This window comes from Podarcis bocagei (assembly GCF_964188305.1).
Source record: "Podarcis bocagei genome assembly, chromosome: 3".
In the NCBI taxonomy this organism is placed as follows: domain Eukaryota; kingdom Metazoa; phylum Chordata; class Lepidosauria; order Squamata; family Lacertidae; genus Podarcis; species Podarcis bocagei.
This window is the reverse complement of record NC_138127.1, coordinates 46,314,900-46,373,738: the sequence shown is the minus strand read 5'-3', so window position 1 is coordinate 46,373,738 and position 58,839 is coordinate 46,314,900. Positions and strand designations below refer to the sequence as shown.

The 58,839-nt window shown below is 44.4% G+C and overlaps 3 protein-coding genes and 1 long non-coding RNA gene across 7 annotated transcripts; 2 read left to right on the top strand and 2 right to left on the bottom strand.

Moving 5' to 3' along the window:
- Positions 1-11,710: 11,710 nt before the first annotated feature.
- Positions 11,711-26,091, top strand: SLC2A12 (solute carrier family 2 member 12). 2 transcript variants are annotated; one of them, XM_081187718.1, is made up of 5 exons: positions 11,711-12,075; positions 15,767-17,095; positions 20,942-21,064; positions 22,250-22,382; positions 24,033-26,091. In XM_081187718.1, the coding sequence occupies exons 1-5, from the start codon at positions 11,976-11,978 to the stop codon at positions 24,130-24,132; spliced, it is 1,785 nt and encodes a 594-aa protein (XP_081043844.1). In that variant the 5' UTR covers positions 11,711-11,975; the 3' UTR covers positions 24,133-26,091. The 2 variants fall into 2 exon arrangements, with proteins under 2 accessions (XP_081043844.1, XP_081043843.1); XM_081187717.1 differs by having other exon boundaries at positions 11,844-12,075; positions 24,037-26,091.
- A 1,169-nt stretch (positions 26,092-27,260) lies between these two features.
- Positions 27,261-36,222, bottom strand: TBPL1 (TATA-box binding protein like 1). Of its 3 annotated transcripts, none has more exons than XM_081187826.1 (7): positions 36,080-36,222; positions 32,776-32,967; positions 31,090-31,172; positions 30,911-30,974; positions 29,617-29,720; positions 29,385-29,527; positions 27,261-28,466 (listed from the first exon to the last, which is right to left on the bottom strand). In XM_081187826.1, exons 2-6 carry the CDS (start codon positions 32,908-32,910, stop codon positions 29,407-29,409), a joined length of 507 nt encoding a protein of 168 aa, XP_081043952.1. In that variant the 5' UTR covers positions 32,911-32,967; positions 36,080-36,222; the 3' UTR covers positions 27,261-28,466; positions 29,385-29,406. The 3 variants fall into 3 exon arrangements, with proteins under 3 accessions (XP_081043952.1, XP_081043950.1, XP_081043951.1); XM_081187824.1 differs by having other exon boundaries at positions 29,433-29,527; positions 36,080-36,221; XM_081187825.1 differs by lacking the exon at positions 36,080-36,222 and adding an exon at positions 35,699-35,982 and having other exon boundaries at positions 29,433-29,527.
- A 175-nt stretch (positions 36,223-36,397) lies between these two features.
- LOC308583650 lies at positions 36,398-41,329 on the top strand. Its single transcript, XR_014006311.1, has 3 exons — positions 36,398-36,783; positions 38,253-38,848; positions 40,047-41,329. It is a non-coding gene; the product is annotated as an uncharacterized lncRNA (long non-coding RNA).
- Positions 41,330-51,134: 9,805 nt separating this feature from the next.
- TCF21 (transcription factor 21) lies at positions 51,135-55,863 on the bottom strand. Its single transcript, XM_081187814.1, has 2 exons — positions 54,776-55,863; positions 51,135-51,659 (listed from the first exon to the last, which is right to left on the bottom strand). The coding sequence occupies exons 1-2, from the start codon at positions 55,283-55,285 to the stop codon at positions 51,570-51,572; spliced, it is 600 nt and encodes a 199-aa protein (XP_081043940.1). The 5' UTR covers positions 55,286-55,863; the 3' UTR covers positions 51,135-51,569.
- Positions 55,864-58,839: the final 2,976 nt, after the last annotated feature.

Sequence of the window (58,839 nt, the reverse complement as noted above, 5' to 3'; positions counted from 1 at the left end):
GGGCTGAAGCTGGGTTTGGGGGGGCGGGGGGGCGGGGACAGTATTTCATTTTTAAAAATGACACAATACCTATGAACCGTAGTGAACTTTGTGTGTATGCTGCTTCCCAAACAAGCAGTGGGAGCGTATCGGATGCAGAGCAAATGGGAGTGTGTTTGCAGCCTAGATATGACACCAGAAAACCTTTGACTGGTTGCCCTACTTGTTTTTTTGTAATCTCAGTAGCCATCGCATGGGCCCCTGAATGTGATCAGGACTGCAATGCTGAGATAAGGGGGAGGGCTAACCCTTTTCTTCCATGCTGTTTGCCAGTGATAACCACCTGTCTACCGAAGTGGATGCTGGTATTTGCCACATATGGGAAGACTAAGGGGATGGAAAGAATAATGTTATGTACGCAAAGTCCTTTGGACACCTGACATGTGATATAACAGGTGAGCCTGCGTCCCTCAAGAGGATGTTTGGGTTGGAGAGTTGGAACTCTCATCCAGCAACCTCTTGGAGGGCCACAGGTCCTCTGGCCCTGCTATATGATGTTATTTTTGTGGGGATCTACAACTGGGAATGACCACATCCTGTAAACATAGCATAAGCCTTAGATAGACTAGGTGCTGAGGTAGTCACTTTTACAACCACCACCACCCTGAGATTATATATATATATATATATATATATATATATATTATATACACACACACACACACACATACACATACAGAGAGAGAGAGAGAGAGAGAGAGAGAGAGAGAGAGAGAGAGAGAGAGAGAGCTATAGATAGAGAGAGAGCTATAGATAGAGATAGATGATTGATACATACATACATACATACATACATACATACATGCTATGGCTCCCTAATTTCAGGTAGGAAATTTGTTTTAGAAGTCATTGTCAGGACCAGAAATGGTACTGAGGGTATTTTATCAGGCTGAGTGGAATTGAGCACCCAGCATACATGCACAGAGTAATTCATTTTGTAACCACAAAAGCCAATCTTCACATGTCTGGCATCGAAATACAGGATTACTAGGTCAATTTGTATTTCAGAGTTCTGCCAAATATATTTATATTTATTTATGGAAAGCATATTTATCGCACTCTGCAGCTGACAAAAGGCTCGCAGAGCATCTCCCAAAGCATCTTAAGGGCTGTCACATGGAAGAGGGAACAAGCTTGTTTTCTCCTGCTCTGGAGGGTAGGACTCGAACCAATGGGTTCAAGTTACAAGAAAGGAGATTCTGACTAAACATCAGGAAGAACTTTCTGACAGTAAGAGCTGTTCAACAGCGGAATGGACTCCCTTGGAAGGTGGTGGACTCTCCTTCATGGGAGGTTTTTAAGCAGAGATTGGATGGCCATCTGTCATGGATGCTCTAGTTGAAATTTATGCATTGCAGGGAATTGAACTAGATGACTCTTGGGGTCCTTTCAACTCTATGATTCTATATCATTGACAACAGTTCCTGCCTTAGGCTTACAAGGCATGGCACAAAAGGGAAAGAAATTGGGAGGGAGGGAGGGAAAGAAAACAAACCTAGATGCTGCAGGTGTCCAGCTTAGCCAGTCCTTCAGCACTTGGCATCTGTTACAATCCTGTTGGAGTGCAGAGCCATGCAGCCTATGGCATAATTTGCATGGCTGCTTAGCATGAGGTGATAAATAAGTTGCTGTTTTGTTTATTTTTACACTTCAATTTCAGACGGAAGCTGCAACCGTGCAGCTAAATCCAAGAGTGAAGTACCCATGAAGGGACTGTGCTGGTGGCCAATGGCAGGATAACTGCAGGGCCCCGCCTCCTCCTTGTAGGTGCCTGTGGGAGCCAGTTGGTGCTGTTCTGTTGCTTGTCAATTCGGTACCATATATAGTTATGAAGAAGGGGAGAGATTTGCATTGCAAAGTCTGTTTTATTGCTGTAACAACCTCAGGGTTTATGAGACATATTCAGAAGTGCCTTAAGCAGGCATATGTGAAATAGCAAATAGGCCAGTGGTATTTTGAAGACCAATAAATGCGTTGTTGTGTGAGCTATCATGGGCAAGAGAGTCCTTCATCTGCAGACAGAGAACGTGTTAGATGTTTATGAACACAGATTTGAGGAAGCAGAGAGCCCACCGCTACACAAGAAGAGAAAAAGAAAATATCCCCAAAGCTTGGGTACATTAATTATCTAACTCAATCACTAGGCATCAATAAAAATTGTCTCAGGCATGCATCTTCTTTGCAGGCTGGTGCTGATAGGTTTAACCTATTTGAATGGTCTGCATCTTTGCTGTTTTCACTACACAGCTACCCTTCTGGACTGTTAAATTCAAAGGTCAAAGGTGTACACTTAATTTACTAAAGTCAGCTCTGCACCTTATGATTGTAGAGACACTAGTGTTGTGCACCGGCAGTTTCTTCAGCAAAACCTGAAGTGTGGCTAATGCATGCTTGCACTTCTTTAAACTTCCTAATTGGGTTCAGGCTTCTAGGCATATTTATGTCAGTGTTTAAAGAGACAGGTTTCCTCTCAAAATACCAGAATAAAAGCAGTGGGTTTTCTGCAGTAACTGTAACTTGTAGAGATGATGTACATAGCCTGCTGCTTTATAGACGTCAGTTCTGGGATATTGGACGGTACTAATGTTTGTTAACAAGACATTTTGCTCTGTGGGGAGTGCATTGCTCATATGTCTGTTGAATTCTGAACATAGCTAATTGTACTTACGATTCCCTCCCACAGAGAAAAAATCTGAAGCGATGTGACCTGCCTTTTGTTGACTGAGTGCATGTACAGTGTGCATTCTGGGTTTATGATACATTCTCTCCAAAGGATTTTCTTTACTGAACAGTGTGGACTTGCCTGTGCTTCCTCTCTTTGTTTGTATGCATTCACTGCAGCCAGAGCCCTTTCCAGTTCCTTCCTACAGTAGATCGACAACTGCGCATGAATAATATTGATGTCTCAGCTTTTCACCCAACATGGCATGAATGGCTTCCCTCTGAGTTACAGATTATCTGCTGTTGTGTGCAATACTAGTAATAAGGTCACAAACACAATTCTTTTCTTTTGGTGAGCATGAATTCATCAATTTTAAGACAAATGAGCAGTTCCAGTTGCAGCGTAGTAGATAGAAATCCATTCAATGTGACTTGTCCCCAATTTATACAAAGAACACATCCTAATAGCTGTGAAAATTCATTTGAGTCAGACTTTGAGAAGCCATAAAAAACAACAAGACCAGAAAGAAGCAGAATTAAGTTCTTCTTCAACAGCTGCTCCTGATTTATTTTGGGGCCTGTTGACTTGACTGGTAATTTCATCACTCTCCTCATCCACTGCTTAATTTTACCAGGAGAGTGCTGCTGTCAACTCCCACATTCACTTCAGCAGCTGATGCTGGATAGCTGATGGAACCAGAATCTACTGTGTTTAAGTGCAACTTTGGGAAAATCCTAACCCTTGATGATTCCCAGCTGCTTTGACCTGTTCCTAGCTAGCATTGTGTGCATGCAGCGCCGCATTCTGAACTTGGTCATTACTAACTCAGATTGAAGGTAGCGGTAATAGCATATCATAATCAATATTCAGCAGATGACAGGCATGCACAGGACCTGCTCAGCTTTCCTCACAAGTGAAATTTTCTTTTTTCTTTTTTCTTTTTTTAATAACTTTTTATTCAAAATTAAAACAGAACACATTATCCAGAAACATATCATCCTTATTTTCCCCCCCATTTTTTCTCCCTCCCCCTCCTATCCCCCACAGAACCCACCCCCTACCCCCCGACTTCCCTCAGTTCCAGTCTTTGATTTCTCTAAAAATGCTGTTTTCTGCATGTTACACAGTTGTATAGATCCTCAAACTATTTAGCTGATTATTATCAATAACAAGTTTGTGAATGTTTATTCAAAACTAGCCAAGGAGTCCAGTTCACTTTGTTGTGTCTTCAAATACTTTGTAAAGGGTTCCCATTCATCTTTAAAGTCACAGTTATCCTTGTCCCGTAGCTTGTATGTCAGTTTTGCCAGTTCTGCATAATCCATCAATTTTTCTTGCCATGATTCTTTAGCTGGGGTTTCTTCAGTCTTCCATCCTTGTGTTATTAAAACTCTTGCGGCCGTTGTCATTTACATTTTCTTGAATGGTTGTGGGAATAGACCTCTAGTACCCCATTACTGTTGTTTGATGTGAGTATGGCTTCATGCTTTTTGTTGTATTTGCAAGCGAGCTGGTAGAAAAGCATATCCCCATTTCTTTCAATGCAAAAGAGATGGTGCTATTTTATACTGGATGGCAGAATGCTCATCATTATGATTGGCAGATGAGTGTGGAGAGAGGACCTGTATATTGCAGCACCCCTGGTATAGGAGGGGTAGGAAATGAATTTCTGTGTGTGGTGTTATGCATAATGTTTTGCATAAAACCCAACCTCAAGGAAATAGGGAGACACTTTTTGGGGGGGCAGGGACATAAGAATGCCACATTCTATTTCAGCAAACTAAGGAAGAGGAAGGAGCAGAGCTGTTGCATCAGATACTTTGGGATGTTCCAAGTGGGTGCAGAATTCTTGTCCATCTTGCGAAAATGTGCCATCTTTGGTCCAAACTCTTAGATCTTCATTGCTTCACTATCTGGGGATTAGTTGCTCGAGCCTCCTTCCTTCACACACTGTCAGTCAACACATGGTCAGAGAGACTTTAGTTCTGCAGTACTGGTGATCAGATATGTGCTGATCTTGAGCTGCTCTTCGGCAGCGGCAGGGAGCGTGGGCTGGCTGCATGTTATTCCTTTTAGTTCCAAGGAAGTGAAGCACCTTGGTTTTTGATGTGCGTCTTTGTCCAGTTTTGTTTTGAAGTGTTGAAATACCAAGCTTCTTGGATAAGTTTAATATTGCCTCTTTTTGCTGCTTCCCCCGTAGCAGTGTTCTTTCTCTAAAGCCAAACATTTGTTTCTCACTCGCACTGTTTACAATGGATTCTTACTGCACAGAGGTCATTAAAGACTAATATACTTAGAGGACACAATATTGTAGAAATGATGTAAAGGCTGTTTTTAAAGTAAGTACATACATGGAGTACATTACATTAACTGACATTACTGTGAACTGCCCTGAGACCTCTGGGTATAGAGTGGTATATAAATTCAATAAATAAATTGACACATGCATCATGTGAACATACCTAAGATCCCTGTCGATAAGGTCTGGGGCATTGGCATTCAGTGTAAGGGACACTGAGCATGTTCTGTGTTCCCATGTTTCTGTGACTGTAAGTGAAAGGCATCAGTCACAACTGTGGAGGAGTGATGGAAATTTGAACCTGGATCTGTGTGTGTGTGTGCACATACTAGGGGCTGTGCTATTGGTCACCCCAACACCCCCTACCACCCCCTGTTAACTCCCTAGAGCTTCTCCACCCCACCCCATGTAACTACTAAGCTTGCTTTTTACCTTCCCAGGCCCTTTTCTGGGAGCCACGTCTGGTCTTCTCTTCTGCAGCCCTCTTTGAACCCGTCTACACCTTCATGCCTAGCTCCCCACCTCCTTGCCCTCCTTCCATGCAACCCTCCTTGCACACAAACCACCCACATGATAACCTTGGGCAGCTGCCTTCTCTTACACACTGCAACTACCAAGTACCCTTTTCACCTTCCGCCCAATTATGAAGCCACCATCCCCGGCTTTCGGGGTCAACCCCATTCCCACACCTCCCCTTCTTGCTCCCATGCTGTCAGGGAACTGCCATCGGAGGAACAGGTGGTGGAGGGGCTCAGGGAGGTAGACAGAGACTCAACAGCTGAAGCAGGAACCAGCAGGGGGAGGAGTGGCTCTCTGAGGGAATGCGAGCAGGTATCAGTGGGGAGGTATCTGAAGCTCCCATAGGGAGACCCACGCCTCGCCGGAAACTGTCACGCCGTGAGTCCAGAAGGCGGGTTTCCGTTAAGGAGCTCTTATGCTGGAAACGATTCCGAAAACAACCACTGTCGGAATCTACGAGTGACTAGGGCAGACATGTTTGAGGAGCTCTGTCACACACAGAGGTTTGTGGAGTTGCACAAACTCTGAGGGACCACGATTTTACGCACAAGCAGCTAATCATCCCATCACAGCATTCCGACAGTCTCTGTACGCTGCCTGTGCAGGAGAAGGCATCATGAGCGACCCAGCCGGAACCGAAGGAGCAGGGGTTGGAGCTGGTCCAAGCTTGGAAGAAAGGTACCGAGCGTTGGAAATCCAATTGGCGCTGCAGACGGCTAGGCTTGAGGAGAGAAGGGCTCAGGATGCAGACAAGAAGGGGAGAGCCACCCAGTTCACCAGAAAGGTACCAGGATTGGTGCAGAAATTTGGGGGGGACCCCAAGGACTACCATGCCTTTAGAACAGAGATGCAATATGCCCTCAATGTGCAGTTTGATGAATTCCCTGACGAGGAATCGCGAGTGGCTTTTGTGATTGGGCATCTTGAAAAAGGGGCGAGGGACTGGGTTAGACCCCTGATGGCAACGCATAATGACATCCTAAAGGACACCATGAAGTTCTTTCGTGCAATGGATCTCATGTTTTCCAGCGATATTGAGGAGGGAGTGGTGCGCAGACAGTTAATGGCTTGCAAGCAGGGAAGCCGATCTGTCCGTGAGTACTGGACTGAGTTCACCATGCTGGTTCACAGATTGGGGTGGGATTTATCAGCGGCACCCATTCAGATGCTATTTGAAGAAGGTCTTTCTTCGGCTGTGAAAGACGAACTGTCCCGGAGCCCCAGAGCGGTTTCTATGGATCAGCTGACCAAATCTGCGCTGACCATAGGCGCGCGCCAGGAGGCGAGAGCCTTGGAGAGGCGGGAAGGTAAGGGGGAACGTTGGAAGGAGTTCCGCATTCCAGACATTCCTGAGCCAGCTTTCCCGCCGGCAGAGCCGATGGAAATCGGAACAGCGCGCGCGCGCGCAGTTTCAAAGCCCAGTGAAGGGGGTAGGAAGGAGGGAAAAGGCGCCCGGAAATGCTATCTCTGCCAACAGCCAGGTCACTTTGCCAGAGTCTGCCCCCAGAGGAAGGAATGGCAAGGGATGGTGGGAGCTGTTGAGGGAGGAGTGGAAGAGATATCGGAGCAAGTAAAAGCCAACGCCTGGCTGCCACCGTCGGGGCACAGCAGCCAGGCCAAAGAGCAGTGAAAGTGCCCACGCCAGAACCTCCCAAACCTGCCCTAGTGATAGAAGTGTCACTAGAGTTGCAAAACGGATACCCTCTGAAGATTAAGGCGCTGTTGGACTCAGGCAGCTCCTGCAATTTCATGAGCAAAGAGTTTGCAGCTGAACACCAGATACAGACGATCCCTTTAAGCAACCCCCTACAGGTGACCACGATCGATGGCAGGGAGCTGTTGGGAGGGGAAGTCAGCTTGCAGACCGTCCCAATGATAATGAAGGTGGCAAGGCACACAGAACTGATAGCGTTTAATGTGGCCACCTTGGGAGGGGCTCCCATTATTTTGGGGATGAGCTGGCTGGCGTTACATGATCCACTGGTGGGCTGGCATCAGAGAGTGGTTTCCTTTGGTTCCGCACATTGCTTAGAACACTGCAGGGAGGGAAAGGGTTCAGCAGGAGCCCAAGCTACCCTAGCAGGGACAGAAGTAACGGAGAAGGTGAAGGTACCACGACAATACGCAGATCTCAGTGATGTGTTCAGCGAAAGGGAAGCTGACCAACTACCCCCGCATAGACCCTTCGATTGTCAAATCAATTTACTGCCTGGGGCGCAGCTCCCCGCAGGCAAGTTGTATGCCATGTCAGACAGAGAAATGCAGGAGTTACGAGAGCTCATTGACAAGAACCTGAAGAGGGGTTTCATCAGAGAGTCAAGAGCGGTGGGAGGTAGTCCAGTGTTTTTTGTGGATAAGAAAAACACGGACAAGCCGAGACTTGTGTGTGACTTTCGGGCCTTAAACGCAGTGTCAGAACCATTGGCCTTTCCCATGCCTAGAATAGATGACATTTTGAACAGGGTGCGGAAGGGAAAGATTTTTACCAAGCTGGACCTAAGGAGGGCGTACAATCTGATACGTATAAGGAAAGGGGATGAATGGAAAACCACCATGTTCACCCCTTTGGGGGCATTTGAATATCTCGTTATGCCATTTGGATTACAAGCAGGCTCAGCGTGCTTTCAATCGCTGATGAACCACGTACTAGGGCCTTTGCTTTACAAGAATTGTGTGGCCTTCCTGGATGACGTGTTGGTGTATTCTGAGAATGAGGAGCAGCATGTGAGAGACGTCAGAGAAGTGTTGCGCAGGCTGCTAGCCAACCGGCTGTGGGTGAAACTGGAGAAGTGTCAGTTTCGTACCAAGGAGGTGGAGTTCCTGGGGTACCGCCTGTCAGACAAGGGATTGGCTATGGATCCCGGCAAGGTCCAGGCAGTGCTGGAATGGAAAACACCCAAAACAAAGAAGGATGTGCAGAGGTTCCTAGGGTTTGGGAACTTTTACCGTAAGTTCATCCGAAACTTTGCCCACCTGACGGCGCCCATAACGGACTGTCTCAGCAGTAAGAAGAAATTTGTTTGGACTGAGGAGGCGGAGCGAGCTTTTGAGGAGCTAAAAAGGGCCTTCGCCTCTGAAGAACAACTTCTGCATGTGGATTTACAAAAAAAGATGAGAGTCGAAACAGACGCATCAGACAGAGCCATAGGGGCGGTGCTTCTTCTGCAGCCAGGGAAGGAGGAGTCAGAGTGGAGACCGTGTGCTTTTTTTCGCGAAAGCTGAACAAATCCGAGAGGAACTACACGGTGTACGATCGAGAACTTCTTGCTATTCATGAGGCTTTTTGGAGATGGAGGCACCTGCTAATTGGCGCACAACATAAGGTGCAAGTGTGCACTGACCACAAGAACCTAGAGTATTGGAGAACGGCACGAGTGCTCAACCAACGGCAGTTGAGATGGGCCCAGGAGTTCTCCAGATTTAACTTTGAGATTTGTTATGTGCCAGGCCCAGAGAACGTTAGGGCGGACGCTCTCTCACGTAAACCTGAATATTTGGAGGGGGAGGGAGCACCCGAAGAGAGACATGTCATTCCAGAGGACCGCTGGGTGTGTGGGGCAGCATTGGTGGGGCAAAGAGAACTGGTAGAGGGAACGGAGAACGATGAATACGCACAGGACAAACTCAGGGGACTCAGGAGGGAGGGAGATAAACCCGGAGGTTTTGAGGAGAGAAACGGGGCGTTGTACTACAAGGGAGCGTTATATATACCTGAAGGAGAGTTGAGGGGGAAGGTACTCAAGCAGCTGCACGATAGCCCCACAGCGGGGCATTTTGGGCAACACAGAACCATGTGGCTGGTGACCAGGGAATTTTGGTGGCCTAAGGTCAGGGAAGACGTGCGGGAGTATGTGAGGAGTTGTGACCAATGCCAGCGCGCCAAAGGGGAAAGGCGGGCGCCGGCAGGGTTGTTAGAACCGCTACCCACACCAGAAAGACCATGGGAAGCAGTGGCCATAGATTTCATGACTGATCTGCCAAGGTCCAGAGGGAAAACAGCCATCATGGTTGTGGTAGACCTGTTAACCAAAATGGCACACTTTATAGCCTGCTCACATGCGGTCACGGCAGAAGAAACAGCTAAATTGTTTGTAGAAAATGTGTTTAGGTTGCATGGCGCCCCCTTGAGGGTGGTTTCAGACCGAGGGAAACAATTTACTTCCAGGTTCTGGAGGAAGCTCATGAGCTTACTGCATGTAGAGGTTAATTTCTCGACTGCCCGGCATCCTGAAACCAATGGGCAGGCGGAAAGAGCCAATGGCATCCTCCAGCAATATTTGAGGTGTTATGTTAATGACAGAGAGAATGATTGGGTGGAGAAGTTGGCATTGGCGGAATTTGCCTACAACAATGCGGAGAACGTGTCCACGGGGATGAGCCCCTTTTTGGCTAATTACGGGTGCCATCCCAGGGCTTTCCCAGGGGGGGAAGGGGAGAGATGGAGCGTTCCAGCTGCCGAACAGTTCGTAGAAGAAATGGAAGCGATCCATCGCCAGCTCCAACTTAACTTAGACAGGGCCAAGGAGGAATATAAGAGGCAGGCAGACAAACACAGGAGAGAAGGTGAAACCATTAGGGTGGGGGACCAAGTGTGGCTGTCAACCCAAGGGTTACCCTTCAAAGGGGGTTGTAAGAAGTTAAGACCCAAAAGATTGGGTCCATTTGAAATCACACAACAGGTCAATCCAGTGGCTTTCAGACTCCGGTTACCGAACCACATGAAGCTGCACCCAGTTTTCCACAGGTCATTGCTGTCACTGTATAAAGGGGACAGAGAAGGGAGGGTCACTCGGGGACCAGCAATGGAGGAAAGGGAACAAAGCTACCATGTAGCGGAGATCCTCGATTCCAGGTGGAAGGGAGATCAAGTAGAGTATTTGGTAATGTGGGAAGGGGAACCGGAGTCGGAAAACACCTGGGTCAGGGCAGAGGATGTCAATGACGAGGTTTTAATAGAAACTTTTCATCAGAGGTTCCCACGTAAACCTCAGCCTGTAGCGAGGTTCCGGAGGGAATACTTTGCCACCACCGACGAAGAAGAGGAGTTGGAGGGGTTCACAGATTCCGAGGAGGAGGAGGATTCAGCGAGCCAGGACGGCGATCGATGGAGGGAATTGTTCGAGACGTCTGAAGATGAAGAAGATTCTTTTCGGGGTTTTACCTCCTCACCTCCCAGAGGAGAGGAAACGGGAGGGGGTGAGGGGGGCCCTGGAGGGGAGGTGGATGTCAGGGAACTGCCATCGGAGGAACAGGTGGTGGAGGGGCTCAGGGAGGTAGACAGAGACTCAACAGCTGAAGCAGGAACCAGCAGGGGGAGGAGTGGCTCTCTGAGGGAATGCGAGCAGGTGGGAGGGCTCAGAGACACTTCCAGCGAGAACAGTGGGGAGGTATCTGAAGCTCCCATAGGGAGACCCACGCCTCGCCGGAAACTGTCACGCCGTGAGTCCAGAAGGCGGGTTTCCGTTAAGGAGCTCTTATGCTGGAAACGATTCCGAAAACAACCACTGTCGGAATCTACGAGTGACTAGGGCAGACATGTTTGAGGAGCTCTGTCACACACAGAGGTTTGTGGAGTTGCACAAACTCTGAGGGACCACGATTTTACGCACAAGCAGCTAATCATCCCATCACACATGCCATGGCCACTGCTGTTGTGAGGTGATGAGCAGCCACATTAGGGCTTTCCACACATGGATCTCCTTCCACAGAAAGGCTTGCCTGGCTACAACTTGGCCATCTTTTTGCGGCAGACATTTATTTTTTTGAAGCTTTTGAGCTTCTCCAGTCTATGAGTATACCTATTTTCCTCTCTCAGGTGGCGGTTCTGTTTTCTCTTTATTGTGGCACAGATGATGATTATTGTTATTGTTATTGTTGTTATTAAAACCTAATTCGTATGCTGAAAGTGATCATTTTTCTTACTTTATTTCTTAATTGCTCATAATGGCACAGTAATGAATACCATCTGTTGTGTGCTTGCTCAGTGCACCACTTCTTGCTGACACAGCAGCCTCTTTTAACTCTTTCTTTTTCTTTTTCACAGATTCAAAAAAAAGGAGAAGGGAGAATATGCAGCTTGGAGGAGCGGAAAGCTGTAAGCAAAACCTCTGAAACTCCTGTTGAGCTCTCTGCGCAACCCTCTAAGGTCTCCAGCTATTTGTTCAAAGGCAAAAACAATACCTCTGAGCAAAAGCCCTCCCACTTGCTCATGATAGGCTTACCCAAAATAGCAACAGCCTGTGTCACCAAAAAGGGCAAAACCTGCTGGAAGAGAAAGAAAAAGTTGCTCCCAGATCCCTCAGTAACTTCCAGATTTCACTTTGCTCCTGTCCCACACTGCCATGGACAGAAGAGCCAGAGGCACCAGATTTGACAGCAAGGGTGAAACGCTCTCGCTGTAGAGCCTCTCGTCATCGCTGGGAAGTAACCAAGTTGGCGAGCTGTTTTTCTACAGCCATGGTACCTGCGCAGGACACAGAGGACCTCAGCCAGCAATGTCAGAATATAGGAGAGGAATGCAGCAAATGCAGCCTGCACAAGCTTCCTGCTCAAACAGGTACAGCCACATAGTCTGAGTGACAATTGTGCCTACAGGGCAACAGATGGTGATAGAATGTGACTAAGTCCCAGCAACAATAAACACAAGAGCCAAAGGGACAATCTTTTCTTTCTTTCTTTCTTTCTTTCTTTCTTTCTTTCTTTCTTTCTTTCTTTCTTTCTTTCTTTCTTTCTTTCTTTCTAAAATAATCCTTCAGTCTTTAGGCTTTCTAATTACAGTGGTACCTCGGGTTAAGAATTTAATTCGTTCTGGAGGTCCGTTCTTGACCTGAAACTGTTCTTAACCTGAGGTACCACTTTAGCTAATGGGGCCTCCCGCTACCCGCACGCCGCCGCTGTGCAATTTCTGTTCTCATCATGAGGTAAAGTTTTCAACCTGAGGTACTACTTCTGGATTAGCGGAGTCTGTAACCTGAAGTGTCTAACCCAAGGTGTCTGTAACCTGAGGTACCACTGTATTGATATACAAGGAAGAGCTATTTTTGAACTAACAGTTTTATAATATGTTAGATATTCATCACATTTATACCTCTGCTTTCAGGGAACTAGGGGAAGTAAACACACAGGACCCCAGTAATCTCATTTATTTTCTCAGCATCACTGAGGTGTACTTAAGAGATGGTGGCTAGTTGGGACTTAGAAAAGCCTTTTGGCTTCTGGCTTTTCTTATGGGGCTTGCAATTTTTATTTGTTTATTTATAAATTTCTATACCCTGATTTTGCAGCTCCGTCGCATTAATCATTGGAGCACCACTGTTGCCTATGATGGCTGCTGGCTGGTTGGGTTGTGCTGTGAAAACAAGTCTATAGACCAACGTTTCCCAAACTCCAGCTGTTTTTGGACAACAGCTCCCATCATCCCTAGCTAGCATGACCAGTGGTCAGGGATGATGGGAACTGTAGTCCAACAGCTACAGACCCAGGTTTGGGAAACCCTGCTCTAGACTTTATAGAATATGCTTCTCTTCCATGTTTCACCAGTGATTTTGGCTTTGGTTTCTAAGCACACCAAGAGCAGTGTGGCTATTTCTAGATTTTTTATTTATTTATTTTTTTTTAAAAGAACCTCAGTGTCAGTGTTACTTCAGTTTGTTTATCCCACATGTTGTTCATTCTTGGTCTTTCACTGACTTCCAAGCTTTTGAGTTCCAAAAGTAACACAAAACAGCTACATGGGGTAAATATATTCCCACAGAATGTACTGGTGCTGAATAAGGAAAAGATTATACTTTAATCCACTGATCTTGGGGCCTTTTCATTTGACAACTGAAAGTGAATTTTAAGCGTTAAACTTTTTCAGTGTCTGCTCAAGCTTCTGTGTGTTTCTTATACATACAGAAAGTAGTTTTAAAACAAAATTAGCCGTGGATTTATAAAGTGCACTCTCTTAAAAGACATTTTACAATGCACACAATTGCTAATAGGAACATGGCTGAATGGCAGTCAGCCTGTAAAATACTTTATACAGTAAGAACACTGGGTGCTGCCTTTCACCAAGTCAGACAATTGGTACATCAGGTTCAGTACTGTCTATGTTGACTGGTAGTGACACCAGGATTTCAGACATGGGTCTTTTCCTGTTTCCGACCTGGAAATGCAAGGTATCTGCTCTGGGATCTACTGCATGAAATACATGTGTTCTCTGGCTGAGTTACAGCCCTTTACCTGAAGGAGACCTATGTTACTTTGAACAAATCCATTGTGGTTGGAATAGAATAGAGCAAAAACACGGCTCGCTGACTAACTTGAACACGGAACAGCAACGCTCCCAGTCTGTTGCGGCTCCTACTTGTCAGTTATAATTCTTGTAGGGGTTTATGCATCAAGATGCATTTTAATTATAACATTGTGGTTTTGTAAGGAGGAATCTTGAGAGTTTTAATGTTCCATTGAAAAGCTCAGGTGTGATATTTTGTATGATGGCTAGCAGAGGTTTAGGTTTGTTGCATTAAGGTAAGTCCTTTACTTGTTTTTAAAAATGAGTTGTTTCATTATAATTAGCGATTATGTGTATATTATCAGAATAAGTTCTTTGCTGTTTGGCTTTGCTTTTTAGTTTCAGCTATTTACTTATTTTTATCCTGCATTTTATTCTGTGAACTGCCCTGGGATCTTATAATGAAGGGTGGTCTATAAATCTAATAAATAAATAGGTTACTGTTAAATTGCTTTCTCTTCCCTTCTCCTTTTCACTACCACTTTGAGGCTTTGCCTCTTTCTTTTATCTTTTCTGCTTTCTTGTGATTGGTGCTGCCCCCACCCCCACCCCCTTCCCCTTTCCCAACTTCTGACCCACTGATTCAAATGCAGCCCATCTGCCACAAGAAACAGCCCACCAGATATTCGGTAAATCTCTTCTTGTTGCCTGTCTAAGATTGCCAAAACAAGGAGTGTAAGGAGGTTGTCAGGCCACAATGCACTGTTGTACACCTGATAGGCGACAATGTGTCTGCAGGGTCCCCCTTTGTGAGGTTGGGATCCGGGCAGGGCGACATGAGAAAGATGCAACAACCATGTGCCCTTTGGTCCAAGGCCCTTGGGGAGGGGGAGGCTGTGATCAAAGGGCGCACGGCGTCCTTCTCATGCCACCCTCCTCAAGCCGCTTTGTGAGGCTAGGATTTGATCAGATCCCAACCTCGCAAAGTGGTGCAGGGCTGGCTCAAAGAGGGGGATATGAGCATCTCTCCCCAGAAAATGCTCCTGAGGCAATTGCCCCAGCATCTCCACCCCCACCCCCGTTATCCCATCTAGTAGTCAGCCTACATTCCACGACCACAGCATGCTCAGTTCTCACAGCAACACCCCCCCCTTCCCCAGAGGATTTTCCCTGAAGCTTTATATATAAAGTTATACACTTCTGCAAACCTTGCCCCCCCAGTCTGTCAGTAGTCTTCTTATTGTATGCGTCTGGTGCCTTTTTGGCTGTGTTAGTTATGGCACTCACAGCCTGAATGTTGCAAACAGAGGGAGTGCTGTTTAATTAACCTGTGGAATTATCCAGCCCAAGACACGACCATGGCAACCAACAGGATTTAGGCACGTGATTCAGAACTATTAATCATAATAACTGAACTAAACCTGGCTTTTAGGAAGAAACAACATGAGATCCATGATTTTTCAGAGCCACCTGATTTGAAACTGAATGTAGTTCTAAATGGGCCATGCTATGGCCCACAATGCATTTTTAATTTTATTTATTTATTTATTATTTAAGCATTTATATCTTGCCTTCTTCAGTTTGGCCTCAAGCCTGGTTTACAATAAAAATTAAAACACATGTGTGCAAAGTACAAAAACAAAACCATAAAAGCAGTAATTAAAAAACCATTGAGAAAACGAACTGGCCGAGCTGATCTTAAAATTACAGTATGAGTGCAAATTTAAGTAAGTCAAGGATTTCATGATCAGATGGGCACAGAACACGGGAAATAACTACAAAAGCAAGCGTGCGAATATTTAGGGACACTCAGACATATACCCTCTTTTTAAAATATGAAGCTTAAGTAGTTATTATTAGTAAACTATACAATTCTAATAACTGGAAGTATCAGAAACAAAGATCTGGACTGTTGTTTTTTCATCATCTTCAATGGAAATTTCATCTCTGTTGGCTTAAGAATCTTGGGCAAAGATATACTTTCTGAAAATACTAAACTAAAACTGAATATTTCTATAACCTTTATTTCCAGGATTCGGAATGCTCACTCTTCTATCATCTGGCATTGCTGCTATCAGTGGCCTTCTGATGGGTTATGAATTTGGAGTTATCTCTGGAGCTCTTCTTCAGCTAACTAGCATCCTAGTCCTTTCATGCCGGCAACAGGAGATAGTTGTAAGTGCTCTTCTCATTGGTGCCTTTCTTGCTTCGTTGACTGGTGGGATCCTGATCGACAAATATGGGAGGCGAGTTGCCATTATGCTGGCATCTGGGTTACTTGTACTGGGAAGTCTAGTGCTGATACTCTTCGCCTCATACGGACTCCTCATAATAGGGCGGATTGTGATAGGGGTTTCCATTTCACTCTCCTCAACTGCAACTTGTGTGTATATCGCAGAGATTGCCCCGCAGCACAGAAGAGGCTTGCTTGTGTCTTTGAATGAACTCATGATTGTAGTGGGCATACTTTTTGCCTATGTTTCAAATTATGCCTTTGCCAGTGTTTCCCATGGCTGGAAGTACATGTTTGGCCTGGTCATTCCACTGGGGATTCTACAAGCCATTGCTTTGTATTTCCTTCTGCCAAGTCCTCGTTTTCTCGTTATGAAAGGCTTTGACGAAGCTGCCAGCCAAGTGCTTGGAAAACTCAGGACAACCACAGACACCACCAAAGAACTTGCTATGATCAAATCTTCCTTGAAAGATGAGCACCAGTACCGTTTCTGGGATCTGTTCCATTCAAAAGACAATATGAGGACTCGGATGCTGATCGGAATCACTCTAGTGTTTTTTGTACAAACAACAGGACAGCCTAACATCTTGTTTTATGCCTCCACTGTTTTGAAAGCAGTTGGGTTTCAGAGCAATCAGGCAGCTAGTTTGGCCTCTACTGGTGTTGGAGTGGTCAAAGTGGTCAGTACAATCCCAGCCACCCTTTTCGTCGACCAAATAGGAAGCAAGACGTTTCTTATCATTGGCTCATCCCTCATGTCTGTGTCATTGTTCACCATGGGATTGATCACGCTTAATATACATGTGAATGCCACTGCTGTCTGTAGAAACCAGTCCTGGGAAGATGCCACATTCCACGGAGTGGGACAATTGACCTCCACAAATGAAACTCTTGAGGAGCAATTTGCTAGCCTGGCTTCGTCCAGCACAGTTTCACAATGGAAGGCTGACATTTCTAATACAGAAAGGTGGAACAAGACCTTGTCAGTGGGGGGCAGAGCCCCCGACACAAGCCACACAGAGTCTCAGGTAGCAGCAGAAGCAATGGAAGTTCGATCAGCTCTGAAATGGCTCTCTCTGGCCTCCTTGCTTGTTTACATTGCTGCTTTCTCCATAGGACTTGGACCAAGTAAGTGTTTTTCAATTTATTAATTGCAAGTTGTTTTGACTGATAAGTAAGAAGAGACCACAGTGTCTATGGGCAGGAGTGGCTTGCTGGGTGGGACATGGGCTCTGTTAGACAGGCTCATCCACATGTCTCCTTGTCATACCACTTTCCCCTGGGAAAACCCACTCTTTACTGCTGAATTGGAGCAAATGTCATTTGGGTTTACAGCAGATTGAGGTTTGCTCCCATTCAGTGGTAGAGAGCAGGTTTTAATGGGGGGAAATGGCAGGGCAAACGGGATGGAACAAGCAGAAAACCTCTCAGACCAAGGTTTCCTAGGCACAGGGCAAGTGGAAGTGTGGGCGAGCCCACCCTGCTAGCTTCCTGGCAGATGAGTTGCTCTTGCTTACTGGGAGGGAGAGGGGAAAGGGCCAGCATGGTACAAGCACAGCAGAGGAGCAAATCAGTCAAGCCCCTTCTGTGTATGGGATTTTCGTCTCAAGCATCTGTGTGATGCCTGAAGTTTAAGAAATAAAGATGCCTATTCTGAGCTTTACTTTTCAGTGCCTTGTAGGCACAAGCTTTGGGTTTGCTTGGACAATCCTATATTTATTTATTGGTTACTTCAGGTGAGAAGGCAGAGAAAATATGTCCCTGTGAGTATCAGCTCTCCCAAATATCAGATTTCCCTCAGGGCTTGTATCTCTGTTGAGAAAACTCATCAAATCATTCAGACAGCCCAATCATATGCATGTATAAATAGAAGTTCCACAGGACTGTGCATAAGCCACACTGGGCTTCTTCCTAACATCATCTAAGTCATCAGCTGTAACTTCTGAGTCCCTTCTTCACAGAGCAGGGTTTTTTGCATTCATTACTCCATCTGTTGCTTTTGCCTTTGGAAGTGTGCTGTATGTATTTAGCCAGGCATAGGCAAACTCGGCCCTCCAGATGTTTGGATTTGATATCCCGCTTTATCACTACCCGAAGGAGTCTCCAAGCAACTAACATTCTCCTTTCCCTTCCTCCCCCACAACAAACACTCTGTGAGGTGAGTGGGGCTGAGAGACTTCAGAGAAGTGTGACTGGCCCAAGGTCACCCAGCAGCTGCGGGTGGAGGAGCGGGGACACGAACCCAGTTCCCCAGATTACGAGTCCACCACTCTTAACCACTATACCACACTGGCTTTGGGACTACAACTCCCATCCTCCCTGACCACCTGTTAGCTAGGGATGATGGGAGTTGTAGTCCCAAAACATCTGGAGGGCCGAGTTTGCCTATGCCTGTGTTTGGCTCTCTTTTCTCCACCCCTATTGCTTGGGGAATAATCCCTTTTACTTGGCATTCCTCAGCTTGCACCACTTCTTAATCATGCATTTCTTTCAGAGGCTTTCATATCCCATGCCTCATTCATTTCTAAGCTGTAAATCTGTCTGATCTCCCCCCCCCAATGCGTACCTTTGTAACCCAATAAACCATTTCAAGTACTTTGAACTCTACTTTTTAAAGAAACACACACACACACACACACACACACACACACACACACACACACACTTTCCTTTAATAGTCTTTAAGCTGCTAGACAGAGAAGAAGAAAAGTCAGAAAACCAAGTTAATTCTTTGCTATATTGTTTAGATTACAGCCACATAGCTGCACCTGTTACAGTGGCAAGGGTTAAGGTCAAAAAGGAAAGTTCTTAAATGAATTTCTCAGGTATATGTGCTCAGGAGAAAACAGTATGTATTGTCCCTTATCTGCAAACATGCATAACTCAGTGCAGTTAATGGAGCTGGGAAGTCTGGAGTCTTTAGCTCTGGCTCAGTGCCTGTTTCAGAGGTAGTCCTCTCCTCCAAGGTCAGAAGCACACTCTGCATAGGCCTGTTGGGAATATAGCTTGGATGCCCACAATAAGAAGCCAGAGGGTTTCACATAAGAGCTGAAACAGAGCAAGTTTTGTTCATCAGACCAAAGACTCTAAGCTACTTTATTTTCATATCATCAGCCACAACGAAAGCCTTCCATAACTCGCCTCCCAAAGAGGTTATTTCCTGCATTCCATCCACATTTAATCTGCCAGAGTACTATTATGACAACTGTACAGTTTAACCCTTAAACCCAAACTTATCAATCATTATCAGCGAGGAACTTCAACAAAATATTGGAATGTTGTCCGTAAAAGGCAGTGGGTGCATCAGTCTAATCCTATTCTGAAATGTAGCTTCTTCAATGAATGGGCATGGGAAGCCAAGCACTGTGCCAGATAGAGTGCTTCAGATTCTTCAGTGGAGAAAAGATAGATGGAGATTTTGAGATTTTCAGCTGCCAATTTAAAAAGCTGCCATCTGGGTACTGGTATTGCCCAAGTGGAAATATCCCTTTGGGTTCTTGCTGCTTCCTGGCAGAAGGAAAATAGTTTTATAACAATGCAAGGAGATGCTGAAACAGAAGAACTGAAACTTTGGGATTATGTTATCTGAAAGACTGCTGCCTCTTTTACAAACCTGGCTGTCATTTATAGATCAGCTTCAGGGGCCTCTACACAGGTCCACCATTGGTTCATCTGATGTGTTGTTCTAGGAAGCAGGCCTGATCAGTGGCAGCCCCATATCTTTGGAATGGTCTCCCAGAGAAGCGGGGAGGTGGTGGATAGCTCAGTTGGTAGAGCATGAGACTCAATCTCAGGGTTGTGGGTTTGAGCCCCATGTGGGGCAAATGATTTTGGGGTTGCAGGACTAGATGACCTTATGAGTCCCTTCCAACTCTACAGTTCTACAATGCTAAGTACATATCCCCACTTTGGCCAGACATATGAAACATTTGTATTTCAAACCGCATTTTCACAAAACAGTTATGGTGGGCTTTTAAATTGATGCTGTTTTTCCGTTGTGAAGTTGGATTGCGGTAGAGTAATAAAAAAAATAATAAAAATGTTTTCATTCTGCTTTGCTCCTTCCTTGGGAGGGCTTTGCCATCAAAGACAGCATACACATGTCTTAAGTATATTTCCCAGCTACCTGAGGCCTTTTAATTAGAGACACTAGAAATGGAAGCTGTGGTTGCTTTCCGATTTGTTTATTGAGCATCTCTCCTATTTGCATGAAATCTGCATGGAGATTATACTTCTCTGGCTGTTTATTGAGCAGTGATTTGTGATGAGGTTATACAACAGCAGGTAAAATGACTGTTCTCCCACTCTTCCCAGTACATTTTGCCATCACTTTCCTTACCGCAAAAAGTCCAGTTTGGAAGAGCACCAAATCTGCCATAATTGTGCAACTATAGTTTGCCACTTGTATCCCACCCAGAACATATTGACAGTCTGGAAGCACCTGTGACCCTTGGAATGTAAATAATGTGTTCTTCCCATGACTTAGAATCACAGAATTGTAGAGTTGGAAGGGACTCTGAGGATAATCTAGTCCAAACCTTTGCAGTGCAGGAATACGCAGCTGTCCCATATGGGGATTGAACCTGCAGCCTTGACGTTATCAGCACCACGCTCTAACCAACTGAGCTATCCAGACTTCTCCATCCATGGTCACATGCTGCCCCCTGGCCCAATACTTTTGAGGTGGTTTTACTTTAGTATGCTGAACTAGGTGCAGCAAGAAGCTCAGTACAGTACTGGGGAGAGACAAACAGGAGTGTAGGCCTGATTCTGTATTGTGTGCCCTACAGCTTATATCAAGGAATACCCAAAACTCCCACTGGCTTTGCTGCTTCTGGCACCTGTGCCCCCCCCCCACCGTTGCCCAATTTAGTGGAACGAGGGAGCATAGGATCAGGACAGAGGTTTGTGAAGGTAGACTAGATGGCCCTTAAATAACACCGCACACTGTTACATTTGTATTTTTAATTTCAGTGTCCTGGCTGGTACTGAGTGAAATATTTCCTGGTGGGATCAGAGGAAGAGCGATGGCTCTAACCTCCAGCATGAACTGGGGTGTTAATCTTCTAATCTCCTCAACCTTTTTGACTACAACAGGTAAGGCTGGTATGGGTAAGGGTGAGCGTAATGGGTCACCACAACTTAAAATGCAGCATTAAGAAGAGTGTTTAAATCACAAGAATAAGGTTGGCTTCAAATTTTGCATGTGTGTAAGACCAGGGGTTGTGCAAGTTTGCCCAATATACACGCAAAGTATATTTTCCCTAATATAATGTGTTTTTATATCTTATTTTCACATACATGCATTTAAAGGCACATTTTATGCATACATTACTTGGCTGGAGAACTGCACTGCAACATTTAGAAATTTTGTAGAATGGCAGTTTTTCCTGGTTCGCTTATTATTTCAGAAAGCATGAATTAGGTAGATTCACCTTCGATACAAACTGAATCTAGTTTCTCCCCCATGCCTGGTTATGCTTTAGCTGACTATACTTACATAAATAAATAATAGTAATATTTATACCCCACACATCTGGCTGTGTTTTCCCAGCCACTCTGGGTGGCTCCCAACAGATAAAACATCAATAAAACATCAAACATTAAAAGCTGCCCTAAACAGGGTTGCCTTCAGATGTCTTCTAAAAGTCATATCTGAAATGTTCTTTTAAAATCTCCTCACAAACCATTGATAAATATTTCAACTCTCCCCTGAAGACTATTTTACAAAATGGCACCCCATTTTCACTGTCCGGGTGCAACTGTGAACCTAGTTCTGTTAATGTTGAAGGAAGCAATAGGTTTGGCTCCTTCCTGACCTCTAATCCCTTGCTTGCTTCCTTCAACCACCACTATAACATTGCTGCTTCTGCACTCAGTGAACCAACATTTCTTAGCTGACAATTTTCCTGAGGGAAAACTGTTGGGAGAATTTCAAAATCCCACCCTTTGGCCCATTTCTCTAAGGTTGTTGTGACTCAACCCTTGCATGAGAGACAACGCATTCATGCACACAGCATGTCTGGGAAACAAAACTCATTTAATGAATGATTTTGTTGCTGCTGCTATTTATTCCTGTACCTGTGACATTTTGGGAGGACAGACGGGACTGAGCAATGGGTGATGGCCCCTGTCCTTTCTGGCCATTGCCCATAATAGGCTGGAGCTGATGTTCAGCAACATCTGGAAAGACATAGATTACCCCCCCCCCGCTCTGCTGACCTGGACTGAGAACAAGGTTCCTAAAATAACTAATTATTTATTTTTTAAAAAAATTCTTAGATCTCATTGGTTTACCATGGGTCTATTTTGTTTATGCCATGATGAGCCTGGCAGCATTGGCGTTTGTCGTCTTCTTCATCCCCGAGACAAAAGGATGTTCCCTAGAGCAGATATCTATGAAACTGGCAAAACAGTAAGTATGGAAGTTACGGTGTTTTTAACAGAATTCTAGTAAATGGCAGTGTGAAAAACAGCACATCCTTCCTCATGAGGTTACAAATGCTCTTGGAAGTAAAAGCTGCCATCTAGTGGGCTTGTATTGTGTCACACTTGGCAGCAGCTGAAGAAGAAGAAGAAGAGTTTGGATTTGATATCCCGCTTTATCACTGCCCTAAGGAGTCTCAAAGCGGCTAACATTCTCCTTTCCCTTCCTCCCCCACAACAAACACTCTGTGAGGTGAGTGGGGCTGAGAGACTTCAGAGAAGTGTGACTGGTCCAAGGTCACCCAGCAGCTGCATGTGGAGGAGCGGAGACGCGAACCCAGTTCCCCAGATTACGAATCTGCTGCTCTTAACCACTACACCACACTGGCTGAAGGGAACCCAGAGCTCACTAACACCATTCCCGATGGTTTGTTTTCTGTGTGGGCTCAGTACCTATATGCAAGCTTTCCATAGAGCAGGGCAGTCTATACTGTGGCTTCATTATTAATAAATCCTACATGGAGAGGCCACACTGAGCCCAATTCTGTGAGCTTTAACAAAGCCAGGTAAGGTATTGTTACATAGCCGGGGGGGCAGCTGCCCCCCTCATCAATAAAAATAAATAAAAATGCATAGCAAACTGAGGTTCTGCCCCTCCTGACAAAAATCCTGGCTACGTCCATGGCCTTTGAAGATCTTTGTGAATCAATGTGTTGTTTTAATAGCAGAATTCACACCTCAGCTAATGCTGATATATAGTATTTTTTATTCCTAACTCACTTGTAAGGTCAGCCAGGTAATATATCCATAGTAATTTTATAGCTGGGGTGGGAAGTTAGCATTGAAAAACACTCTTGCAGCCTTGTTTCTTTTACATTTTTTTTTACATAAAAATACTATTATTTGTCTAAATTCCCTGTTCAGAATGCAGTGGTACCTCTGGTTACAGATGCTTCAGGTTACAGGCTCCGCTAACCCAGAAATAGTACCTCGGGTTAAGAACTTTGCTTCAGGATGAGAACAGAAATCGCACAGTGGCGGCACGGCAGCAGCAGCAGGAGGCCCCATTAGCTAAAGTGGTACCTCAGGTTAAGAACAGTTTCGGGTTAAGAACGGACCTCCGGAACAAATTAAGTTCTTAACTTGAGGTACCACTGTAGGAGTTTGAGAAATTGCCTTTAAAAATATTTTCACCTGCTCTTTGTAAATGGTATCTGTCTCTTCATCAGTGTGTTCTTTGCAAAAACTAGGAGAAATCCAAATTCTGTAAAATTTGGAACAATGCATATAAATTGATGTTATGGATGGAAAGAAAATGCGGATTTGTACTATTTGCATGATTTATACACTTCAAAACAAGCTTCGCGTTTCATCTTTTAACAAGCAGTTGTCCGTCACATGATGGTTGTCAGACCATATCTGATGACAAGTGTGAAGTTGACTAAATTCCATTTAATGTTAAAACTTTTTTAAAAATGCAAACTAAAAAATCTAAACCACACTGGTCTAAGGTGGCAAAGACCCATGCCAACCACAACTCAATTAGCTCCAAAAGCACAACTGCCAATGTTGCCTGTAAGGGATAGAAATTCTTATAGTAAAAATATATTGCCTTGATCCCACCTCCCTTTTCTTCCAGAAAGTATGCAACAAGTACTCAATGCTGGAGGGGCCGACGCCAGGATCAACTGATGCCTATAGAACTTCCCAGCAAACAGACCCATGAACAATTCTACTAAGGCAGGATGGTGCACAAAACCCACATCAATATATTTTTTAAAGGTTGACAAAATGGTAGAATACTCAGAAATGCTGGCAGTACTTCCATATGCATATTCTTCTACTACAAATAAGCTTTTCTGTATTTTTTGGTTCAATGGACTCTGTAAAAGGTTTTTCACGATGTAACGCACAAATCTCTCAAATATCACATTATGCTAGGTGAACGGGATATACCAGAGAGAATCTTCCACCAGTGGTTTAGAGCTTGTGGATCTGACCAAAATGTGGGTATTTGTTGTTGTTATTATTATGGGATGGGTTGTTTTTATTGTTTTTTTATGCTACAACTCACCCAGGAACCTTATGATGAAGGATAGGCAAGAATAGTAATGATCATGATAGTAATATACCAGGCATGGGCAAACTCAGCCCTCCAGATGTTTTGAGACTACAATTCCCATCATCCCTGACCACTGGTCCTGCTAGCTAGGGATCATGGGAGTTGTAGGCCAAAAACATCCGGAGGGCCGAGGCAGCCTGGTTTAGCATAATGACCAAACTAAAGCACAGCAGCCAAACCATGGTTTAGTGTTAAATGAATGAGCCTGCTCGACCACTTCTCTCTCCTCCAGCACATCAGTGAAGCGGGAAGCATCTGCTTTCTAGTTTGAACGCACCACAAACTAACCAGTGTGGCCCTGTTAGGTTGCAACAGGAAACTCTGATTAGTTTAAAGGAGAAAGCAGAAGTTTCCATAGCGCAGGAGGGGAGGAAATGCATAAGCACTAAAGTAGGAGGTCCTCAACAGGCCTTTCTGCTGTTTCTTGAAAGACTATGCACACTTGAATTTTAGCAAATCTCAGGCATAGGGGGTTACAGCAGGAATGGCTAGCCTGTGGCCTTGCAGCTCCCACCATCCCTGACCATTGGGCAATTCTGCCTGGGGCTTATGGAAGTGATGAATCCAAAATGATCTGGAAGGTCACAGATTACTTACCCCTGGGCTACAACTTCTCTAGCAAATATCAAGAATGATAAAGTATACTTCCATGATGGCATAGGCAGATCACTCTTAATTATTTGTGATTACTCATAAAAGCATTATAGTTTAACAACTACTGTTGTGTTCAATGACTGCTGCGTCAACCATTAAGATGTATTTTCAAACTATTTTAAAAACTTCAGTAGGGAAGCAACATCTATGGCCTAGCAGCCTTGAAAGACCTGATCCCCTTCTATCTTAAGTAGGAAGTAGCCAAAACAGATAGAACTGCAGTATTGTAGAGTGCAGGAATATTTTGTCCATGACCCTGAGATTAAGAGTCTCATGCTGTACTGACTGAGCTATCACAGCTGTCCAAGTGTACTTGAAACACTACATGTATAGCAGATATACAACATGGCTCAGTAAAATGTATGAATCAGCCTGTAATTGATTGCTGTTGCTCACCATCCTTGTAACCCCACCAGTCTGCTAGTCCATGAAAGTTAATACGGTAAGCATAATTTGATTCAGAAGCATCTTCACCTGCCACATGTGGGTTCTTTGAAACAAGAATACATTTTAAAAAACGCAAGAAAGACCCTCTATTTTCATGACAAGTTTGGTTTCCCAGTGTTTTGTTTTCTTAACAGTTGTGTGCAGAAAAGGGTGACAGGAACTAATGTGGCTGGCTTGTAATGCCTTGGTTATTCAGTTGTCTTGAAAACGCAGTGACAGAATACCTCCAGCCTTCCTCCTAAGGTTGGAGCAGATGAGAGGGTGGCAAGCACTCTATTCTACAGCTCCTCAACTCGCCTCCCAAGCAGGCTGCTCATAGGCAGAAACGTTCTTTTTATAAATTTTGGTACTTTTATTTAAGTCTGATTAGCAAAACACATACCGTAAGGCTGCAAGTTGCACTCGCTTTGCTTATGAGATTGCAACTTTACATGGGGGTGGGGGGACTAAATAAATGGAAAGCCTGGAAAACCCACCATTCTCTGCTCTCCATTTATCTGGGCTTTCCTTGCTTAAGGAAGGGAGCAAGAGGGCTCTGGGACAGCATCCCAGAGCCCTTGCACTGCCTCCTCAAAGCCTGGTAAGTATGGTGGCAGCTTCCTCTCCAGCCTCTAGGAAGGTGGTGTGAGAGTTCTCAGGGTTTCCCTGCTACCTTCCCAGACCCTGGTAAGCGGCCCTCTGCTTCTTGGGTGGTTGGAGTTTCTGGGATTCCTGACTTTGTGTGATTTGGCCTTTGTGCCACGTATCAAACTCTTACGTAAGTGGTTGGCCCACTGTCATGAAAGTTAACACATATCAAGTAATTAATTAAGCTATCTCCCCTTATCAGACTTGCCAAATTGTCTCCCCTCCTATTTCACACACTTTTAAAAATGCAAATGGTCCCAAAAGTTCTCAGGCATGCACTTATGGTGTGTAACTAAAACTGGCAGCCAAATATAAAGGAATTCAATGCTACACCAAAACAAATGTTCCATCAGCACAAGATTTTTTTGCACAATGAAACAACCTTCCCTTGCATGCTGTTCTGGACATAGCAAAAATACAGACCTCAGCATAACACTCAAATCGGAAGTGTAACACTCAAAACAGAGCACATTCGGCTTCCGAAAAATGTTCACAAACCAGAACATTTACTTCCGCGTTTGCAGTGCTTGGGTTCCAAGGCGTTTGAGAACCAAGGTACCACTGTACTTTGTTGAATCCAGTCCATAGTGGCAGTTTCTGATTGTGGCAGCCCTTTCTCACCTTCCATTAGAATTATGGCTATATTTCTCCTGATCACCTGGTTCATGTGTCTCTATTTATTTGAGTGCATGGCACTTGCTTGGAGAATACATTTTTAGAGAACTTTTTAGGGTTGGCTGGCATTGTCCCCCCCCCTTTTTTTTACAAACATCTCCTCTGCCTTTCACGAATAAGTTGATTCTTCTGTATTCATTTCCCCCTCCAAGATTCTCATTATATTTCACAGTATTTTGCAAAAATAAAAAAGGGCAGGCTTTCAATAGGATTTTATTTACAGTACTCCAGTGAGTTTGTTTCAATGTGAGTACAAATCTGGACAATGAATGCTTAGCACCTGCAGCAGTCATGCCCACATTCTGTTCACCTCGAGACTTAGATACGGGAAAGAGACATAGATGCATTTTGACATATTTATTGTAGTTGGCAAGGGTACCATTTTCATTTGCCTTATGATTTACCACTCATCTGTTCCATATGCAGTTTCAATATTGGCTTTTCAAGTCCAAGATTACATGCCAAAGCCAAGCTTTCTTGTTTTGTTAGCATTTTTTTAAAAATAATTCTAACAGTGCTATAGCAACATTTGGCAAATATGTGCAGAGTTCTTTAGAAGTAGCATAGAACTGCATCCATGAAAAAATACACTTTTTCCTGAAAATTAAAATCAGTCACTAGCAGTAGTTCAAGGCAGGTTTCCTTTTAAAAACAACCCTGCATCTGGAAATAGGATAGCTGATTTGACTAATGCCAAATACTTCAGAACAGAAGCTTCTTCTCTTATCACTCAAGCCTATTATGCTTAACCCTTGCTTAGACTGGCTGAAAAGAGATCCCCTAAATTCTGCATTTAGTTACAAATATATTACAATAAAACCAAATTCTGTCCTTAGAACACATACATATCTCTCATTCATGTCAAACTAGTCTGCTACAATTCACTTTACAGGCGCACAAAAATTGGAATAAAATCAGAGCAGAAGATCACACTGACATTGCTCTAGTTACTTTGCCAATATACAATTGTTAATAGAAAAAGGAGAAGGAACGTAACAGAACAGGTATAAAGAAAAGTTTTGCAGACTTTTATTTGTGCACGTTTTATCAGGTGAAAAAGGGTAACGTCTACAGCTTCTTTGGTGCCCAACAGTCAGCGTACAAAAATGTAAAGAATATTCACAAATAAAAACACAAGCTCAACCTATAGAAGTGTTTTCAAATTTAGTGCATATCATGACAAATCTGCTTATGAACACACAGAAATTACTGCAGAAATAAATAGAATGTCTTGTAAAAAGCAGCAATTTCGTATCTTGTAAACGTTTGTTTTTACAATACAGCACTGTTCCAAATAAAATCCAAAAGGGACTGGAGTTTATCACCGCGGCCAAGAGTTTGCACCTCCTCAGCTGTGTTGGTCCAGTTGTCCTTTTCTTCCCCACCTTCTTTCTTTTTGCTATTAGTCCAATGCGCAGCAGTCTTATAAAAGGTGCTTGGTTAGGTCGCCTAACCGTGAAGTGGCAACTTATAAAATTTCTTTCCTGCTTTCAAACACAAATGGATAAATTTGTTCCACTGCAGTGGCAACAGCCTTTACGTTTGGCCCTGAGGGTAGGACAAGATAAAACATCAGAATAAGGATACACACAAAAGCTAACCCTATGGCTTCAGTTCCTTGATCATGAATATATTTTGAACTTGACTCTAACAAAGCCTGAATCGACCAATATTCTCAATATATATCAACATTGCTAGCATTACTTAAAACTGCTGCATGGCCAAGTAGGAAGTAAATTCAGACTAACCTGAAAATGCTTGTTCAGCACATGCCACACCTCACCCATGTGCACACACCCCACATCACATCTGTGTACATTCTGGTCTGATCTCCATTGTCTCACACTGACGACCAGGAAACAGAGAGGCCAGAAATCCACACAGGAAGTGGCAGCACAAAACCCAGCAGAGATGCTTTCATTTTTCAAAGAATGCTTCCTGCACTTAGTATTCTAAATTGTCTGGGACACTGCCATCGGCAAGTCCAGCAGTCCAACACCTAACCCAGTTGTTATACTTTTGATTTACGTTTTGAGTGCCCTGTTGGCTTTGAGATGAGACAGCTTAAATCAAAGTATCTCTTCTTAAATATGCGGCAATCCTATCTGCTAATGGGTTAGCTGAAGCAATCACCGAAATCTCCAAAACAAATCATAATCTAACTCTCATTTTAATCTACAGCAGGCACGTCCAACTCCCAAGAGACTGCAATCTACTTACAGTAGAAAGAGACCGGCTGTGATCTACCATTGTCACTGCCAGAAGTTGTTGAGCTTTTTGCGGGGGAGGGGGTCCTAAAAGGAGCACTAAGGAGATCACTGAATTGTATACTGCAATTGACCTGGGACACACCTACGACTGACCTGTTGGACATGCCTGATCTACAACAATAATCAGATAGCACAGGTACACAGAAATTAGTGGGCAGTCATATACACATGCTGACCTTATCAAACACTTAATTACCTGAGCTACAACACGGAGAAAGTTACTTATTCACAAAAAGGTGAATACCTGTAACTGTGATACTTCCTGTTGAAAAAATCTGTAAAGTAGCTCTGAGAGATTTTATTCTGTAGCACACTGCAGGATGAAGCTCCGGTTCATAACTAAAGAGAAATGCAAAGTTTGCTTTAAAAAATGAAAATGCAAAATAAAAAAAGAGAGAGACAGAGAATAGATATAAAATCTACTATACCTAGCATGGGGTCTGTTGCTTTTTGTGAATTCCGGCAATCTGATTTCAAAGGGCATATTGCATACTGCTAAAACATTGACAACTTTAAAATCTGTAAAAATCACCTTTTAAAAAGAAAAAGAACACAAATGAAAATATTAGGAACTAATCTGAAAGCCAAGGACTTATACACATTTTGGCTTCATTTTAACTAAGGCCAGCAGTGGTTTAATACAACTTTGAACAAAAATACAACATAAAGGGCAATTAAAACTCTATAATAGTTAGAAATTTTTGACAGTTCTAGGGCAAGGTAAGTTTCTTTTCAGGTCTCATTACACCTAATTAAGTTAGTGTAATTTATAATGGCGTTCTCTTGCTTACTAACAATGTACTAATATAGCTTTCAATTACCTGAAGGAGATCACAGACAACTATGAAAGGCTACATTTATGCACAATAATTCCAAACCTAAAGATAATAAGTCCTATTGATTTCAATGGGAGAGAATTAAGCACATTAAACATAAAAGTGCTCAATTGTTGCTAGGGTGTGCCATTTACACCTTTTCAGAAAGGATGTCAACTTCCAGTTAACTGAAGTGCATTGACATCAGTTCAGTTAGCTTTTCATAGTTTATACTAGTTGCTACAATGGCTGTCAACAACCACAAATTCTGCTGAGTATTGGGAAATACAATCATTGTAACCATAATCATTCTTGTAATCATGTTCCTGCTTCATTTCAAACAAACCCTTTTATAGAAAATGTTGATGGGCTCTAACTTTTAAAAGCAACAGTTCAGTTCTTCTTTTGCTCTTAGTGGCAGCAAGTGATCTCCCTTGACTTGGCAAAGGTTTGTGCCTGCCAGAGCAAATGAGAAACCGATGTCTTAAGATGTTTTTAGTGTTTTATACTTGTTTGCCCTGGGCTCCTCTGAGAAGAAGGACAGGATATAAATTGAATAAATACAAATAAAAAGGCCTGCTTTCTCCTTTCCCTTCCCCTTTTTATAAGGCAGCACCAGCAGCGAAAACTTTTGCAGAAAAAGAACAGAGCGTCACCCCTTGTTTCCTTCCCACAAGTAGAAAGGTATGGTTTATCTCCTATGTGTGTGGTTTTCTATATAAGCACAAAACCCAGGGACTTGCAATGCAAAGGAAGAGCACTCACGACTGCCAAGCAAATTTCTGGAAATCTGCTCAGCAGTAAGCCTAATCACCTGGTTTTCTAGAAACAGATCTCTTTAAACTGCAATTCTCTGAATTAAAAACATTTTAAAAGGCCACAATTCATCAGTGATTGAAAGAATTACCTGAAAACCTAGTTTCTGCAGACTACGAGCTAATCGTCTGGCACCAAATTTAGCTTCTTCTTCACTAGATTGGAAAAAAACCACACAAGCGATTGGTTAAGAAGTTAAGGGAGCAAGGGTTAAAATACAGCAACACAGAAGTGATTTTATGGATGATAAAAAACACAAACAATATATACCTTGTAGCTCCTGTGCAAATTACTTTTCCTGAGGACCAAATTGTTGCTGTAATCCTTGGTTTCCGAAGTTTCATTAATACTTTCTGTAATCAGTCAGGAAAAAATATACTTTAAACAAAGAAACTTTCTGATGTAGCAAAAGAGAACAATGACTTACAGGTTCAAATGCTGCCATTTTTGCTAAAGCTCATACACTTTTATTGTTATGTTCATGTTACTATTCCCATTATTTGTTAATTTCATCGTGGCTTCCTTCTGGATAACTTTAACCTTAACCAAAGGGTAAAGCTTTTAGACATTAATTTATTCTATTTAATTAACACACTATACATTATTTCTTGCAACTATCTTTTGCTACTAACATGTAGACAGGCAGTTGTAACAGGACAAGAAATATTTTTTATTGTTGTTCATGTATGCACTCCTGTTTTTTAAAGACGTTAATGAAGTTTTGTTTTGTTTTTTAAAAACTATTTCAGCCCTTGACTTCCCCAATAGTCATTATTTTAATGAAAGGGGAGTAAACTCATTTATTTCTTGCATTTATATTCCACATTTCCTCCAAGGTGGTGTAAATAGTTCTCCTCATTTCATCCTCGCAACAGCCCTGTGAGGTAGATTAGGCTGAGAGTCAGGCAACTGGTCCAAGGTCATCCATCACCCAGTGAGCTTCATGGCTGAGTGGGTACTTGAACCCTGGTCTCCCAGGTACTAATCTGATGCTCTAACAACTACACCAAGCCAGCTCCTAATGGCACACATGGTAGTCACACTACCAAAAATAACATTCTCTTGCATGTTTGGTCACTGAAATATCTACTGCTTATTACTGGTTATAGTACAGTGGTACCTCCGGTTATATAATAATTGTGAATTATTAATTAATCCGTTCTGGAGGTCCATTCATAACCAGAAACCGCTAATAACATGAGGCGCGCTTTCCCTAATGGTGCCTGCCGCACCACTGGAGCGCGATCTCTGCTCACATCCCAGGGCCAAGTTCGTAACAAGGGGCATCTACTTCCGGGTTAGTGGAGTGCGTAACCCAAAGCATTCGTAAGGGGGACGGTTCGCAACACAAGGTACCGCTGTAATGCACATTTTGCTTTGCTACAGGTTTTAATAACCGAATTTCAAGCTAATAAAAAGAAAGCACACTGTCAAGAACTTCACATACATAGGCTACAATCTGACACTTAGCAAGTTTAGGTCTTTTTAAAAACATGTTTTCAAACACCACACACACCTCTGATCAAACAAATATGCTGTATATGTCAACACATGTTTCCTCAAAGCTGCTGTATCTGCAATATTGAGATGACCTTCACACAAATGACACAATACTTATTAAAAAAGGTGGGGTTAACGAAAATTCAGAATGTGTTGAATCATGTACTGCTCAATAAACAGATGCATTTAGTCACTTCAGAAAAATAAATTAAAAAAATGACACAATACACAGAAATGAAACTTATCAGATCACCCGACTTCAGAAGTCTTCAACGGCAGTATTTTGAAATCAGGTATGACGGTGTTAAATTCTGCAATTTCTTTTTAGAAGAAAAATGCCCCTGAAACACTAACAAAACTGCTGCATAGAGAATGAAAACCAACACATTGCTGTATATGTGTTGAATATGCCTTATTAGAAGTCAATGAGTGAACTAAAACTGAGAAGTAACTTACCCCAACATCACGCTTGTATATTACATTTGCTCCCTCTAACGCAATCTTTCGCAAGTTTAAATGACATCTTGTTCGGAAGACACAGACTACATTTGTGATTAAAATGTCCAAGGCAACATCACTCTCCGCATCCATTGGGGTGACTCAGATTAAAACCTCAAGATTCCAACACGACACCATGAAGATCACATCCTTTATTGTGGTGAAGGAGAGAAGGTATACAGGTCAGTTATCTAGAAAAAAGTCTGAATGTCCCAATATCCTACAAATCCTGCTTTGAAAAGCATGACCAGTCTTTGCAAAACACCTAAGGATGAATTCAGGATAGCACCAAGGAGATAATTCTATATTTTTTTCTATAGTGTCACAAAGACATGTCACTTTAAAAATAATATTATTTATTATTACTACTAGTATTGGGTGATATCCAACTAAGTCATACTCAGAGGTGACTGAAATCAACAGCCTTTCTAACTTAAGTCCGTTGATTTCAATGGGTATAACAATGGATGCCACCCTGTTTTGATTTTTGGGGGGGAAAGCACTCTCACAGGTCCACTGTTGTGATTCTATGATGTGAAAAGGATTGTGATCCCTCCAACACATGTCCACCAAGGATTTAATTTTGGGGGGCACATCCATTTGACATGCGGCCCCCAGATGGCTGTTCATGGGTCAATGTGGACCCCAAAAAAGTTAGCTCTACAAGGTTCCAGAGAAAAAGCTCACAGATCCTATCTTGAGCCCCAATCTGATCTGGCAGTTGGGGATAAGAGAGAAAAGTTATCTACACAAATCTTTCAGGAGGCGGGATGGGGGAAAGAGAAGATGACAGGATTACGTGGGAAACCTAAAAGCAAAATTATTCATTCCATCCCTTTTGAAACCAGTGGTAGGATGTCTGACACACAAACACGCTTTCCCTTGACCACTTATATTTGTGGAAGTTAACCAAGGAGATTTAATTTAAAATGGGAACACCAATTGCTTGCTTTTCTGCTTTGCATCATTGCTGACTGATGGACATAAATTGCTACCTAGACCTACAAAGTCAGTGATGAGCCATGATGTGCAAGGGTCAAGAGAACCAAATGGCTTAACCCCTGCAACCTGCCAGCATCCTCAGGCTGTAACAACTGGTGTTTATCTCACAAATTTTGACCAGACGGTGCTCTAAAAGCCTCCACAGACAGCAACAACCGCCATGTCAAGTTAGGAATGGGTGCAACTGACTTTGCTCTCAGTGTTTTGCTGCTGAGTGGTTAGCTGTTTCTACTCCCAAATTGGACTTAACCAGCCTGCTCACCACTTGAGAAAGCTCTGCTGGGTGGTTTACTGATGGCACTGGTGTCACTGTGGCCATCTACCAACCTGCTTCATTGCTTTCCACGTCCTCAGAAAAACAAGAAACCTTCTGGGCTCCTCATGACTTTCTGGAATGATTGTGTTGATAGCCCCGATCATCCTGCTGTTCCACAGTGAGACTGTGCTGCCTGGAAAATCCCTTGGAGCAAGGGCTGAAAAATCCAGTGTGCTCAGGAATCCCTTAGGTACCATAAATCTTTGGAAAAGGGCCATCTTAATAGGTCCCTATCCCTTCAGGGGAAGTCAGCCACGATCACACCAAATATCACCAGGGAGTAGTCTTTCTATAACAATAGGGCAACATACACATGCCCCTTCTACTGGTTCACTCCTAATGTATACCCTGTAGTGAAAGCCAAAGATCATTTTCTGTCTCTTCAGTCAAACATCAGGTAGAAAGCCTCACAATCCAGCTCCCAAACAAATTTTTGAGTAAGACAGATTGAAACTCTATGGATGAGCATACACATATTTGTTGTTGCTGCACAGAGTAGCTGGGCTGGTAAAGCTGAGTCATATCCAATCCACCCAGCTCACCCACCCAGGTATTTGTAGTACATACACAGATATTACACTTTCTAGCTCTTTAAGAGGCATTAATCCAATTCCCAAGCCTTGATACTTGTATACATACAGGTTTCTAGCCTTTAACCTTAACAATTGGCTCTGCAGGGCAACTGAACCACAGCAGTCTTATGTGATACCTCATAATAAAGGTATATATATTCCTAGAGGGATGCTTCTTTAGTAAGGCATTCCATATGAAGGCTCTGCAGTCAAGACAACCTTCTCTCTGGTCATCAGTTGCCTAAAACTCAGATGGTGGTGGCACTCAGAAGAAAGCCTCTGGTACGCACTGTAGTGTTTGGGCAGGTGGGCAGGCTTGAAGTCATTTAGGACATTATAGAAAACCAGGACTCAGAACTGTGCCCAGAAACAGAGCAGAAAACAAGTGTAGCTGTTTAAGAACTGGCAAAATGATATGGTCTCTCTATAACCAACCCAAGTTAGTAACCTTGTAGCTGTGGTTTGCACTAACTCAAATTTTTGAGAATCTTCAAAGGCAGTGCTATATATACAAGTGATTACAGTAATCCAGACTAGAAATTACCAAGGTGATGAACAACTCTGGCCAAGCTTTATCCAGAAGGGGTTGCATTAACCCTAACTTGTGAAGGGCGCTGCATGCCCCTTCAAGTGACAATCCTGGCTCTGTCCACCATGCCAGAGTGCAAGCCTGGTCCTTTACATGAGCTGAAATCCCATTGAGAACGGAAACCTCTTTCTTGTCTACACATAGGCTAATTTCACTGCAATACCGATATGGCACGGGAGTTCAGCGTTTGCCATTAGGAGAGATGGAGGTGGTGGGTAGGTGGTGGGGGGAAGAGAACTCGTTTTTGTTTTTTTTAAAAAGGCAATTCTCTCCTAAACCCTGTTGGCAGTGATCAGAGCGGGTCCTTATTCCTAAAGGCTCCTGGCTAATCTGAGTCACCCAGGGTTGCCAGGAGACAAACCAGAATCTGCGGACGGGGGTGGGGGAGGGATGCTGGGTTACCTGCTCTCCTGCCTCCTCCTGCGCTTCTTCCCTTCCTACGGAGGAGGAGGGGGCTGCGCTTCACATGCAGCGGTATGCGCGGAGAAGAAGGAAGACGGGGGAAGCGGGGCGGGTGGAGGAGGGAGAGGGAATCCCCCGCCCCGGGTAGAAAAGCAGCTGCCCGATTTTGCTTAGTTTTGTATTTAAAGGACACACGGATCCCGCCTTCTTTTCGGTGCTCGGTTCCTTCTCAGGTGCAAGAAGGGGCGGCGGGAGCAGGGAAGCCCCCCGGATCTGCCCCTCCCCCTCTCCCCCCCCGGCCCGGCGGAGGACGCCTTAGCGACGCGAGGACCGTTACTGCCGCGCAACGGCCGCTGATTCCTCTCCCCTTCTCTTCCTCACCGAAATCCTATAGGCTCCCGCGCAGCCCAGTTGCTGCGCGACCCGTCGCCGCCGCCGTTCCAACACGACGCCGCCGCCTCCTTCTCTAGCTGTTCCGGGTCTCGAGGCCACCGAATCCCCGCGACACAATAAAACATCACAAAGCGCGCGAACACCATAGACAGAGCCCGCATCCCCGCCGCCTAGAGCGGCAGCCGGATGTTCTCCCTGGGAGGTGTACTTCCGGATAACGGCCGCCGGGGCTTGCGGGGCGAGGAGGGGGCGGGGCGAAAGGCAAGGCGGTGGGATTTCTTCGGTGGAAGGAGGGCGTGGCTAACCCGGAGGCGCGGAATCTGTCTTCCGGCCCGAGTTCAAAACGGGGGGAGGGGCTGCGGCTGCTGCTGCTCTTCCTCCCCACGCGCTGCACGTCTTAAATCGCGAGCCTTAAAATAGCGAGGGGTTTGCACGGCATGGAGAAGCTGCAGCGATTGGTTGTTTAGGTTGCCATTCGCACTGGCGCTGGCTGATTGGGTGTGGAGCTGGAGTGAGCGTTGTCCGCCCGCCCTGCTCCAGGGATAAAAGGAGGGAAGGCCGAGCGCGCAAGCAGGTGCGACTCCACGAGGCTTTTCTTGGTTGGTGTGCGAGCGACCCTGGTGCCTTTTTGCTGCCTGTCTGAGGCTGACGCAGGGCTTTATGCTGGGATGGAGTCCCTCCCAGTAATAAGAGTAAGGTGATTTTTAATTTTTTTTATATTAAATTATGCTGTTGCTTGCTTGTCCTCCTTTTTTTTTTATGGGTGCTTTGGGGCAGGGCCCTTCTCTGTCACAGTAGGGGGAAATGAAGGCAGGGGAGATTTAACAGTGGTAGCCTGATGCTGAAATGGGAGATTGGGTAGTTGTGAGGTGAGACAGATTGAGGGGGTGGGGGCGATGCTTCGTGCTTGTTGGTAAGCGGTGCAAGCAAATTCATGTCTACTCACAAGTAAGCCCTACTGAATTCAATTAAAATTATTCTTATTTAATGTTTGATATTTTATTAGGTTTTATATATGCTCTAAGCTGCCCAGAGTGGCTGGGGAAACACAGCCAGATGGGTGGGGTATAAATAATAAAGTTATTACTACTAATGTGGCTTACTCATAGGAAAGTAGTTAGTTGAACTGAGTAGGCCTTCCTCATGTGTAAAATTGCAGCTGGCCCTCTCAGTGGGGAAGCAAATGCAAATTGACACTAGTAAATTACTTATATTACTCTTAAATTAGTTGCAAATAGATTAAATTGTTAATCATATGCAAGTTTAATATTTTTACTAAATCTATCACTTCCTTAAATTTTGATTGTGCCCCCAAAACTCCATAGAATAGTAATATATTCTCCAGGAATATTAATGGTTTCATTGAAGCATGCTATCATTGAGTTAAATTTCGTATAATTATATGCATCAAATTTAGATTGTTGTTGTTCATTTTGGCTAATGGCATCACTGCACAGTCTGCTTCTTCAGATGCATGTGTTCTGTTCTACTTTGCATTTATAGGAGCATCTTTCTCATGTACTGGGACTCTCCCCAGTACACACTTACTTGGGAGCCAGGCTTAAACATTTCTTTTGTTAAGTGTGTGAGAAGAACATTGTGGTGGCTTGGCAACAACCAAGCATTTGTTCAAGCTAGGTTGACTTTTATTGTTGTACCTGGCAGGATCACAGCAGGGCACAGGATGCAGAACTAGATGGACCCCTCCCGTCTGATCCAGCAGGGCTCTTCTTGTTCTGTTAAATCTCCCAAATGCAGAAGGAAGGGCCATATAGCTCAGATACGGAACACCTTCCTTGCATGCAAACGGTCCTAGGTCCAATCCTCGGCATCTCAGGTTGAGCTAGGAGAGACTTCCTGTCCAAAACCTTGGAAAGCTTCCAGTCAGTGTAGGCAGTGCTGAGTTAAGTGAGCGAGTGGTGTGACTTGGTATAAGGCAGCTTTTGCAGAAATTCCTCTACTGTAAAACAGAGTAAGAACTTTTATTCCCCAGTGGTTCCTGGAGAACATTTCTGGAGTGGAGTGACGACTCCTCTCTCAGCTGACTTCCCTATCTCTTCGTTGTTTAGACTGATACACCTTGGATTGCACCAGTTTAGACTGATACACCCTGTTTTACATCTTCCTCCTCCTCCTCACACTTTTTTCTCTTGGACTTTAGGAAAGAAGTCACCTTCAAAATATCCTCTTGAGAGAACAAAGGAGCAGCAGCAGGCCAGCCAGAGCTCAGCTGGCAAGGAGTTGCCTACTAGAAAAATTAACCAATAAACTGAAACTGACACGGGGACAAACAGAAGAAGACGCCTTTATCACATACACAGCCCAACAAGACAATAATCCACCAACAGCATACAAATCAATATGGCTAAACCTGATCCAAAACATCCACCCACCCCACTCACACGAAAACAAAGATCACCACAGGCAATCACAAACAAACAACCACACCCTAGGCCAACCCCAACCTCTCTCACCACCAAAGGAACACAAGTGAACAGCAGAGAACAGGCACGAGTAACGCTGACACCAAACCCTACATACATTAAGCAAAATAGAAACATTGCCACCCGACCCCACCCATCTTCCCTCCCTTCACCCCCTTTTTTTCCCTCTCCCCCTAATGTCTCAACAAATGAAACGGATTTGTAAAAATGTTACATGGAAAAAATACGAGAGACATTACACTTACTTCTGTAAAACAAGAAAATCTTTAATAAAGAAGAAAAAGCTGGCGAGCTGGAGGGCAGCACAGCACAGGTGGGCATGAGAGGCAGGCAGGCTGTGGCCTGTGGGGTAGGACCCAGGGTAGGAGAGGAGGGGGCATTGTTACTGTTGCGATTCTTTGAATAAGAGAAACATAACAAGTATTTCCATTGTTTTCTCCATAGAGGATCCTTTGCCGTTCGTAAGTGTAGTCAGGCTGTCTGCAGAACCCCAGAAGCAGAGGAGACTGTCAGTGTATAGGGCAGAGTGTATCCAAGCTAATAAACAGCAAAATACATAGGTTTCCATTGCTACTTTTCTCATTCCTCAGACCTCCCTCGAAGCAGACCTGGTATATGGTTCAATTATTTGTGTTGCCAATGTAACATTGGCTATATTATAGCTTAATGTTGGCTATATTATACAGTCAGCAAGGATCTAGGTGGTTATCTGCAAACTGGTCCTGCTTATTTGAGGCACTTTCTTTGATTTTATTACAGTCTTCACCTATACTAATTTTATAATTAAATAATATACATCTAAATATGTCAATGTAGAATACAGTGCGGCTAAATAACCACCAGATTTTGCAATCCAAAAGCTTGCTGCATATTTCAAAATTGCTTTTATTTCCTAAGAATTAAAGCAAGCAATATTTTTCTATTTAATAGCTGAGTTCATATTTTGTGTACTACAGTGGTGCCCCGCAAGACGAATGCCTCGCAAGACGGAAAACTCGTTAGACGAAAGAGTTTTCCGTTTTGGAGGTGCTTCACAAAACGAATTTCCTATGGGCTTGCTTCGCAAGATGACAATGTCTTGCGAGTTCCTGCTGGTTTTTTCCCCTCCCCCCCTTTTTCTAAGCCGCTTATCAGCTGATCCGATCAGCAGATAAGCCGCTAATAGCGCTAATCCGCTAATCCATCAATGGGCTTGTTTCGCAAGACGAAAAAACCGCTAGACGAAGAGAATCACAGAACGGATTCTTTTCGTCTTGCGAGGCACCACTGTACTAGGACTCCTTTTATGCAGGTTACAGCTGTGGAGTTGGTGCACACGTATCAGACTGTTAAACACAACTTCAACTATAACAGTGCTAATTGTGCATACAAACTGAACCAGAAGATACTGCAGGACTGAGCTATAGGAGAACAAAATATGAGACCTTAGTAAGGGATGTTCTTGATTCAAAAGTTGTTGGAAGATATGGTGAAAAAGTTGAAATTTGAAATCTTTTTCTCCATTCAAACAGATGCCTCCAACAAGGAAAACAGGAAAACGTTCCCTTGTGCAGTGCAGTTCTTCACTCCTGAAAGTGGAGTCATGAACAAGATGATTGATTTCATGGAGAATCCCAAGGGATTGTGGATTGCATTACTGCACACTTTAAGAAAACTGGGATTGCTGAATGTAAACTTCAGTATTCACAATTTGGTCTGCACAGTGCTGTTGAAGAAGAAGAAACAGAAACAGAAGAAGAAACAACGCTTTGTTGGTACCGCAAGGCCCATATTGTGCATAACATGGCTTTCAGTTGAACCATGTCTCTGCTCCTGCTTCATTAGGCTTGTTGAGGATTGTCCCAGACGACTCCTCACTAGCTGAAGCTAGACATTAATGCAGGAGTGCAGGATGAGGAAGACCGTTACGTTGTGGAGGTTTATCTCCTTTTTTGCAATAACATCTTGTCCCTCTTTGTAGATACTGTTAAGAAGCTTGAGGCCAATAACACCACCTGCATAGAGCTGTATGCCATTATGTATTCCTTTAGAGCCAAACTGGCACAGAGACATGATGACTAATTCTTTGGAGACCTGACCAAAGTGAAGCTGCAGCGTCTTTCTCCAGTTGATGCAGACAGGGCAATGGGAGAATTCATTTTATTCATTGAGACTGCCATTGCATTGAGAAATGGTTTCAAATTGCAACTGGCTTTTCTACCTCCAGCCCCTCTCCCTCCAAGATGGCAAGTTTATCTACAGAGACGTTGAAAAGGTCTATGAAAATCTCAGCTTCACTACCAGAGTGGACATGGATAAGCTGTATGATGAAAGCATAACAGCCAACTGCATTCTGGTGCAGCTTTTAAAGGATGCTCAGTGAAAGAACAAAGATGTGGCTGCAAAGTGGATGGCTATATTTACAGCATGTGATCTACCCAATTTGCCCTGTGGAGTGGATTTCCTCCATGATGTTGAACAAATGGAGTAATGTTCAGAACCGGTGTTCTGTGGAACTGATAAAAAGTGAGATCCTGATTTCTCTGAACTTTGAACTGCCATGTGCTGAATTCCACTCTTATTTTGAAGGACAAAGCACTGCTTAATGCAGCAAGGAGTGACAGTAGTCATGGAAGGTGAAGTGGAGAGAGAGACAGAGACTATTTTCTCAAAACAGGGGGACTTCTATGGCCCTTCCCACAGAAATAAAGATATTAAACACCATGTTAAGTTGCTTCATGTTGGTTTGTGTCAGACCAATTACAAATCATAAAGCTCTTGTTTTTCTCCATTGAATAAAGCACTGTAAACCATGTGTGCCATTGTAATGACATTGAAGTCATTTCTGCACCATGTATGGCAATTTTTAGCGCCCCAATTCCTCTGCCCCATCCCTTATTTTGTCTGACCAAAGGTCGCAACCTCAACATTAGTCCAAGATGCTCTGGTTCCATTAATTTTATGAAAGCTACATTTCTGTTTCCTCAAACTGGGGAAGCAGGAATCTTGTAGGCTCTGATGACCTAGAAAACTACAGACAATCCTAAAACCCTCTTTTGTTGGGGGGGGGGGCAGGGACTTCCATTAGCAGTTTGATTCTGCAGGTAGCCCAAGATATTCTGGCAGAGGGAACTGGTGTCGAGCTGGAAAGTGAGCCAGGTCAACTGCAGGGCAGGCACACACGGGAGGTATGGAATGCAATTAGCTTTTTATTAACAGAAAACAACACAGCAGAGTTCTCTGGTTTGCTTTAATCCAGTTGAGACATTGCTGAAACTGACCACTAGCCTCCCGAGCCTTTCACTCTGGATCCCTCCCATGCAAACGGAGGCTGTGTCGAGGGGGTGAGCTCCTCTGTGCCTGCCTGGCCTGACTCTATTCGATTGGAGGGGGGGGGGAGTGGAGCCAGTAGGACTGGGACTCTCCTGCTGCTGTGTAGCAGGGCCAACCTCTGAATCTGCACTCGCACCATGACTCTTAGCCTCTAACCCTTTTCTGGAAGGCCCTCTTCCTGGCCTTCCCCATTACTCAGACCCTGCTTCTACCACCTCCCAGGTTGTCCATTCTGCAGACTGCTGTTTAGTGTACCACCACCAGGATCCGGATCCGAGTCTTCTTTTGTGTCCTCCCTGGGGGGCTCTTGGGCAGGCGGCTCCCACCACTGTTCCTCATCCAGGCAGCCCTTGACAACTGGGCAGACCATCCTTCTGATCGCAGCACGGAGAACGACTGCCAGTTGGACTGCTTTGACTATTACGCCACCTGGCTGAAGGAGCAACTTGTGCAGAGTTTATTTCTGCTTTGTTGTAGAATGTACATATAGATATAAATAGTGAGGCCAAATATCAGTAGATTAGTCTCGTTGGAAGGTATTTTTCAGACAACCAGTAGGTCAGCATATATTGCTGAGATTTTAGTAGACCTGCTAATATGGGAATAGGTTTAGGGCACAAATGGATAACTTGGTGCCTCAGCCCCCACCCAGTTCAGTCTGTTGAGGCTTTGAGGAGGACTTCCCTGCCTGAGGGCCCTGTTCCGGCCCAGGGCGGCTATAAGAACTGCGACTGCGGCTGCTAACCAGCAAGGATGAGGGTATTTTGAGGGAAGTTTTGTTGGGAGTTTTTGCTCTTGTTACTGATATTAACTGAGATTACTGATACTAACTTTTTGTATCTTTATGTGGAAATTGTTCAGTTTGGTTATGTAGTTTTTAATGTGCTTTATTTTTATGACTACTTTGTTATGTTTATAATTATGAAAATCTTTTCATCTTGTAAGCCGCCTTGAGCATTGTTTTAACTGGAAAGGCGGCATACAAATAAAAAGTGGTGGTGGTGGTAATTGCCAGCTTGGGCACCTGAGTTTTTGCTGTGGCAGCTATAAATTGAGAGAAGGGTTGAGGAAGGAAGGATGAGGAACTTGCAGGCCCCAAACAAATATTTGGGGGCTGACAGAGAATTATCATGATATGAGCTTAGCAGAAGCAAGGCTGAAGGGCTTAACAAGAAGGTGTGCAAGGGCAGAAGAGAGCTATAGCTCTTGAATACAGTTTTTGGAGTTCCTTTCTGCCAAGGATAAGCGCAAGCCAAGGTCTGTGCCAAGGTCTTCTTTTTGTAAACAATGGAGGGCTTACAATTAACTTTCTTCCACTCTTTTCACACGTGGTCCACACATTAAAGCTCTGTGTCTGAACGCTCTTATTTTTGTTTGCCTCAAAGCTTTCCCTGTGAAAACCCACCCTTTATCAATCTGCAAAAATCCCAAATTGAGGTTTGCTCTGATTCAGCTTGAAAGAGTGTGATTTTGCAGGGAAAGCTGGGAGGGATTAAAGCTCAGACCTCTACCTGCAAAAAGCGGGGCAAAAGTTAAGCTGAAAAGTCCAGAGTCTATTTTATACTATCTGTTTATTTTTGTATGTAGCATGACTGCCACCCTGTGGCATCTGAAAGTAGACTATTAAGTTACATGCAAGTGAAGTTGCTGACCCATGAATAAAAAAAATGATGGAAATAATTTCCAGAAAGGGTGCCGTGTTCCTGTCTGTTGCAGCAAAAGTAACAAAGAATCTTGTGGCACCTTATAGGCTAATATATTTATTACAGCATGAACTTTCCTAGGTTAGAGTCCAGTTCATCAAATATATGAAGTGTAATCCTCAGTTGGCAGGTATGCATACACATGGTTATAAGGAAGGAAATGTAGAGGTCTGAGTTAGATAGCAACGAGATGTAGAAGGCACAGTGTGTGCCAATTCAGTTAGAGCTTAAATGTAGGAAAAACAAGCACAGTGATCCTCCAGCATGGTAGTTGTTGGTAATCACTTTAGCATTGCTAACAGTTGAGGAAATAGTTGTCTGTTTTAAAGTAGTTATGAAGGCGTGTTGAGCTACACAACCCACAACTTGGTGCAAAGGTTTTTTTAAAAAAAATTATTTTTCCTTTGAGCATTTCCTCAAATGAACCTTTTAAAAGCCCCAAGTTGGCTGTTAATATATTCTGATTAGTTCCACTTCAATAAGCACCCAGTTGTAACCTGAAATTATAGCTCTTTATAAGAAGTTGTTTGTATTGTTCAATCATGCTTCTTCATACTAGATTCTGTCTCCTGCATGCAGACCTACATTTGTGGGTTCAGAGTACATTTGTTTGTTAAAATCATTTTTATTCCGCTTCTCAGCCAAAAGGTGGCTCCTAGAGTCGCTTACAAATGTGAATGGTAAAATAGTCTCTGCTCTCAGGTGGGGACTGTAGCCCAAAGCGCCTTTGCACAAAGCTTGGGAGTGGTGTTGGTTTGGATGAAGATGTCTGCTGGCACACAGGTCTCCATTTCACACACCGAACGTGCAGGCGGGTGGAAGTGCCACTGGCGGGATCTCTGCCAGCTGCAGCATGGAGAAAGACCTGAATTGGGAACTGCAGTGGCGGGGAAGAGCAGAGCTAGTCTGGGATCTGCTGGCCTTCCTGCGAAATATGGATTAGCAACCCCACCCCACTTTCTGGCCAGTGTGAGCAGCAGGGCTGTGGATATGGCAGTGTCCCCCCACTGCTTTGTTAAGCCTTGCTGCTGCCAAAGCCAGGGCACTGGTTGCAGGGCATTGGTTGCAGCCTTACAGTCTAAAACACATGACACATAAGGAAAAAGGCTCTGGAGGGAGGAGGGCGGAAAAGGGAGAAACTAGAAGAAGCATAATAACCCACAATACGTTTACAGTGGTACCTCGGGTTAAGAACTTAATTCATTCCGGAGGTCCATTCTTAACCTGAAACTGTTCTTAACCTGAAACACCACTTTAGCTAATGGGGCCTCCTGTTGCTGCCGCACCGCGCAGTTTCTGTTCTCATCCTGAAGCATAGTTCTTAACCCGAGGTACTATTTCTGGGTTAGCGGAGTCTGTAACCCGAAGCGTCTGTAACCCGAGGTACCACTGTATATCAGAAAGGAACGCTGTGATGCAAACTCAGCTGATGTTCAACAAACAATTCCCAGGAAAGATTATAGAATCCAGAAGAAAGACTGGTTAACCTGCTTGAGCTGTCCTAGTTTATGTGATTTCCAGGAGATACGTCAAATAACCAGAGGGAGTTCTGGCATTCTTCATTTACAACTTTTGTGTTTCCCATCACCATTGATCTAGTGCACTGTTTACACTGAGGCTGTGGGTTATGACCGTAACTACAGCTAAAGTGTGGGCGCCACAGAAAGCGGGAGTTATCTCCTCCTCTCTTCCCCATTTATGAAACGAATGGCATGCCTCAGCTGTCAGGGTGGCCGTGTGTCCTCTTACAGGGGACAGTTCTCTGCTTGACAGGTTATCGGAGGACAGCCCTCTCTTTGAAGGAGTTCTCTGTTTGAAGGGGTTTCCAGTCCACATCTGGTTTAAAGGTAAAGAACTCCCAAGAAGGGAGCATCTGCAGGTGGGTGGGTCTTAGCAATGCCCAGAAACAGCACCAGGAGATGAATTTCTGTTTCAATAATTGTCCTTATAAAATTGCATCTATGCATACAATTTAGCATATTAAACTTATATGTAAATATGTATGCTCTTTCGTGTTGAGGCATTTCTCTTTTTTTGGCAATGCATAAGTGGCTACCCTGGGGTGGAAGGATGAGTCAATTTTGCTTCTCTCAGTTTCTCGGTTTTTTCCAATGTAAAGGTCAGGTCTCCAAACCCAGAATACTTTTCCTGGCAAACCCGAGATCGCTAGATGGAAGAATGCTTTCTAACTGCCACTGCTTTTAGAATGTTTTTAGAACTGTCATTGTTTTTAGAATGCTGTGGCTTTGCTTCTCTTTTTTAAATTGTGGATCTGTTTGAAACCCCGGGCTCCTTTGGGAAGAAATGCAGGATGTAAATTCAATAAACACAAGCAATCCCAATGCCAACATTTGACCAGTCACCATTCCCCACAAGTATCACAATCTGAAGTTGGGGTAGCCCGTTCGGTACTTTCCTGATGTCATTGGACCCCAGCACATGTGGTCAAGGGAAGAGAATCATTGTTGTCCAGCAACATGTGCAGGGCAGCACACCAGCTACTCCAGATCTAAAGTAGTATAGGGTAAGAATTTGAGTTTCAAGCCATATGCAAGGGCTGCCGGCAGTTAGGTATTTCATCACACCTCTCAGTGAAATGTGTTGTTCATACTTTTGCTATTGGGGGCTGACTTTATTCACAATGTCAACTATTTCTACCTTATATATTGTCAGTGTGCCTTCTGCATGTCCAGGTTAATTGATAAAGGCTGCAAGCCTCCACGGTAAATATTACTTGTTTCCAGTTAATTCTAACCACTGCAATCCTAGCCTTTTAGCCAATTTTTCTCCAGTAAAAAGAAATTGGAGTAAAAATACAGTACTTGCTGAATTTTGGGGTTTTCTGCCTCAAGCACCAAAATACCTTGGCTTCTAGTGCAGTGCGCCTTGACTTGGATGGTGGGTTTTTGGTTCTTTGCTGTATATGTATCAGACCTTTTTCTCCAAGGAACTCAGGTGGCATGCAGGGTTCTGACTCACCTCATTTAATCCCCAAAACATCCCTATGGGGTAGGTTAGGCACAGAGGCATGAGTTGTGTGTTTTTAAAGTCTTCTGTGTGTAATCAACCCGCTTATGAGACCATTTCATGCACTTGAAAAATGGGTTCTGGTTCACAAAATCTTCTGCCACAGGCAAGGTCTTTGGACCCTTGTAATCGCACACTCCTCCTGATTGGTTGGCACAAAGTTTGTGCGGAGGTTGTACACTGCCACTGTTTGCTAAGCTTTCATTCTCATTTGTGCTGAGATGATGTGGACAGAGCCACCCTCCTCACAGCGACACTGCTTGCCTGGATGGAAAACGGCAAGGTCAGGGCAGTGGGGGGGGGGAATGATGGGACAGCGGATTGGCCGATGGTGGTCCTTTCAGTGCAGCCGCACAGCCACAGCCTTACCTGCTCCAGCCCCATTCAGGTAAGCAGCAGTGAAGCAGGGCAGTTCCACGATTCTGCTCCACTACATACATTGCTACTATATTATTATTATTATTATTATTATTATTATTATTTATTTATTTATACCCCGCCCATCTGGCTGAGTTTCCCCAGACACTCTGGGTGGCTTCCAATCAAGTGTTAAAAACAATACAGCATTAAATATTAAAAACTTCCCTAAACAGGGCTGCCTTCAGATGTATTTTAAAGAGAAGATAGCTGCTTATTTCCTTCACATCTGAAGGGAGGGCGTTCCACAGGGCGGGCGCCACTACCGAGAAGGCCCTCTGTCTGGTTCCCTGTAACCTCGCAATGAGGGGACCACCAGAAGGCCCTAGGCACTGGATCTCAGTGTCCGGGCTGAACAATGGGGGTGGAGACGCTCCTTCAGGTATACAGGACTGAGGCCGTTTAGGGCTTTAAAGGTCAGCACTGACAGCATCATTACATGCCACTTTCCAGTGCATTTTCTTGCACTTTTCTTATCACATTTTTTTTAAGTGTGTTTGTTGCATGGGAGCACCAAATCTCCTTCAACTGTGCAACCTCAGTTTGCTTGTGTATGATCATATCTCTCATGGATCTAGATATGGATCACATCTCGAAAACAGTGTCAGTTGGGAAGCAACTACTGCATGACTGTTATTTTGACCTATGTCCACTGGTTGGAGCTGATGGCAGCTGTAGTCAAAAGCAGCCAGTGGGCAACGGCTCTTAATGACATCTCTCCATGCTACCAAATCTCCTTTTGTTTACTTGCATACTTTCTACTGGGCGTTTGTACATTTCCAAATCATGCTTTTCCCCTGTGATAATGTTATGACGTATTTCCCTTTCTTCCCTAAAGGAGAAGGGCAATAAAATATCTAGGCTATTGAACTGAACAGAACAGAAATATATAGAAAAATATATATATTGAAAGAGCAAGTGAAGCGGAAATTTAAAGCCCCTCTGCTGGGAAAAACAGTATAAATAACCGAAGACATCTTGTAAACAGTGCGGTCATAACCTTGAAACATTAAACAGCTCTCTGGGATCTGGCGCATCAGCTGCCTCTGGACTGAGCTTGTTCAGGGGAAAGAGACCAGCACTTTCTGTTTATCTCTCGGCTTAATCTCCCACCGAGTAACAAATCAATTCAATTCAATAGAAAGAAAGTTGTTTAAGTTAAGAAGCCAGAAGGCACCATACAGCTGGGCCAAGCAGAGGTATACCCCTCCCCCAAATGCAAATCACTCTACTCCATCAGTACTCCTTAATTCTCCTTAGGTGAAGCCCCTGGCTCCACCACCTCGAAATGTGATCATGTCTCTCCAGGGGCTTCCCAGTGATATCTTTGAATCAGGCTTTTACCACTCATGGGCAATGTTTCCTTCAATCCATATCGCAAAGGGATTAGCACCAAACCTGTTTAGATAGTCAAGGCTCATATGAAGTAAAACAAAGATGAGAATTCATTTGAGAATATACCACAGCAGGGGCACCCAAACTGTGGTTTGTGCATTTCCAGCAGTCCACCGGCAAGATTAATATGGTCCGTGGAGTGTCCGTATTAAATATTTTGTATTGGTTTTTAATCGTATTTTTACTGCGTCTTTTCTTCTGTTGTATTTTAATGTATTACAATTTGAATTCCACAGAATTTGGGTTGTAATAAAAGGAAATGAAATATAAAAAATGAAAGTAAAAATATAATTGAAAAGCATATGGCAACCAGCACCACTCACTGCAACTGCCAAAACAAACAGAAGAGAAAGCATTAACGAAAAGCATGAGGACTCCCAGCAATTTCCAAGTGGCTCAGTGGCAAAGGATTTGGGGAACCACTGTACTACAGAATGCTATGTGTTCATTTGAGAGCAATTACATTTTTTCTCCAATGGATTAGGAATGGAGGATGTCAAGTTACACGAAGTTGAAAGAGATCCGAGCCAGCAAACCTCTTAAGAAATTAAGCATCCCTAATATTTTATACTGAGATTATCACTGACTCATCAAGGTACATCTGTGCATATAACAAGCCTTCAGTGATTCAATCATCAAGCACTGAACAACATTGTTTAAGTACCTTCTGCAATGCATAGAAGGCACAGATTTGGTATGTGTTTTTGATTCTGACAACACCTTTGCCCCCAAGCTGTGATGCAATGTCTCCTAGTTAATTCTGGTCATCCGTCTGGCAGACAACAAAATGAGACACACCTCTGATAGAAACCAAGCATATGGGATGCTCTGTACCAACTTCAGCAAGCCTAGGATTGGAATAAGGAGGATGAAGAGTGGCAGCCAGTCAGGATTGTGTTAGTGCTTGCTAGGAAATATAAGTGTTACTGTAGATGCACGACCCATTCAACTTGATCCACATCAGGTGGATAACAGAGAAAGCATCCCAGCAAGTTTTCATCAGATTTATTAAAATTCCATCTCTTTCCTGAGGTTTAAAGAACATCTCACCCAGGTAGGTCTTACAACACTTCCTCAAGGTGCTAAAGCTTGAACTTGGAGGATTCAAGGTTTGGGAGTGGGGAGTGGGGAGATTAAGGGTTTTGTGGGTTTTGTTGTGGTTTTTTTTGCATTTTTATCCCACCTTTTTCTCTTGAGTTGGAGTACATGGATCTCCCTCATTTAGTCCTCACAACAACCTTGTGAAGTAAGTTAGGCTGAGAAGCAGAAACTGGCTTTATTGACTGCATCCCCCGGAGTCTCACTGTGCCCCCATTGTTTCTGGATGGTTGGGGGATCCTTCATAAAATATTCAGGGGTAAAGTAAAGGGACCCCTGACCATTAGGTCCAGTCATCTCACTTTATTGGCCAAGGGAGCCGGCGTACAGCTTTCGGGTCATGTGGCCAGCATGACTAAGCCGCTTCTGGTGAACCAGAGCAGCGCATGGAAATGCCATTTACCTATTTATCTACTTGCACTTTGACTTGCTTTCGAACTGCTAGGTTGGCAGGAGCAGGGACTGAGCAACAGGAGCTCACCCCATTGCGGGGATTCGAACCGCCGACCTTCTGACCGGCAAGTCCTAGGCTCTGTGGTTTAACCCACAGCGCCACCTGCGTCAGCTTAATTTGATACCCCCTATAATTCGGTTTCCTCAAAAAGTAACCTATTCTACATAAAGGAAGGTCCACAGCTGAACGAGGATGTTAAAATGTAAACTCATAACTTTTCTCCACGTTGCACCCAGATCCTAAGCATGTTATGTGTATGTGCCATTGAAAGTGGAGTACATTTTCAAATAAAATGGCTTAAGAGCAATCCCACTGAAAGCAGACAAAGCCAGCAACCTAATTCTAGACACACATTGGGCATCAAATCCCTTTGAAACCACAGAACATATTTCCCAATAGGAAACAACTTTTTAAATCCTGCAAGCACCTTGCTTCCAGACAACTCCATTGAAAGCAGTTCTCTTCCACTTTCAGTCTTTGCTTTGGCAACATTCAAAAGGGACACAGTCTATACTAAAAGACATACCGTAGTTTGCATCTTTAGTAAAAGTGCTCCCTGTAGTGTCTTCAGTACACGCACAATTTAAAACTGTGTTTCCCACATCCATTTCCATATTAGCCATGTTTGCAAATGATAAATCCTAGTCTTAGGCTATAATCTTATATATATTTACCCATTGAATTTACTTACTTATGCACATGAGTCTATTAAAGATGTTAATAGTGAAAATGTTTCAGAATCTAGTTCCTCCACCTTGATCAGTTACTGGATTGAGCTAACCTCACAAAACATCTGATTCCACAACTAATGTCACAATGCCTTCACTCCCCAATCAAAACTCTCATTACATTTTGGAGGTGTGTGTGTGCTTTCTACAAGTTTGGCAGCCCCTGTGCTCTGTTTTTCTAGCCCCCTAAACCACCCACCCCGCAAGGACACAGTCTAGCTCTTCTTAATTATAAAAATAAACATTTTGCAATCTAGGGCCAAACAATTTTGCTTTGTGATGCATCACGCCATTTAAAGGTTTGCAGATGAACTGATAATATGGTCCTGTTCAGCAATTTCTTTTTTAAAAATACTGTATCTTTTAAAAGAAACCCAAGCCACTATATGTGCTATTTTCCTTTCCTGCTAAGGACCTGTGGTTTCCCCCCTTTTTTAATTGAAACAAAATATAGCAAAGCCTGTCTGAAGAAAATATATCCATAGAATATCTTTAATGTGAATTCTTTGAGAGAGATGTGACTATCGAAATAATTGATTCTAAGAATCGCAGTCTTTCACAAGAAAGGGTGGGCACACAAAAACAGACAGTGGAGGAGGAATCCAGAAAACTGCCCTTGAACCAGCAAGGCGTTGTTGCAGGATAGTCAAATATATACAAGTTAATAAAGTTAAATACGTGCACTGTGGGATTTTCCCCCTTCTCCTTTGGCATGGCGTATTTGGTCTCCTCTTCAGATTTAGTGTGTGTTTTTATTCCTCACGGGGAAGCGATCTGGTCGGCTCCTTCCTTTCTCACCACCAACAGTCCTGCACACGAGTAAGCCCACATACTTGCATGCACAGGCAGAAACCGCTGCATGCAAACAAGGTTGCTGTTCCCAGGCTTGGACATCTTGGGTCAGGATACTGTAGGGCCACACAACCGAGTGGTGCTCCCTGTTTCTTTCAGCTCGTTCTCCGGTTTGCCAGCAACCATAAAGGGCCATGTCTGGAGCCATAAGGGGGAAAGAGAGAGAGAGGGGAACAGAAAAACCAGAATAAGAGGGAAAGGAGAGATGAGAGATGAGAGAGAGAGAGAGAGAGAGAGAGAGAGAGAGAGAGAGAGAGAGAGAGAGAGAGAGAGAGAGATCAGTGTGCTTTAAATGGTGTAGCACTTGGACGGCGATAAAGCAAAGCCAACTGTCAGAATTTCATAGACTACCCAGGTGTTCTTTCTAAACAATGAGAAGAAGTGGTTAGACTAGACAGTTTCAGCTACTGAGCGTAACCAGGTCTTTAAGATGGCTCCGCCGTATTGTCTGGAATCACAGCGCAAACACAAAACACTTGGTCCATAAAAGCATCTCTCTTTCTCTTTGCGCGCGCGGGTGCGCGCTCTCCCCCTGTCTCCATAGTTCTCTGTAATCCTCTGGGTGACGGGTCACGCTTTATTTATCCTCGATAGCAAAATGTGCCACGTTCGATTAGAAATGATAATGTTTCCCTAAAGCATATTAACTGACACGGCTCACACAGGCAGATTGTGGTAGACAGATTTAAAACCTGTCCATTCTCTACTGGGTAACGTCAAGGCACGGCTGCTGCTTTGTTTTGAAAATGATAACAGCGCTATCTGGTTCTAAAAGCGTTTCAGAATTGGCGATTTCGTTTCTCTTCCACGATATACTTGGCTTTTGGTTTCCAAAAAGTTCCTTTGAGGTGAAAAGCCCTTCAGTTGAACGCAGTGGGTGTGTAAATTTTAAAACTGCAAAAGCCCATTATATCCGCTGCATTTCTTTCCAAACATAAAGCGTTACAATTACTTGAGGTTGCTTTTTATTTTTTTTTAATGTGCAAATACTTATAATTTAAAATTCTGCCCAGCTTTTAATGCTTGTTACAGCAATCGCTGCACTACCATCTTATGGTTTAGAATAATAATAAACAATAATACAATAACAATGACCAAATTAACATAGTCCGGACATATTATATAACAAAAATCTTATCTTCAATCAGAACGTATTTTGGAAACATTTTTTGTGCTTCGTTGCTTACTGATTAATGGGGCATCTTTTTGCTAAAATAATTATACTCATATAAGTATGGACACCAATATTATGTTAATTTTTGTCAATAACGAATACATTTTAATTCAAAAAGATTCTGTTAATATTAACATATTTAATTGCTGTTGCTGTTTTTGTAATCGTTTTTGCTTATATAAAAAATGGCTACTTTTAAATTTTCCAGAACAACAATTTTTATGGAAAATAGAGAAAGGAATGCATTTTTTCCATGGTTCTCATTCATTTAATATAAAAAGTCTCGGACGTTTAAAACCTGCGGGATAGAGTTTGTTCCAATGAGCTGTAAGGATTTGCTTTTGTGTTTTAAAAATATAAACCATTTTAGTCGCTGCAGCAAGGTATTGAGTTTGCTACCCTGTCCCTGCCTACCTACCTGGGACTAAGCCCCATGGAACTATATGGGATTTACATTTGAGTAACCACTAGACAGGTATTGGATTGCGCTGTAAGAGATGATAAATATTTCAATTCCTGGGGCTGGCTGCCCACCCACCCGTGGAACGGGGTTTTAAATATATTTTTATGCCTTATGGTTGTCCCATTTAGAATCTCCCCCTGTCCTCTTAGTTATCTGGAGGTGAGATGCAGACGGTTCCCAAACATTCAAAGCCGCCCTAATCCTACTCCCCCTCCCCTTACTGGACCCAGTGGTCAGAAATGTGAAGGTGTGTCATCGCCCGCGACCCCCGGACAACTGGAACTGACAGAGACTCCTGACGACAGCACATGAAAATAATGGGGCAGCTGCACGCTGACCTTTAAAATTCGTTTGTTGCTGTTTCATCTTGAACTTCCAATAATAAAAGTTACGACTAGGGTTGGAAATAGACACGGGAGGTCGCGCATTCCGACGTTCGACGCCCTTCAGTGAATTAATCGGGCGTCTCTCGCAGTTCAGTTAGTGTCCTAGGCGAGAGAAGCGCATCTCGCCGTTTGAATAAAACGAAGCGGGTGGCCCAAGTGCCTAACCTAATTCTGTGGCGCCCACCCAAGCCCCCAACTTCAATCCTGAGCGAGAGGGAGGTGAGAAAGGACTGGCTCTGAATGAGCCTCGCTGTGTCTGAAGCAGGCTGCCACCCGGGGTCTAGTCACCAAAGGCGACTGGAGAGGACTTAATGCGAAGTAGCATCCCTCTCCCCTCCCTGCAGTTACCCCGGGGTGATCCAGCTCGGCTGGAAAGACGAGGAAGGGAGGAAATTCCCAGCCCAACCGTTCCAGGCCGTATTCGACGGATTTTTTAAGCAGCAACACCAAGCGTGGTTGGGGTTCCTTGGTTTTTTAGTTATGTATTTTGTGTTCTCTTTTTGTATTTTTCCTCTTGTGAACAGGAAATTCTGGGATTTTCAGATGAAGGGCGGTATACAAATTTAATAAATGACAACAGCAACAAAAACTTAGGTACAGAGAACTGAGCTCAGGGAATGACAGCTCCTCCGAATAAATAAAGCAGCAGAGCAGCCAAGCGAGGTTTGCTAGGCGGGGTGTTACTCTCAGAACCCCTGGAGAGCAAGCGCGTCGAGGGATCTTTGGGGCGCCCCACAGCTCCTGCCCGGTTTGTGCCAAGTGGGGCGGGGGCTGCTCTCCCGTTTCCTCCCACGGAATCGGGGTCGCCTTTAGGTCAAACACGTCCGTGGTGGTGTGTGGTTTGAAAAAAGAGGCTTTCGTGCTGTCGGGGCAACACTGGGGGGGGGGGGGCAGAAGACCAGAGCTTCCACTCAGCGGAATAACCGGGGCTGATGGACCACGTTTCCAAGCAAGGACGATAACGTACCGTTGTTACTTAAAAAGCGACAGACGGGGAGGGCCGGGGATGGTAAAGTTTCTGCGTCTAGAAAGAAACCTCAGCTACCCCGAGCTGCCTGTAAGCCTGCAGCAACCGACGTGACCCCCCTCCCTCCCAAGCGGAGGTGGTGGGAAAGGGGAGGAGGGCAGAGCTGGAGGTATGGGCTGCTTTGCGCGAAGGGGCCTGTCAGGACTCGGAGCTGGTCTCGGGCGCTGCCTCCCTGCCCGCCTGCCTCCCTTCCAGTCCGCTTACCAGGTTGACAGGGTGGATGTAGCCGTTCTCGTACTTGTCGCTGGCCAGGATCTGCCGGAGGTGCGCGATGTAGCTGGAGGCCAGGCGCAGCGTGTCCAGCTTGGAGAGCTTGGTGTCGGGCGGCACCCAGGGCAAGGTGGTCTTGAGGCGGGAGAAGGCTTTGCTCAGCACCCGCATGCGGGCGCGCTCGCGGGCGTTGGCCGCGTTCCGCTGGACCTGCTTGCCCTCGGGGCCCAGCACGCCCACGCCGCCCAGCGGGCTCTTCTTGCCCGGCGCCTTCTTCCGCTTGCCTGACGAGGGGGCGCCGCCTCGGCCCTTGGCAGGGGAGACCCGATCGCCGCCGCCTCCCCCGGAGCCCTCGTCGTTGCTCTCGTGGCAGCGGTGGGGAGCCGGAGGCGCCGGCAGCGGCCGCGGCGTCGGGCAGCAGCTGCCCATCTTCAGGCTGCCGTCGCATTCCAGCATCTCCCCCTCGGGAAGGTCTTCTGCATCGCTCAGGGAGCCCGTGGACATGGTGGGGGCCGGCAGATGCCACCTGGGAGGAGTGGGCAGCCGCAGGCGGGTGAGCCCGCCGCGCCTCGGATCCCCTCTTGGACCTCCCTCCCTCGCCCGCCTTCGGACGGTGAGAGGGAAGGCTGCGAGGAGTTCGACGAGGCGGACGCCGGAGTCATTTATCCTGGGGGGATGGATGGGGAGCCGGCCGGCCCAGGGGAGGGGCTTCCCCGGGGCTGGCCACGGCCCCTGCCTGCTCACGCCAGTCTCTCCCCACCCTCGTTCCTGGGTGAAGCAAGAGGGACTCCCGAAGCAGATCAGGGACAGCAGAACTTCTTAGCAGGGCTGCCACCTACTTCACTTCCCTTGGATTTTGTCTCTCTCTCCTTTGTCACCCAGTCTAGCTCCTTGGATGTCTCCCTAGAGGTGAGCCTTTCGAAGAACAGGCCTTGTTGCTTTCAGAACTGAATGGAGGTCTCCTATTTCAAATATCGCAACTCTCCTTTGCCAAATGGATCCAATGCTAAGCTTTCTCTCTCTCTTTCTGCCAGCACACTGAGAGAAACTGTGATTTGCTCTTGAGCATTCAAGCAGTTTTCTGTCATTACAGCAACCCCTGGACCCATGGAGCAAGGAGGCTTGTGAGGGAAGCAGAGAGAGGAACTTGTCTCAGTGGAGCTGAAACTGATGATGTGGACCTTGCACATCATTTGCCCTGCTGATTATACCAGCTTCTTCTTCTTCCAGGTGTTCAGGCCAAAGATAGGCACAGCAGCACAACCCATTAAAGCATCAGCCACTTGTCCTAAAGATGGTGTAAGACTTAAATTCATGTCTGCCCTAGTTTCTGTTGGGCTACAACCTGTATTGGGTTGCCATAATAATAATAATACACTCAGAAGTGCAGGGGTTAGGGTTAGGGTGTCCTCCAGAGGTTGGTGAACTACAGTTCCCATCAGCTCCAGCCAGCATGGCCAAGGATAGAGAATGATAGAAGTTGTAGTCCTCGCAATAGTGAATGATGCTGAAATGTTACAGTGGTATTCTAGCGTTTTCAGGGTTTATTGTTATTTTTCAGCTGACCCTGCCTACTCTCACCTCTGTCCGTGAAGTCAGTTCTAAAGTTAGTACACCTTACAAAAGGGTGCAACTCATTTATTTCTGAATAGTTCCATCATGGGAACTGTTTCCTTGTGTTGGATATCATGGCTATTGTCTGAAGGAAAATTGTGGCTTCAGTCTGAGACTCCATACCTGGGATTTTGGGTCAGCACGCAGAGGGTCAGTCTTGTGTGTCTGGTTATTGGAGGGTGCCACTTTTTTTGTTCACAAGTAAATTTGCAGGGAAGAGGAGTTTGAAACCCAGAAGCTGGCTAGAGTTGTGATTAAGACCTACAGTTTGGAGCCAAGGGATCTGGATATTGTTCAGCTCCGCTATGGACTTCCTGTACGACCTTTGGCAAGTCAGTTTAACCTCTCAGGGTTTGAGTTTCCCCATCTGTGAAATGGGAATGATAGATACTAGAGTTTCACTTATTCACAGCTGTGGTGTGAGATGTAATTCATCAATGTTTTGCTGGAAATCTAGAGCTCTTCCCCTGTGTACTGCTGACGTAAATGTAGAATGAAGTGTTTTAAAAATATTTTCTTTGATGCTACATTTTTTAAACACACAAAGAAACCTTCCCTCTCCTATCCTAAAATAAAAAGTAAAATAAAAGCCTAAACAGATGATTACCTACGGTACATTTAAAAGATTGCATAACCAGTTGCCTTTAAACCAAAATGTCATGTCAAGTAACGACTTCCTTCTTCCAATATCTATATACTGGATTTATGGTTATATTTATCTGGCTCTTTTATATGCATGGAAAAGATGTGTATAAGATCCACTTCCTGGGGGATGGCATTTGAATAAACAAATAGGGCTCAATCCAGTTCACTGTGAGTGCAGCATGCACTCACACACAAAGGGATCCTCACAGGACAGGAATGTGGAATCTGTGGCCTTGCAGATGTTGCTGGGTTACAGCTCCCATCATTCCTGACCACTGACCATACTGGCTGGGGCTGATGGGACAGAAGTATAGTGTCCTGATCAAGGGAGGTAATAGTTCCACTCTATTCTGCCTTGGTCAGACCACACCTGGTGTTGTGTCTCCAGTTCTGGGCAACACAATTTAAGAAGGATGTTGACAAGCTGGAATGTGTGCAGAGAAGATGATCAAGGGTCTGGAAACCAAGCTTAATGAGGAATGGTTGAGGGGGTTTGGCATGTCTAACCTGATAAAGAGGAGACTGAGAGGAGATATGAGAGACATCTTCAAATGTGGTGGTAACATAAGATGGAACAAGCTTGTTTTCTCCTGCTCCAGAGGTTAGGATCTGAACCAATGGCATCAAGTTACAAAGGGAGATTCCGGCTTAACATCAGGAAGAACTTTCTGATTGTGAGAACTGTTTGACAGTGGATCAGACTCTCTTGGGAGGCTGTGAACTCTCCTTCACTGGAAGTTTTTAAGCTGAGGTTGGTTGGCCATCTGTCATGTATGATCTAGTTGAGGAGGCTGGATCTGCTGCCCCTGTGCATCCTGCTGCCTGAGGCAGCCACCTCACCCTGCCACCCCTACCTTAGCACATCATCTTAGTCCTGTCTATTCCCTTCTCATGGCACCAGTGATAAAAGGCCATTGTGCAGAACAGGAGGCCACATTTTTAGGTTTATTTTGGCAGGGTACACCTAAAAGAATCTTGTGTACCAGCCACATCCCCCTTTCTATTTTGGCCTGCATCTGTGTCCTGTATCTGCAGAAGCTGAAGTTCTTGGATGCTATTTGGCCCTCAGCTTATGCTTTTCTGGTCACAAGATTGGATCCAGGGACTGAACCTTATCACATCCTGTATTTGAATCTTGCCAACTGTAAGATGTGGAACTGGATTCAGAGAATTAATTCCCCCCCCCCCCCCCAAGAAAGACATGATAATGATTAAGTGATAATAGGGAGACCCAGTTCCATGGAGAGCTCAGCATTTAAAAGTCTGCTAAAGGTTGTTGCATGATATTGATCCTCCTTCTTAATAATGAGCAACAAAACTATCTTACCTCTTTATCTGCATGTGCGTCATTCAGCCATGGAAAACACCAAAGAGCAAAGAATGAAATTGAACCCCTTGCCATTTCCGTGCAAGCTAACATGCTCCATGCACTGGCTAACACCCTCCACATTCCCCTTAGGCTCCAACCCTAGGCAGGCTTACTTGAGAGTAAGTCCCATTAAACTTAATGAGTCTTTCTTCTGAGTCAACACATCTACAAGTGTTAGCTTCATGTGATGCAGTCTGTTTGTGTTTTCACTGTACTTTTAACTAAACAGACTGTCAGCATTTCGGGCTTAATTAATTATTAGGAATTGTTACTTTAGACCATCCCTTCTTCCAGCCGCCCCCCTTTAAATTGCTAATCATCAGGTCTGAGATTTATGGTCTTTCTTATTTTACGTGCCTGATTGTTGTTTGTGCAGGTGGACCTCTAAATGGCCGTTTTCCTCAGCCAAGATTTATGATCCAAGTGATTG

Coding starts and splice junctions, on each gene's coding strand:
- SLC2A12 (XM_081187718.1), top strand. CDS start 11,976: ATGGTACCTGCGCAGGACACAGAGGACCTCAGCCAGCAATGTCAGAAT. Junction 21,065..22,249: donor AACCTTTTTGACTACAACAG/GTAAGGCTGGTA, acceptor AAAAATTCTTAG/ATCTCATTGGTTTACCATGG. Junction 22,383..24,032: donor TCTATGAAACTGGCAAAACA/GTAAGTATGGAA, acceptor CTTTTCTTCCAG/AAAGTATGCAACAAGTACTC.
- TBPL1 (XM_081187824.1), bottom strand. CDS start 32,910: ATGGATGCGGAGAGTGATGTTGCCTTGGACATTTTAATCACAAATGTA. Junction 31,173..32,775: donor TATACAAGCGTGATGTTGGG/GTAAGTTACTTC, acceptor GACTGATTACAG/AAAGTATTAATGAAACTTCG. Junction 30,975..31,089: donor ATTTGCACAGGAGCTACAAG/GTATATATTGTT, acceptor TTTCCAATCTAG/TGAAGAAGAAGCTAAATTTG.
- TCF21 (XM_081187814.1), bottom strand. CDS start 55,285: ATGTCCACGGGCTCCCTGAGCGATGCAGAAGACCTTCCCGAGGGGGAG. Junction 51,660..54,775: donor ACATCCACCCTGTCAACCTG/GTAAGCGGACTG, acceptor TTATGGCTCCAG/ACATGGCCCTTTATGGTTGC.